The 72,089-nt window shown below is 38.9% G+C and overlaps 1 protein-coding gene and 2 pseudogenes across 3 annotated transcripts; 1 reads left to right on the forward strand and 2 right to left on the reverse strand.

Annotated features, from left to right (window-relative positions):
- Positions 1–579: 579 nt before the first annotated feature.
- On the reverse strand, positions 580–42,862 carry LOC120888567 (C-type lectin domain family 2 member D11-like). 3 transcript variants are annotated; one of them, XM_078015264.1, is made up of 5 exons: positions 42,718–42,862; positions 10,976–11,299; positions 4,591–4,769; positions 3,943–4,049; positions 580–1,424 (listed from the first exon to the last, which is right to left on the reverse strand). In XM_078015264.1, the coding sequence occupies exons 3-5, from the start codon at positions 4,669–4,671 to the stop codon at positions 1,307–1,309; spliced, it is 306 nt and encodes a 101-aa protein (XP_077871390.1). In that variant the 5' UTR covers positions 4,672–4,769; positions 10,976–11,299; positions 42,718–42,862; the 3' UTR covers positions 580–1,306. The 3 variants fall into 3 exon arrangements, with proteins under 3 accessions (XP_077871390.1, XP_077871389.1, XP_077871391.1); XM_078015263.1 differs by lacking the exon at positions 10,976–11,299; XM_078015265.1 differs by lacking the exons at positions 10,976–11,299; positions 42,718–42,862 and adding an exon at positions 7,183–7,435.
- Positions 23,070–23,679, reverse strand: LOC144365072 (SIN3-HDAC complex-associated factor pseudogene; annotated as a pseudogene).
- LOC120888356 (killer cell lectin-like receptor subfamily B member 1B allele A) lies at positions 33,015–39,923 on the forward strand (annotated as a pseudogene).
- Positions 42,863–72,089: the final 29,227 nt, after the last annotated feature.

Below are 72,089 nucleotides of genomic sequence, written 5' to 3' on the forward strand. Positions count from 1 at the left end.
AGATATGCATGGCTTAACACCTCAAAGTAGGGAGTAAACTCAGATTCTGACATCAAAGTTAATGAGGAGCTGCTGAGATTTCTGGGAGGGTTGTTATCTGGTCTGGGAGAGCCAAGCAAGGGTACGTTCAAAGCATGGGCAGGAATTTCCAGCAATATTAAACATCAAAGGATGGTCAGGCCAAATAAAACAGAAATAAACTTTTCATGACCTTGTGATGAGATGGCTCCCAATCTTAAGATGGATTTAGGCTGGGTAAATCATATATGTGTGCAAATATATGTGTGTGTGTGTGTGTGTGTGTGTATGTGTGTGTGTGTGTGTGTCTGTGTATATATATATATAGAAACACCAAGCTGCTGCTGCTGTGTGGCCAGAGTTGCTTTTCTATACTCTCCATGTGATCTGAAAATCTGCCCACAGCACTGGACTTCCCACCCTGTCTGCCATCCCTGTGGCAGTGCTGTGTGGCCCCATGCCACTTCTCTTTGCCCCTTGCTGGCTCCTTGTGATACTGTGGTTATTGGTGATAAGTCCTGCTTCCCCACATGTTGAATTTTCAATATTAGAGAAGCATGCTAAGGCAAGCATACAAAGCAGGTTTTATTTAAAAAGGGGTAACACAGACTTCTCCCGCAAAGGAGAAGGGGGCCATAGCTGGTATCCTGGCATCCCAAGAAGCCAGGAGGTGTTCTGCTCTTTTTATATGTCCTAGGATTCTTGTGTTCTCCTGCTCCCCCCCACCCTTATCTTTCTCCTTCCTGCATATGTGACAAGGCCCAGGAATGCTCAGTGTGATGGCCGAAAGGTGGGAAATAGGTGGGCTGAATGGGGAAGGGCAGGTTGAGTAGACAAGAATACATTAAAAACCTTATGGCCCTCTGTAGGGAGGGAAAATTTCTGCAACAGGTTACCTTGGCAACAGGTTGGAGCAAGAGCAGGTTCTTGATAAGATCCCTCAGGGGACAGTCACTAAGTTCCCAGACTCACTCAAAAGTGGCTTCCTTGACCCGACCTGACTCCATCTACCTATCTACAATGACTGCCTGTCTAATTCTGGCTTCTCTTGCTCCAACTTTCAGCACCAGCAGTGGGCTGTTGTGGTGGACTTTGTCCTAGCCTGGGTTCTCCCTGCCCATGGACACTCTTGGCCAGACTTTCTTAAAACATGCGAATGTCTCTGTGAAGGCCTTGGACAAGTCTTATCTCACTATGCTTCTACAAACATAACCTCACCTGAGAATTCTTTTCCTGGAATTTTTGCTAAGAGTCTAAGAACAATTATGGTAAGGGTTTCTGGAGAAGCTTAATTAAGATTTTTGTGTGGAGGAAAGCATACAACTACATTATCTGTGTAGTTCCTGACATTGCTGATTCCATTATCATTCAGGTAGGCACATGCTCCAAATTCTTTGATGGAAAACCTAAAATCAGACACAAAAATATTAAATATTCATAGGCTGGACATCCACATTTTCTTCTCCACTACACTGTCCAGCATCAACCCTCCATGTTTTTTAATGTGAACAAGAGAAATGTGTCAGTCATTGATAATATATACTATTTCTGCATTTAGTTTCCTTTACATTCTCAAGGTGTTTGCTTGAATAACACAAGTTTATCATTCATCTATCCCAAACCCATTTATGTGTTATTGATTAGGTATTTAACTGGTGCTTGCCTCTGTCTCCAAACTGTTGTCATTGGTGGCTTTTTCTGAAGATTATTTTTAGTTTGATCTTCACTTGTTTTATATATGTCTGAAGATACTTAAAAATTGCTTACTACTAAATTCCTAAAAGTTTAACATTTTTGATGGAAGTGATTGTGCCCCTATATTTTACCTATTCTGATGAAATGATCACTTTACCACCATTGATATGTTTATAACAATTTAAAGGAGGTAAGACTTCTTTTGGCTCATTGTTTCAGTCCATGGTCGGCTAGGTCCAGTGCTTTCAGCCTGATGTGTGTTGAGAGCCATCCATGGGCTCTGTGGACTCAATTGCACTCCACAGACTAGTGAATAGGCTAAGATGGTGTCTGGGAACTTCCAATGGACATTTCCTCTGTGTAAGAATTCCCAAACACATTTTGAGACCTATTCAAGCTCTGTCAAAGATCCCACAGAGCACTGGAGATGGGGTAACCTACTGTAGCCACACAGCCCCTCTGAGATGGGTGTGACCTGCCAAGATGCCAATCAACATGCTGACTGCAAGACATCATGAAGCATGGCTCTGCTCCTGAAACCTTGTTCCTGCCTTTGGTGTATACTTTAAATAAACCTCAAGAGTCATTTTCTAATTGTCTAGCTCCAGCTCCTGTGTGGACTGGACCTATCAGGGGCTCCAACTTTTTGATGATAGCTTTCTGACTTTGTCTTTTGTTCTTTATTAATTCTTATAGACTTTCATTTCTTAGGAGGCTTATCCCTCTAAACCAGCAAGAATTCATTGGCAAGATCCTGGCCACCACAATAGATGTGAGGATGAGCATCATGGTAGAAGAGCATGGCAGAGGCAACTTTCTCAGCTCATGGCACTCAGAAAGCAGCGACAGGCATAGCAGAAGGGACCAGGAACTAGGAAGAGTCCCCAAGGGCATACCCCTATTGTATGCCATTTATCTATGTAAGGGTTCTGTGTTTGGGATTGAGGTTTCTAATAGCTTCATGACTGTGGCACGCTGGGCGACTGTGCAAAGTTTTTGTGCAAAGACACAGAATGCTTGGCTGCTGGGAAAACTTCTGTGCAAAGACACAGCAAGCCTAGCTACTGTAGCAATGTCCTTCAGGAGGAGGCTCTGAGTTAGTGTCTTATCAGAATTGATGGTTAATCTCAGGCACACAACTCCTGGGAATAAAGGAACTCTCTTGTTAGACAACTACAATGTTTCACTGTGCCTATACCTGTCCACATAAAAGTAACTTTATACAATGGATTTTCTTGGGAGCTACACAAAGCTCCTAACATTGCACATTACAACTTAGTATGTAACAGAGGAATAAGCTGCATAATGTTGCTGAGTCTGTCACATGCCTGGTAATACAATGAACAATATGTACTGATGATGTCAATGATCTAAAGTAACCTATGGATATAAATAAAGCTAGCAGCTTGGGTGAGCAGCTTTTGCTTTTGCCTATTCACTTTGCTTCTGATCATTTTATTTTCCTTACATATCTATATTTAAAAATTTGGGAAAGTATCAGCCTATGTTTGTCATTCCAGCACAATGTTTTTAATGCCCAACATATGCCATTTTGGATGACAAATTATCTGATTACTATAATTCAAGATAGAAGGAGAACAGTATATCTGATGTTTTAGGTTATTCTGTCAATGTACCTACTTCCTCTAGCCATGCCCCAACTGACTACAGTTACCAAGAATCCATTAAAATTATTAACCCATCTAATGGATTTATTAACTGAATTCTGTCTGATAATGATATGTTAGAAGAGATTCCCAATGTTTCTCTGGAAACTTTGCTTTTATGAATGGATGTAGCAGTATAAAGAGTGGATGTATGAGTCTTACAGACATCAGTCCTTCAGTAGCTTCCTAGAACAGATATTACAGCCCTCTCTGTTTATCAGCAAAGTTCTAAATAAGTGTATGCACGAGACTGCAATAACTATGACTGATGCCGTAATCCTGCAAAAGATGTCAAGCAAAATCACAATAATGTAAGTTCTAAAGACACAGGTAGTAAATATGGAAGAGCATAAAAATATTTACATTTTAGGTGTATGTAGAGTTTAATGGGGATTGAATCTAGGGCCTTGAGCATACTAAGCACACTATCGACAATGGAGTTTAGGATTTCTATTTTTTATCCTCTAGTGCAATGCGCTTTACATGTGGATAATTTTCTCATCTCATACACACAAATCACACACATGAATACAATGAAATAAAAAGAACTCTGAAAACTTACCAGGCTTTGCATTCAGTGTTCTCTGTCCACTTCCAAATGTGATATGATGCTTCTCTTTTAAGGCCAATCCAATAATCAGAAAGACCATTATCTCTTTTCAGGAAATTCTGTTATACAACACAGAAAGTGAAAACATGTGCTCATGTTTTTAAAAAGATCTTGAGTTTATCTTCCCTACAGCCTTCTTTTGTAGAGGTGATATCATAGTATACTTGAGAAGCATAGATTTGGAGTTAGACCAGTCATCAATTCTTAGTTAAGTCATTTAATATCTGTGATCCTAAATTTCTTCATAAGGGACCACATATTCATGGCTGTCATTCCAGCGCAATGCTTTGAGTGCACACCTTCAATATCCAACATGTGTCAATGCAGATGACAAATTATCGGATTAGCATATTTTTGAGTGGAAGGAGAACAGTATATTTAATTTTTGCAGGTTAGTATGCCCAAATATCTGAAATGACTCACAGGATTCCAGGCCAAGTATATACCTTAACCAATGGCACACACTAAAATGTGTCTCATGCTCCAAATTCTGTTTGAGATGTGATCCTTTCTCATATTTCAGCTTTAACTTTATGCAGCCCAAACCACTCAGGGGGCAAAGAATTCTAAAGGGAAAAGTGATCCAAAACCTCTTCTTACCAGTTCCTCCTGTCTTTCAAACTGAGCGAGACTGGCTTCTAAGGTAGTGCAAAAGTTCTGGCTGAATGTCCAGTTCCCCATGTCTTCAGCAAAATATAAACACTGGCTTCCAAATGCTATCCAATCTTTTGGGCAGGTAACAAACACAGGGTTCTCTAAGGTCTGCTCCTTATTTTTTGCTAAAATTGAGACAACCAGAAGGAATGATAATTAGCAAATATTTTTTTCTCTTTTATTTCTTTTTTTTCTGTTTATAATTCTGACTTCCATTTTGAAGTATACATATGGATTGTTGCTTTCATGACTCATCACCAAGTCTTATCCTAAGTGTAATCATCATGTGCCCAGTGACCTTCAAATTAGGTATCTGCTCCCCTTTCTGTGGACAACCTCCATGCTCTTAACAACAGAAAGGAAAACTACTTACCTGTCCTCGATTTTACTATCATACATTTATTGAGGGATGCAAAAGCTTCTTGTATACAGTGTATGACACCATTCAAAATACTGTTTTTGATATCAAAAGTACTATCAAGGACTTCCTAAATTTTCTGATGTGTGTGTGTGTGTGTGCGCACGTACTATTAAATGTATGCAAAAATATTTTGACCATGGGCCACTGTTAGATGTCCTGAAACTAACAAGATTTCAAAGTATAGCTTATTGGAAAAACATATATTTTTATTCCATAGCTCTACCATTTCCTTCCCTTAACATCTAAAAATTTTGTATTGCTTTTGGAATGTTTAGTGAAGGCAAAATGGAATGTTTAGTGAAGGCAAAATGAAAAGAGATCAGGTAAAACTATCAAATACCAACAACGACTTATTTTCCTTTAGATTTAATAGTAGGCAATTCTTTACAGCTCTTCCTAACTCTTATCACAAGAATAAGTCATTAGGTAAGAGAATGAAAACAAATAGCTGTAAAGTTTATTATCATTGATTTATTTTAAATTAACAGAATTATTTTTCAGAGACAGCTAAATATTGTAGGTGATATTAAATAAAACTCTTTGGTAAAATATTTATCTGACTTTTTAGACTTGTGCATTATTAATTGAGCTAGTTAAAGCTAATTTAAGGAAATATGTTTTTCATATTATGTAGTTTTATGAAAGGGTTACTCCAACTGTAGTCAATTCTCATCTTATTTCCTCATGTAAAATGCTTAATATATTCTTTTGTTATTAACAAAAAATAAAATTATATGATAAATTCTGGATGAATTAAATGTTGTGGGAGAGAATTAGTAAATTATACAACTCTCATATTCACAGAAAAAAAATTCATTAGAGGATGAGTTTCTCAAAGGGAAAGTCTCTGAGTTTTTATAAATCATTTATTTTAATTATTGTGGCAGGCTAATACCAGATTCAAATACACTATGTGCAGGTATTTGCTGAAGAATTAATATTCTTTTTGTCATACTTTCCAACTAATACATACTCATAATTTGAGCTATACATAGTATTACATTATGGCAAATTTTGAGAGCAGCATATGCATTAAATCACAATTTAGATGTTGATAATAAATAAATTGCATTTTTTGATAATTTTCAAAATTTATATCAAATAGTTTCTAATATTTTTAAATTATATATACATGCAGTATCTTTATCTTGTTTATTTACTTTTATATTGTGCTGAGTATCAAACCCAGTGCCTCACACAAACCCAGTGCAAGCACTCTCTGCTGAGCCACACCCCAGCCACCTCAAATTGTTTTCAAATACAAAATATTACTAAAATTATAATTCTAAATAATATGAAAAAATATTTTAAGAGAGTATTATATGATTTTTTAAATGAAATTTCAACATATTAAAAATAGTAAACAAGAAGTGGCAAACAACTTTAAGTAACACACAGTCATCTCATATTGTACTATGATAAAATTCTAGAATAGAAATACATTTGAAGAAAACAAATCAACCAGAATTTTCAAACATTAGGAAGGTTTTAGTTCATGTGTTTTTTAATTGTTATTCATTCATTCATTTACTCATTCATTAGTTCATTTTGTGGTGGGGGAATCAATCTCAAGTCCTTATGCAGGCTAGGCAAGCACTCTACTGCTGAGTTACATGTCCAGATCCATGTTTCATGCTTATAAAAAAAAATAGTTAATGGTGGGTTTCAGATCATAACAAAATGTATATTCCAATAGGAATATGTAAGATGACAATGTAAAGATAAATTTTAACATGACAACATTTTTGATGTGCTAGAAATTATATGATTTATAACTATTTAAATATCTGATGAAAAATGTCAGGTAACATGTAGTTTTTCAAATTATCTTAGGTCAGGTTTTAGAAGTTGTAAGATGGCTTGGGAGGCTGAGGCAGAAGGCCTGTAAGTTCAAAGTCTGCCTCAGTAACTTAGCAAGGCCCTAAGAAACTTAGTGAGACCCTATCTCTAAATTAAAATATAAAAAGTTCTGGGGATGTGGCTCAGTGATTAAGCACCCTTGAGTTTAATCCCCCTTCCAACAGTGTGGAGAGTAGAAGTTGTAGCAACAACAAAAATTTGAAGACCACTTTTATAAATCAAAATACACATATTTTCTCATGTGAAGTCATCTCTACCTGAGCAGTTCTTTAATAGACCCCAAGCAAAGCTGGTGGTATATTGCTTCTATGTACAAAGGATGAATATTTTTTTTAAAGAAATTTGTAGTTCTTCTATACTTTCCTGCATTCTCAGTCTTCTTAAGTATAAGCTGTAACGTAAATTAAATTGTTAATTTCTGAAATTTTTCATTTAATATATTTGAAAAACAGTTGGCCATGTGTAACTGAAACCACAAGTAATGGGGGGATGCTGTACCTTCCCTTATTATATTCCTCTTCTCCATTCTTACTCTGCTTTATCTACATTTTACTTGAGAATATTTCAAGTACACACTCTAATTTATTCTTTAATGGAATGACAATTCTGATTGGGACAAGTCAGGAAATAGTTAGCTAAGTGGAATTTCTATACTCATAGCTTTGCTCATATCAGTGAATTGCAATTGTGTTCTTTCAAGCTCAAAAGAAAATTCTTAAAATTATCATTGATTTTTTTCTTCCTAATACTCTATATTCCATCTAATATGAAATACTGTTGGCTTAACTTCCAAAATATCTATCTTGCCCACAACTCCACACTGTTTTCATCAGGCCTAAGGCATCATCATTTCAAGTTGATTTCTACAAGATTTTTCTGAAAAGTCTTCCTGCTTTTATCCTGATCTCCTAATAGTTTATTCTCACTATGGAAATAAATTATTCAGCCATTGAAGTTCAATGCTGCCACCTCTTTCTTTTTATTGCATTCAGAGTGAAATGCAGTTTTTAAATAGCTTACAAGACTTCTGCTATCCATGGAAAATATCCCCACTGGATGCCTAAAATTATGGATAATACCAAACCCTATATGTACTATGTTTTCTTTTTTATTCCTATACATACAGGCAACCCATTGATAAAGTTTGACCTTTTTACTTAAAAGGCAGCCTTAATGGCTTCTCTTTGGTATATCCGAATTGCCAATAATGTTAAGTAAATATAAATAATGTTAAGTAAAATAAAAATTATTAGAACACAGATACCATGAAAGTCAATCTGATAATGGAGGCAGCTCCATTATCAGATGGATGGGCAGGTTGTGGATGCATTAGCAGAGGGGTGATTCAATTTTTGGGCAAAATGACAAAAAAATGGCACAAGACTTTGCTACACTATTCAGAGCAGTGTGTAATTTAAAACTTATAGATTGTTAATTTCTGAAATTTTTCATTTAATATTTTTGAAAAACAGTTGACCATGTGTAACTGAAACCACAGGTAATGGGGGGATGCTGTACCTTCCCCTATTATATTACTCTCCTCTATTCTTACTCTGATTTATCTACAGCATACTCCCAAAGTCCTAGGGCTTTGCTTTCCTTTTTCTGTCTGGAACAGTTCCCCAGGAAAGCATGACTTTTCCATCCTCTTCAAAATATTGGTAAATACCTTACCAAAGAAGATCCTATTGCTCCCCTTCATATATTACAACATGTTCCACTCTTACCCTTATTCACCTGCTAGAAATTAACTTTGAAGACAGCAGGAATTGTTTTGTGCGTGTGTGTGTGTGTGTGTGTGTGTGTGTGTGTTTGTGGGTGTGTTTTATTTACTGATATACCTCAAGCACTTTACACAGTGCCTGACGCATAACAAAGCTCAAAATTATATAAATATTTACAGGCAATATAAATGTGTACAAGATATTGCATAGTTTGGAGAAAAAGTAACTTACCTGACAAAAAAATGGAAAGTGCAATGACACTTGCAATTAGGACTGAGATAATGAGAAAGCATAAATAAATTTTGATAGGAGTTACCAGATGTATAATTGCTAGAAATTTTACTTTACTGAAAAACATAAATACCAAAATACAATCTCATCAAAATCTTAGGGAGGAAAAAAATTAATTAGCCACAGAATCAACTCCAAGTTTAGTTTGTACTCTCCTACTGCAAGTCTCTTCTACAAAAGATTCTGTCCATCAATAATATCCATGAAAGAGGGTTACAGCCAAGGGAAATGGAACTTTCTTCTACAGGATTTTCCAGTTATTAGAATAAGAGGCAATGAAAGTAAAACAAATAAGGGTGAAAAAGAGACATATAAATAATCCATATTTGCCTCCATAATAAATGACCTGGTTAGAAATACTGAGGGATACATTAGATATAAATAAATGTAATTAACTTTTTTTCCCATTTAAAAAGCTAGATTTATTTAAATTCATTACTCCCCCGCATGCCGTTAACTTTAAGCAAAACAACTTATGGCCTAACTTCTTTTTAAAATTTTTTTATCTGTTCTTTTTAGTTACACATGACAGTAGAATGTATTTTGACATATCATATATTCATGGAGTAGAACTTCCCATTCTTGTGGTTGTACATGATGTGGAGTTACAGTGATCATGAACATAGGAAAGCTATATCAAATCCATTCTACTGTCTTTCCCATTCCCATCTTTTCTTCCTTCCCACCATTCCTCTCTGTCCAACTTGGTGAACTTCCACTCCCCACCACTACCTATATCTCTGTATATCAGAGAGAACATTTGGACTTTGGTCTTTGGGGATTAACATGAGAGTTTTCAGTTCCCTCCATTTTCCAGAAAATGCCATATTTTCATTCTTCTCTATGGCTGAGTAATATTCCATTGTGTTAGATGTACCATATTTTCTTTATCCATCCATCTGTTGAAGGGCACCTAGGTTGGTTTCATAGCTTAGCTATTGTGAACTGAGCTGTTCTGAATGTTGATGTGTCCTCATCACTATAGTATGATGATTTTAAGTCCTTTGGATATATGCCAAGGTGTGTGTCAAATATTGGTTTCATTCCAAATTTTCTGAAGAATACTACTTTCAGAGTGGTTGCACCAGAAATCTCTCTTTTCCCCACATCCTTGCCAACTTTGATTGTTACTGGTATTCTTGATAATTGCCATTCTGACTGGATGTAATGCACCTTTTTAACAGAATAAGAAAAGAGAGGACATAGGAGCATCCCAAGAAATGCAGCAAAAGCATGAGAAAATTTTTATTCTTTTAAATTAAAAAAATACAACAAAATATTTAATGAGCAAATTTGTCTTAGCAAATATGAAACTGCCCCAGAGAGGAAGAGAAGGACAGGAGCCTGGGGATTGTGGGCGTGGGAGCCTGTTGGGGAAGGCCAAAGAGATCCAACTAAGAAACAAGGAAAGACAGAGCTGGGACCAGGGAGGAGCAGAGGAAGGGGCTGTGGTCCTGCAAAGGGGAGAGGGCAGGGCACTAAGGGCCAGTCAACAAAATCCAAAGATATTTGGCCATGAAATATAAACACGGGGTGATCCTACCATGAGGAGGAGAAAGGGGTCTAAGGTGAGGGAGGCTGCTTTGGGAGAGGCCCTGGGCGTCCTACCTGCCCTGCTGTGGGCCCCTCTCCATCCCAACCCCCTCCCTCTGTGTCTGTGTGGTGCTTGTCTGTGTGGGCCTGTGTGCACTTCAGTCCCCTCCCTTCCCTAACCTCCCGCCCCTCCACCCCCCACACTTAATTGCTGCCATTCCAGTTGCTGCTGGCTGTCAGGCTGTCATTTCCCTGTCGCTCCTCTGCCCATCATCTTCAGAGGGGGAGGGGGAGGGGGACAGGTGGAGAGAGAAGCCTCCAGCCAGCCCTGCCCCCACCCTCCCCAGGCCACCTCTACCATAAATCTTGCTGGTGGTAAGAGTCAGGGTCACAATATTTTGTGACAACCTGACTGTTGGCAGATTTGAGAAGGTCCTGCATGGCTTTCTGGCAGTCACACAGAGGTGAGCTCCACAATGATCCTGCTGCAGCCAGCACCTACCTGGACACCATCTGTATCCAGGGGATCCCGATAGACATGAGGAGCTGCACTTGCTGCACTCATCCCGCAGGTCCCCCACAGCCTCCTGTTCTCTTTGTCCACTAGGCGCGCCTCTGGCAGCACCACTTCATGAGGCACAGGACCTCAGTAGGGTGGCCGCCCATCTGCACCTGGGAGCTCATCAGGCCCTTCACCTGCAGCACCACGGGTGTCTGGTTGATGGTGCTCAGCATGGCCCTCTGCAAGAGCAGCATTTTTTTCCCCTGCAGCTGTATCCCATTCAGCCTGGTCTGTGGCGATGACGTCAAGGAATCGACCAAAATGCTATTAGATGTAATAAATGAGTTTTTACAAAACTGTAGGATATAATGCTAATCTTTAAAAGTCACTTCAATTTTCATATACTAGCAATTCTCAAATGCAAATAGAATATAAAATCAGTACCATTTGTAGTAACATCAGCTAAGATAAAATGCTTAATTGTAAACCTATCAAAATATGTTCATAATCAGTATAATAAAGACTATATTGAAAAATAATAAATAGCTCAAAGAAGATCTAAATCAATAAATAAAAGATGTTCATAGATTGGAATATTCAACTCATGGATGGAATATTCAAACTATTTCCAAACAGGTTTATAAATCCAGTGCAATGCAGTAAACACTTCACCATGATTTACTTTATTTTTCGTAGAAATCAAGAAGATCACTTTTTAATTATGTGAAAAGGTAAAAGAACCAATAGCCAAATTATTTTGAAAAAAAGATCAAATTTGAAGAAATAAGAGTTCTAGATTTCATGACTTACAAAGTAACAACAATAAAGACAATATCATAGTGGTAAATAAACACATAAAATATGCTTGATGTTAAGACTTTTGAGAAATGCTTGATGAAAGACTTTTGAGAATCACCATATGATTCTCAGAGTGGCAAACAAAACTAAACAGAGTCACAACAGCAAGTGTTGGTGAAGAACAGATGCAAATGGAATGTCCTTCTACTGTGTTTAGAAAGGCAAAATGGTAAACAGTCATTTGCCATATGCCCTGTGCAGCTTGCCCCTAGGTATTCTACACAAGGGGAAAAATCTTGACTTTACATAAAAACCTATACGTAAATATTTATTGAAGTTTTATTGTTTTATTGATAATTAGTAAAAACTGAAAAATTTGCAATGATTCAAACATTCTTCAGCTGAGAGAGATATAAAAACTCCATCAGTATTTATGGTGGGAAAAATGAGGAAAAGTAAAAAATAAAGGGGGGTGGTAGGAAAATGCAAAGCAAAGAGAGAAAAAAAAAAACACTTTATTACAACCTTGTACAGACTTGACCAAATCTATGTCATGTTTCAAGTATCTTTTCCAGAGGCTCCTAAAGTCAGACTTGCTCAAAAGAGTAAACAAGCACCAGAGCACCAGGGTACAAAAGGTCCTTTACAGCTCACTTGGATGATCTTAACCACAAAGCTGCTCTCTTTCATCTCACGCTCTCTCACTCACATGTTTTTTGCTAACAGTTTTTAACCTCTTTTATAAAATCAAGGCCTCTTCCTGTTTGATTTTTGAGACACTGCATATATTGAAATAAGAGTATTATTCCTATATCACTGATTCTTTTGAATAAAGTCTCTTTTTTTCTAAATCTAAATTTGTTTGTAGATGACAAACTATCCATCCATACCACAGTGTGGATCAATCTCAATGCATTACTACAGACTCTACTGCAGGATTCTATTTATGCAACATTCTGGAAAAGCAAACAGAAAACAGACCAGCAGTTGGTAAGGGCTGGGAGCAGAGGAGGGGAATGTCTATAAAGGGGCCTGAGGGGATTGGGAGTGGGTTTTGGATCTTTACCTTGATTGTGACAGTGACTTCATGATTATATGTGTTTGTCAAAACTCAAAATCCATACACCAAAAAAGTTAGTTTTACTGAATAAAAGTTATGTTTTTAGGAAATTTCCTGATGAGTTCTGTTTCTCTAATACATTATACTCATTCTGCATGCATCTCCAAAGAAACCAGGGAGCCTTGCTTAAACCATTCACAAGGACGAAGGTATGTAGGATTAGCTGATTTTAAGCACAGTGTTATGTCATTTGGATTTTGGCTTGAAATAACAATCTCAAAATTCATTATTTTTAGTTCTATAGTGAAAGTTCTATAGTAAAAGTATTTTAATAACTCAGTACATCCTAATTTTTTTATAATGTTTTTCATTGTCATTAGAATAGTATAAAAATTTCCCTTGAATTTCAGTAAAGCTCCAACTTGCCCCTCTGACTAGTCTTCTAAAATTCCCTCCTTGCTCTTCTTCTTTTCCTTATAATGTATCTTTTCTTCCTTTGTTTTACTCACTTTTTTGACATTTAAAAAAATTCAAGCATATACAAAAAGAAAACAATATAATAAGTGCCTATGTATCTATTACCATTTCAACAATTTTCAAAATTATCAACATATAAGCAATCTTGTTTCATATGCATTTCTATTTGCCCCATCATGCCCCCCACACACATAGTCCTCAAATTAATTTAAAGCAACTCATTTAAATTGGAAGGGATGGAGTTGATTATGATTGCTGGGTTTTGCATTGTGTTTAAATATTCTCTCCAACTCCAAGAAAGTAATACTGGCTCTTAATTTTTTTTCTAGTTGGTCCCTGTATGATCCATTTTCTTTGGCTGTAATCTAAAGAGTTTAAAGTCTATTATTTTAAAATACAAAATGTCCATGATATTACACATATGTTCAAAGTTTTGCATTGTTTGTCTTCCTAGGCCTGACATTTCACATAAAATAATGTTTTCTAAGTTCCTCTATGTTGTCACCAATTACAGTATCTCATCCTTTTTGTTGGTGTATAGTAATCCATTGTGTATATGTCACATTTTCTTTAACAGTTCATCCCTTGATTTATGTTTAAGCTGATTCCATATCTGGGCTATTGTGAATAATGCTGCAATAACTTTGAAATGCTCATGTCTCTTACCAGAGACTGGGGAGAGTATTGGGAAGAAGACAGAAAATGTACAGTTTTACAGATAGGAGGAAGAACTGCTGGTGTTCAATGGCATAGCAGAGGGGATATAGTTAACAAAAACACAGTATATGTCTCAATAGGTAGAAGAGAGAACTTTTAATATATTCATCACAAAGAACACAAAAGTTTAAAGTGATGGGTATGCTAATTGTGCTGACTTTATTATTACCAATGTATACAAGAATCAAACAACACAGTGTACCTTATAAGTGCATATAATTATTATGGATCAATCAAAAAACTAAAAGTCAAAAAGCTGGAGACTTTGAGGGTAATGCTCAAAAACAGGTACCTAAAATGTCTTCTACCAGATATTTCAAATATCCAATAGGACTCAACACTAGAACTTTCTTACATATTACTAACAGCTGGAAAGATACTTATTTATAAGTATTTATAATACTTGGCATTTATTCCATTTGAAGTTCATATTTGACATTGAATTTTTATTTTAATTAATGCATAGTAATTGTACATACTTATTTTTCTTCTACCTTCCTTATACTGTGTACTTTTCCTTGCTTTCTCCAGTCCATGTGTGAATCTAAGGTCTTTCTTTAACATTTCCACTGAAGTCTCTGCAGCTGTCATCTTGGTGCTCAGACCGGGGAGGAGTTCTCTAGTGATCTCTTGGTGAAGATGGTTTGCGGGTGGAGCAGAGCTGATCACCTCCTGGCTGGGCAGGAAGCTGAAAAGCACTGTGAAACCTAAAACCCATCCTGGGAGGAACTTTGAAACCACTTATTCAAGCAAATTATCAGAATGGTTTACTGACTGTCAAGTTTCTGGCCCTGAGAGAGGAACATTTCAAAATAGAGGAACTAGAGAACCAAATTCAGGGGAGCATAAACAAAATAAGTTAAATTGATGAATACTTTAAGATTTTAAAATTCTTTTTTAATGTTTCTAAAATCTTTTTAAAAAGTTTTATTTACTTATTTATTTTAACTTCAGAGACCTCTCTCCTTCCAAGATGAAATAAAAAGAGCTAGTTTTAATCTTCCACTGGAATCAGCTTTTAGAGAAAGGATAAAATGTATCTAAATATCCTTTCAAGCTCAGGTATCATGCAACCAAGGAAGTGATCTTCAGGGACAGGGGGCATAGGTAAGCCTCAGGTGTCCAAGTCACTCATCCTGACCTTTCTCTGGGTCCACACTCCTGCTACAGGCCTCTGCCCTCTGTGATGAGCCTGCCAGTCTCACCAGCACTCTGTGGTGGGGTTGCTTTCTGTTTCTATATCTTTGTGTTTTGTGTCTCTGTAATGTTAATGGATGAGACATGAAACTGGAAAACAGGGAGGCAAGACTTTGTAGGCTGGCCAAGGACACTTAACCTTCCTCTGTCTGGAAGCTCCTGTTCCTAGATCTGCTGGACCCCTAAGTCTGTGACGAGGAATGGGGGTGACACACCTGTCCCAATTTGGGGGCAGAACCTGGGGAATCAGGGAAACCAAGCAGAGGCTTGGATCCAGGCCAGATTTCTGAACTGGGAACAGAGGAAGATGTATACATGGAGCACAAGGGATTACATTTTAGATGGTGAAGCTATTCATTTAAAGGAGGAAAAATTATTTTAACTTAGGTTTTCAGAGGTTTCAGTCTTTGGTCACTTGCCCCCATGACTGTGGGCCTTTGATGAAGCCAGACTGCTGGTGAGCACAGGTACTCACCTTGAGACTGACAGAGAGAGAGAGAGCCACCAATGGTCATCTCTTCTGTGGTTTTACCCACTTCTTAATAGTATTAACTGATCACTGATAGCAAACAGATAGAGAAAGGGTTTTATATCCATTCCCCACATATAAGAATATGTGCTTATCTTATGCTTCTTATTTTCACTTCTTCCTTCCTCCTTCACATATTCCCTCACGTATTTCTTCTTCTTTCAACTTGATTTGTGCAATTATTTTTGGCACTATAAAGACAGACAAGAGTCAAGGGAAATTTTTGATGTAACAGCAAAATGAATATAAATTGAAGTTACCATATTGCAAACATATGATGTTGGTGAAAAATATGTAGGAATACAGAGAGAGAAGGAATTATTTGCTTATAATCCCATATTTGAATGAGTTAGTTATGGTGTACACAGACTCATGGGTCAATGTCAAATGAGGTAGATCATGAGCAAGGTGAGATTTCCACATACTCCTTAAAGTCTCACTCTTCCATCTCCATTGTTCTATTGCACTCCTTCAATGAATCATTTTTCAATGATGTGAATAGGAAAAGAGCTGCTGGGACTACACTGTTCTTACATCTTCAGTGTTTTCAGAGAATGTGCCTATCTTCCCTTATTTGTCATTAGAAAACACTAGATCTCCCTCAGTTATGAAAGATTTCATTTGTAAGTCTTTTATTGTGGCAAAAAATGCACGGAATAAAATTTACCATCTTAACCATTTTTCAGTGTATAGTAGTGTTGAGTATATTGACACTGCTATGAAACAGATTTCCAGAACTCTTCCATATTGCAACCTGAAACCATGTACCTTTTAAAACATACCTCTTCACTCCACTGCAGCCAAACCCCTAGAAACTATTACGCTACTTTTTTTGTTTCTGAATTAAATTTCTCTAGGTATTTCACAGAAGTAGGTTCATACAGTGTTTGACTTTTTTTAAAGTCACTTAGCATAATGTTCTCAAGGTTCATCCATATTGGAGCAAATGTCAAAATTTCCTTTCTTTTTAAGGCCAAATAATATTCCATTGTATGTTGATGTTAAATTTTTTCCATTCATCTACTGATGAACAATACTTGGGTTGCTCCATATTTCAGTGCTGCAATGAGCAAGGATATGAAACTATCTTTCTAAAACTTATTCTCTTTTTGCAGCTATAACAAAATATCCCAAGCTGGATAATTTCTAAAGAACAGAAATTTATTTGTTAGAGTTCTGGAAGCTTGTAAGTCGAAGATCAGGGTGCCAGTATTTGGTGTCTTGTGAGAGCCTTTTGCTGCATCCTCACATGATGGAAGAGGTGAAAGGCATGAGGGATAAATGATGTGACCTCACATGGCAGAAGACAGAAGGGAAAAAAGGGCCTAAACTAGTTTCAGTCCTTATATAAGGTACTGCCACTCATGAAGGCAAGATCCTTATTACTTAGTCAGTCTTCATGATTCAATACTACCATAATGGGATTACATTTCAATATGAATTTGGGGTAGGATATATTCAAACCATAACAGAAAGAACCTGCTTTCAGTTATTATTAGTATCTACCTAGGTGGTAATCCTGGCTCATATGGTAATGCTATTTTTAGTTTTTTTTTCTTTAACAGAAATTGGCTGAGTTTTTATAGATGAATTATAATTATACATAATAGTGTATAATAAGTGCACATCTTATTTCTGCGTGTTGATTTTGTGTCCTGTTATTATGTTTTGGATGTGAGGTGTATCCCAAAGCTCATGTGTGAGATGATGCAAGAAGGTTTAGAGGAGAAATGACTGGGTTATGAGATCTTTAACCCAATCAGCAACTTAATCCCCTGGTGGGATTAACTGAATGGTAACTGAAGGCAGGCTGGGTGTGGCTGGAAGAGGTAGGTCTTTGGGAGGCGGGGCTTTAGAATATATATTATCTATCTGGCAAGTAGAGTCTCTCTCTCTCTCTCTCTCTCTCTCTCTCTCTCTCTCTCTCTCTCTCCCCCTCTCTCCCTCTCTCTCCCTCTCCCTCTCCCTCCCTCCTTCCCTCCCTCCCTCCCTCTCCCTCTCTTCCTCCCTCCCTCCCTCTCTCTCTCTCTCTCTCCCTCCCTCCCTCTCTCCTTTCTGATGTGATGTCTAAAGCCACTTCTCTTCACCATACTCTACTGCCATGGTATTCTGCCTCACCTTGAGCCCCTAGAAATGAAGCTAGCTGTCTATGGACAGAGATCTCTGAAACCATGAACTCCCACGTAAACTTTTCCTCCTGCAAAAAATTGTTCTTGTCACAGTGAGATTGTTGAATTTCTTCCTTAGTTCTAACAAGTTTTTGTGTATGTGTATGTGAGTGGAATCTTTAGGGTTTTCTAGGTGTAAGATCATCTCTGGTGACAGAGACCATTTTACTTCTTCTTTTACAATGTTATGTCTTCTTGTCTCCTTGCCTAATTTCTCTGGATGGAACTTCCAGCACCAGGTTGAATAGATGGAGTAATAGTAGGCATTCTTGCTTTGTTTCTGCTTTTAAAGGGAAAGCTGTCAATTTTACCATTAATATTAATTGTTGGCCTTTCATAAATGGTCTTTATTAAGTTTATATGTGGTTACTTTTTTAGTTTGTTAAATGTAAACATGAAAATAAGCTTAATCTTATCAAATGGTGTTTCTTCATCCATCAAGATAAATATGTGATTTTTGTTCTTCATTCTGTTGATGTCATGTATTACATTGAATTTCATGTGACAAAATATCTTTGCTTTCCAGGAATAAATCCCATTTTGCTCATGATGCATAACCCTTTATTAAGCTGCTGAATTTGGTTTTGCTAAACTTTTGTTGAGTAATTATGCATTAACAAGATTTGGCTATGGTATAAGTGCTCCCTCAAATGTTGATATGTTGAAATTTAATACCCATTGCAAGAGGATTGGAACTTAATCCAACTATGATTTAGAAGTGGGCCATTGAGGGGATGAGTAAAATTAGACAAGTTCATCAGGGTGGAGGTTCCATGATTGTTAGTAGTTGCTTTGTAAGAAGATAGAGGAGAACAGAAGAGACATACACAAACTCACTGCCTGCCTCTGGTCACATGATGCCCTGTTCCACCTGGATACTTTGTTACAAGACCATTATCCAATGCAACCTTCGAATCTCCAGAAGTAAAAGTCTCTTTGCTTTAATACTTATCCAGTCTCAGATATTTTGTTGTAGTAATAACAATGTAGTAGCATATCCATTTGTCATGCAACTTTCTTTCCTTGTGGTGTCTTTGCTTGAATTTGTATCATATAATGCTGACCTCTTAGTACTACTTGGGAATATCCCTTCCTCTTCAATTTTTTTTTTTTTTTTGGAAAATTTCAGGATGATTGGTGTTAAATTTTTCATAAAAGTTTGGTTGATTTCTCCAGTGAAGCCATTTGGTCTAGTACTTTCCCCTTTGTGGGAGTTTTTCTTTATTGATTCAGTCTTCACACTAGTAATTTGTCTATTTATATAGTCTATTTCTCCATGTTCCATTCTTGGTAGTTTGTTTGTTTCTAGGAATTTTTTCTTCTCATCTAACTTATCCAGTGTTTGTCACACAATTGTTTATATAATCCTTTATATTTCTGTGACATTTGTTCTAATGTCCTTTTTTTGTTTCTGTTTGCAGTTGTTTGAATCTTCTCTTTTTCTCTTAGTTAATCAGGCTGTAGATAAAGGTTTGAAGGTTTTGTAGATTTGTTTAAAAACAGTCTCAAGGTTGTTGATTTTTTCCTACTATTTTTATTTTCTATTTTGTTTATCTCCTTATTAATCTTTGTTATTTCCCCTGCTCCCTTCTCCTACAATTGGGTTTAGTTTGTTCTTATTTTCTAGTTTCTTGAGATATATAAAAGTAGGTCGGTATTCAAGATATTTCTTCTTTTCTTTGAATCTGTCCCTTTACAGCTATGAACTTCTATTTTAACACTCCTTTTACTGAAAACAAGTTTGGTATATTGGGTTTTGATTTCATTTGTCTCAAGTTATTTCCTAATTGACACTGTGACTTATTCTTTCATCCTTTGAATTCTTAAGGATGAATTATATTTTTAAATACTTTTATTAGTTTTTAATGGATGTTTACTTTTTATTTACCTTTTCATATGTGGTGCTGAGAATTGAACCCTCTGCCTCACCACTGAGCTACAACCCCAGCTCCAAGAGGGAATTATTCAAATTCTACAAATTTGTGGAATTTCTACTTTTTCTTAAGCTATGGATTATCAATTTACTTCACTATGACTGGAAAAGACAATTTGTATCATTTCAATGTTTTTAATATTTTTTTTAGTTGTTGTTGGACACAATACATATATTTTATGTTTTATTTATTCTTATGTGGTGTTGAGGATTGAACCCGGGACCTCGCACATGCTAGGCAAGTTCTGTACTGCTGAACAACAATCCCAGCCCTCATTTGAATGTTTTTAAACTTGTTAATGTTCTTTCATGGCTTCGTATGTGCTTAATCCTGCAGAATGTTCCAGGCGCACTAGGAAAGAATGTATATTCTGGTGGTGGTGGTGGTTGGAGTATTCTGAACCTGTTTGATAGGTCCAGTTGGATCCTAATGTTCTTCTAGTCCTTTATTTCCTTATTGATCTTCTATCTGGTTCTTTTGTCAAGTATTGAATATGGGGTATTAGGATTTCCTTCTAGTATTGTATCTATTTCTCTTTTTAATTCTTTTAAAATTAGCTTCATATATTCAGGAACTCATAGCGTTGGTACCTAAGTATTCATAATTGACATTATTCTTAAGAAATTAGCCTTATTTTCCTTATCAAATGTCCTTATTTGTCTTTTGTAATGGTTTTTATTTAGGTCATTTGCCTGATATTAGTACACCAATCTTGCTCTCATTTTGTTACAATTTACATAGAAAATTTTTAAATATTCAATGTATTCTTAGGTCTAAAGTAAATCTTTTTGCATATAATTGGATCTTGCTTTTTTTATCCATTCAGCAAGCCTATGTCCTATGATTGGGAAGTTTAATTAATTTATATTTAAAGTTATTGCTCATGGAAAAGGACCTGTTCTGACATTTTGTTTGTTTCATGTAGGGTTGTAGCTTTTTTTCTCACTCATTTATTCTTTTGTAAAAATTTTCTAATAAGACTAAATTTATTCAATAACATAGTAAACATTTTGATTATAAATATCCAACAGTATAAAAAGTACAAAACAGATCTGTAGATTTCTAATATATTAATACAAAGTGCATGACTATATACAGTACATCCTACAGGCAAAGAAAGGTGGAAGGGGAAAAAGAAGACTGTGGTTGAGGTCTAGTAATAAATAAATAAATACAGAAGTAGAGATGATCCATATTATAGATGATCCATATATAATACTGCAGCCAAAATGTACAAAAAAAATATTTCAAAATAACTCAGGAGAATGATAATGGCTGGACTCTTGTAATACACCTCAAAGGCTATGGGAGAGCCGACCCAACTCACTGTCTAGTCTGTGCATATGGTGGCTTGTAGCATGTAGGTATTTTTTCAAAAGGAAGAAATATGAAATGAGTTTAGATTAAGAACTATAAAACTATAGGGTACCCATAAAAAGTGGCTCACTCCTTATTGTGATGCTATCCAATTTTTATAATCCAGTTTTTAAAATAAGCACTGAGTCATGTTATTACAAGGCAGGCACATATTCCTCCCTCATGTATGGAAAGTTTGAACTGGTGCTATTTTTTTCCTGAACTTTTAGAAAAGAAGCAATAAGAATACTTTGGTTTGGGTTCAATGAGAGGCTTTTAATAAGGATTTTAGAATTAAAAGCTCCAGATTCAGCATATCTCAATGTTCAGAAAGCCTGACTAAAAGAAGCCAAACCAATACTAACCCTCTTAGCATGAATACACCTTTCTTCTTAGAAAATTTTACTTTAAATAGTGAAAAAAAAAAAACCCAAACCTCAACAGGTTAAAACAAGTGAAACACCTACTCTGTACAGATAGAACCTTCACAAATGTCAACTGAAGTAATCCAGAGCTAAAACTGAATTGTGAAGGTTTCAATGAAGTCACCAGTCATGTAACACAAATAAAGTCAATTATTCACACACTCGGGCAAGCCCTCCAAGCAACGTGCCCAAGAAGCACTAACTTTTGTTTGGTGCCATCCTGAAGACTTGCACATAGTTTAACATTTTTTTCCATGGTGTGGTAATGCTTTGGTACTATTCATATAAGATCTCATCTATCCCACCTACTCACCTCTTCTCCAAGAGGAGATTTGATTCTGCTTGAGTAGTTTCACATAAATTAAAATCTTTAACAAATATTAATATGAAGGAAGGTGACAGAGGATGCAACACATACAGTCATGCTTCTCTCTATATAATTAGAAATTATTTCCTCCATCAAGGTATTTGCACCAAAAAGCTCAGTCTGTCGTGCTTAATCATCAGTAGTACAAGTTTAATTCATCAGAAAGTTGGAGAGACTCAATTATTTCAAAATTATTAACAACTACTTCTAGGGGCAAAACATGTTATTGAGTTATGACAAATCTACTAACATGAGGGAAAAAAAGTGTAGCCAGCCATCTTTAAAAAATGCCCCAACCACTGCTTCTCAATATAGAAATACTGAGCATCTTAAATATTATGTACACTTCTTTTTTCTTTTAGTAGCTAGACACTGGCTTCAAAGTTTGTGGGACTGGAGGAAAAAATAACCCATTCAAAACTATTCTAGAAAATTGTCTTTTGGAAGAATAGCAGGTATCCAAGTTAAAAATAGTAAGGTCAGTTTATTGCTTTGTGGTCTTTTCAAAATTTAAATCATTTTTGTTCCCCTTCTACATAAACCTCAGTCACCACTCCTGAGTGGAGATGGACAGAGGCTCAGGCCTCCTCCTAGTTTCTCTGCAGTTGGTGCATAGGAGAGGTGGATGAATGAGATGCCAATTGTCACAAGTTTATCTGCTATTTTCTTTGTAATCTCTTCTTGATTTTTATGATAGGCTGGTGTTGTAACTTCTCAACCAGTCTTTAGACTTCTCACAGAGGTCTTCTTGTCTATATAGTGCCAATGCAGTGTCTCTGGGGGAAGAAGGTCTTCTAACTTCTTAGTGTGCCATCTTCTGATGTCCTTCCTTTCTTGTATATTTTACAGCTTGACATTCATTCCTATGAAATACTCAGCATCTTAAATATTATGTACAGTTTTTTTTTTCTTTTAGTGGCTAGACACTGGCTTCAAAGTTTGTGGGACTGGAGGAAAAACTAACCCATTCAAAACTATTCTAGAAAATTGTCTTTTGGCAGAATAGCAGGTATCCAAGTTAAAAATAGTAAGGTCAGTTTGTGGTCTTTTCAAAATTTAAATCTTCTTATTTGCTGCAGCAAGGCTTGAATAGATGTGTGTCAATGAGGACTTCTCCAAAATGGCCTTTATAGATAATCCCACAACAAATTTTCTGTCTTTTCTAGTAAGATCTAAAAAGAAAAAAAAAACCCAAACTGGTGTTCTATTAGAGCCAGAAGCCATTTCTGTATCTGAGCCGTCATCTGACTGGTTACTATAACAAGGAGATTGAGCTGGGGAGGCACTTGAGGTGGTATTGTGAGCATCAGAATTGTGACGTTTAAATTCCTTCTGCAGTTTACTGATCTGGTTGCTTTTTATCCTGTTTCTAGATAGAGTTTTTACTTTCCTTGGTTTCAAAGTAGTCTTTAGACTAGGTCCTGCCCTTACCTCTACCACATGATTCCAGTTTTTTTTTTTTTTTTTGAACCTGCTCATAACTTCTTCCATCTTTTCACAAGCAGAGCACAGGCCTTACAGATGTCTACTGAATGAGTCTCATGCAACCCAAAACAGCTCTGGAAGTCCTTTTCATAACATTTACTATCAGTGAATTGACAACTGGAGGAATTAGCTCTGCAAATACAGCAACCTTCTATACTTTGGTACATCTTTGGCTTGTGAAAACCAAACATCTTTTTTTTCTGGACAAAAGCCTTCCCCAAACTGCGGATCCACGTGCAATAGCGTCCCCGAGATGTGGAGTGCACCCCAGGCCAACCCCCTCCAAGGATCCCTCCTTAACTGCCTTGTCTATCATTTATTCTTTTACTGATATGTTTTATTGATTTTTTTGTAGTTATAATCTTGAATTCTCTTTTTATTTCCTGTTGTTTATTCTACAGATAATTTGTGATTATGGTAGCAATTATTTAAATCATCCTAAAGATATAATATTCTGTTTTAAACTGGTAACAATTTAATCACATACAAACACAGTACAACTTTGCAGATCCACCACTCCAATACTTCATGTTATTGAAATTGCAAATTCTTTTATGTTATACAGCATAAAATTATATTTCTACAACAGTCACTAATATGGCGTTATGTAAAAACGTGGATGTGTAACCGATGTGATTCTGCAATCTGTATTTGGGGTAAAAATGGGAGTTCATAACCCACTTGAATCAAATGTATGAAATATAATATGTCAAGAGCGTTGTAATGTTTTGAACAACCAAAAAAATATATATACTTCTTGTATAGTTTTCTCATTTAAAACTTCTATACCATGATGATAATTGTATGGGTTATGATATTTGCTCATATTTATATTTTAATGGCTTTGTTTTGCTGCTTATTATTGTTTTGACTCCAAAGAAAACTTTATCATTACTTTTGAAGCAGGTCTAGTAATAATGAACTCTCTTTGATTTTGTGTATTTGAAAAAGCCTTAATTTCTTCTTTATATTGAGAAGTAGTTTGCTGAATACAGTATTCTTGTTTGATATTAATTTGTTTTTCAGCACTTTGGATATATCATCAGTATTGGTTCATTTTTTGGTTTCTATGGTGAAAAAACTGAGGCTGAGGACAATATAAAGAAAAGAAGTTTTCTTATCCCACAGTTTAGGAGGCTGAAAGTTCAAGTTCAGGTGCTCCCATCAGTTTAGTCTCTGGTGAAGACCTTATGATGTACAGCATCACACTGTCTAGAGCATGAAGGTTTGTGTGTGTGTGTGGGGGGGAACACAAGCCAGCATTATGGATTTGAGGCCTATTTTTCTTTTCAATGAGAGGAAGGAGCCTCCTTATGAGGGTGCTCCTCCTAGTTTCTCTGCAGTTGGTGCATAGGAGAGATGCATAAATGAGATGCCAATTGTCACAAGTTTCTCTGCTATTTTCTTTGTAATCTCTTCTTTATTTTTATGATAGGCTGGTGTTGTAACTTCTCAACCAGTCTTTAGACTTCTCACAGAGGCCTTCTTATCTATATAGTGCCAATGCAATGTCTCTGGGGGAAGAAGGTCTTCTAACTTCTTATTGTGCCATCTTCTGATGTCCTTCCTTTCTTGTGTGTTTTACAGCTTGAAGTTCATTCTCTTGACTCATAATTATCATTTGCTGGCTTTGTATTTTTACATTCTTGCTCAAAATTATTTCTTTACTCCTCTTATTTTTGTGGCCAACTACTGGCCTCTTTTAAACTTTTTTCACATCAAGAATGATATTGTTTATATTTAAGCTCCACATTTCTATATATGCCAACTCCTGCAGTTAACTTGGCCAGGTTCAGTATCAAAATAGGTTACCTGGGCAGAAACTGGTCTTTATTATTCCTTGAGATTCTTGTCTTTACTTTATTTCATTGCATTAGAAAGCCAAGGATTACTTGTGATAGTTACCATTTGAATTCTTTAGCTTTGATCACATTATGTGTGTATAATCCCTCCTTATATTTTATAGTGATAAGATCAGAATATTCTTAAATTCTGATATATTTTACAATAAAATCATCATTTATGCAATTAGGAGCTCAAATGAATTTAACACAGGCTAGATAAATTCTCCAGGTATGAATTCTCAGGAGGGGTTTATTTTTAGGTGTGATCTATAATATGTTTGATGCTACATATGCATGAGTGAATTGGTTAATATTCCTAATTAGCTTACATTTTTGGAGCTTAGAGGCATTTGAAAACATCTGTCTGAATCTTCTGTTGAAGAACATTTTACTTTACATCAGTTATTCTTAATATGTCCTTTGTAAATGCCTACAAAACACAGTCATGCTTCAGAACCTTAAGTTGAACTTCAGTGCCCCACATGCATTATTTTAGTCTCCCAACTAGACCCCCAGATTTCCAGTCACTCTATTGATTTTTCTAATATATCCTTGATTTTTCTCTTGACACTTAATTGCTTCTTTAAGTGGCCCATAAACAAGCTGAAATACTTAGAGTGATTTTTAGCATTCTCCACCTCAGTATAACAGTGTACTGAGCTTATTTGTGTTTGTTTTAAAACAAATATGATTACTTGGAAGTTGAAAGGTGATTTCTTTTTTTAAACTACATTTTCAGTTGTAGATGGACATAACACATTTAGTTTATTTGTTTTTGTTTTTAATGTGGTGTCGGGTATCAAACCCAGTGCCTCATGCATGGTCGGTGGGCCTTCTATCACTAAGCCACAGCCCGGGCCCCTGGCAGGTAATTCTTATATATCCTGAAGCTTGACAGTTGTCCTATAAATACATAAAAATATTCTATATATTTGATCACATTTTAGTCAGCTTTGTGTCACTGTGGCAAACAGACCTAAATAGAAAAATTTAGAGAAACAAAAATTCATGTTGGTTCGTGGTCTCAGTGGTTCAGTCCATGATTGGCTCCCTTCATAGTTCTAGTCCAAAGTGAAGCAGAAGAATGTGGCAGAGAAAAGCTACTTAGTTCATGACAGCCAAAAAGGGTGTGGGGAAGAGAGAGAGAGAGAGAGAGAGAGAGAGAGAGAGAGAGAGAGAGAGATCGATCTACTCATCAGGGACAAAAGGAGCACTCCTTGTGACCTTCTTCCTCCAGTCATACCCTGTCTGCCCACTGTCACCCATTTATTCCATTCAAGTGGATTTATATACTGATTAGGTTATAGATTTATAAACTGGTCAGTTATCCAGTGAAAATTCTTCATTGTCTCACAGTGAGCTCTTAGGGGACACCTCATATTCAAACCTTACCCAGTACATTGTGCCATAACTCCTAAAAATCTTAAAAATTCGGATAAGGTATATAGCAGAACCATTGTGCTATCATAAGTAAAATGACTGCTCATTATCGAGTAATAAGATAGTTGAAAAGCATTTCAATTGAATCATTAAAAAGTGGATTGTGAGACACACATTTCATAATGATCCATAATAATTTTTAGGGAACAACTGTGTACCCCACGACTGACAAAATAAACATTTTCAGCTGTGAATTGATCCTTCCTATAAAGGGGTTCAAGGCCTGAAGATTGCTTTCAATGTCAGGTAATTTTTCGGACCTAATATAATTCTGTTCTGATCACAGTAAATGACTTTGGGGAAATACTTGAGTTTCCTCTTCTTTTTCATTTTTAATGTAAGAAAGTCAGATTTGCTGGCATTTAAGTTCCTGCTCTAAGGCTCTAGACCTGGAAATCCTTGATATAGTTGAAAAATGCCACAGACTCAAGTCCTCCACTTTCTCTAATTCTGAGAGATTTCAAATACTTATCCTCATGTGGAGATTTATTATATCCATGTGTGCCTTTAGAACTAAGTTAAGAGTATTCTGTTGATCTTCTTTTCATTCTTTTTCTGTTGTATTATTAATAATTCTTTCACAAATTTGTAACCTCACTTTTTTGTAAGTCACAATTTTCTTTGTGGCACAAATATTTTAGAAATACCATCGTCAGTTCAATTCAAATAGTATTAGGGACTTTTTTGGTATGAATTAATGATCTTTGTATTAGGCATTATTTATCTTAATTGCTTAGTATTTGGGGAATATCCTTATGTTTGAACCTTATATAAGTGCCTCATTTGCTTCACCCTGGGCTTGGCCCCCAAAAGAGTGGAAGAAGAACAAATAAGCCTTGCCAGAATTTTGTTATAGAACAGACCAATTAATTAAAAAGATAGATAACACATGTGTAAGTAAAGTGGACACCAGTAAATGGATTAGTTCAATACTTTATGGAGAAAACCCTCAAAGAGAATTGTGGGGGGTGGGGACATAATAGAGACAGCAAAGCATTCAGATAGGGCATTTCCTTTTCCTGAACTTGCCTCATAGAACTTCAAACTTGCCCTTATACACAAATTTGTTCCATATTCCCCAGTCTGCAATGGACAGACTGGTGGTATATGCTGATTAAAGCTTATCCAGGGGCCAAGGCCCTGAAAGTTCTTTATCTCTGTCTCTTCCCTAAGGTAAGTGGTTTTATGTCGCCTTTTGGCTTTTATATAATCAGAGTTAGATTTTCCTTTTAAGTTCATGGTTTTAAGTTATTTCTGGAAATAAAATTGTTGTTATAAAATATAAGTCGTTCTATGTTACTGTTAGGTGTAGTATAGTTTGCTTGAAGATAATGATTTTGGACAAAATTTGTGTAAATTTTTCTTTTATCAAGGTATTCAGCATGAAATATGATCATGTGGTTTACTGAGTCTGAGATGAATTACCCTAAAACATAATATTTTACATATAAGAACAAAGAAAAATTTTAAGAGAGATATTGCAAGCATGCTGTAATAACAACTTAGATTACTCTAAATCTCTCTATAAAATAATAATCCTATAATTGAATTGCAGTGCAGTTGCATCTACAGCTTTCTGTCAGTATACAAAGTTCAGATTTAGTAATTAACACCCTCTTCCTTCCAAAGAGAAGGGAGATAGTCATATTCAAGATCAAAGACTTGAATTATAATTACAACCCAATAGTTTCTAACTTGAAAAGTATAACAACTTAAATGGTCACAAGATACTGGAGCATATTAGTAACAAGCTTGTTTAAATTTTGTTGACATTGGCACACTTCTTTATGTCAGGGGATTTAGTAATCTTAGTGAAAGAAATAGAAAGGCTGAGGAGACATAATATATGGTGGCCTGACCTGGGGACACATGAGGAGGCTAGAGATTGAAGCAGAAAATGTGTGTAAAATTGCCATGATGTAGTATTACCTTCTGCAGTATACACAAGATAATACTACATCATAGCAATTTTATACACATTTTATACAACTTGGACATTAATAACATTACAATTGATTTCCAAGTTGATATTCATTCCATATTGTGACAGTCATATGAATCAGAACTTTTAGTAATTCTTGTTATAAGTTTGAAACTATTAAATTATCAAAGTCATGAAGAAGAAAGTATTACAGTCATCCAACAAGTTGCACTATAATCTATACATGGAATAAGAAGAAATTAGAAGATTTTGATAACTACAGGGAGAATTTGAGTGAGCCAGTCATTATTCTGATGGGACAAAACAAGTCTCTGTTTTTCTCTGCTCAGGCATGGGAAAAGTGGATTAGTGGGCTTGTTTAAAGGGAAATCAGAAAATGAACTGAACATAGAGAAATGTTTTGAGGCTTTGTCCAAACATTACCTTCTGTAATCTTAGAAAATTTGTCTACTCTAATTACAATTGTTATCATACAAAATATCACCCTGAATATAAATCTGAAAAAAAATAGTAGAATAAACCAGAGCAAACGGTGTGACTATAGAATACCGAAGTGATAGTGTGAAGATTGTTCTATTATGGACTCTTTGTCTAAACTGTTCGTGTTGTGGTAAATGTGTAACACAGTGATGAGGTGGATCAAGGCAGTCAAGGAAACCAGCAAGGGAGAGGTGAGCAATGACCTGTTTCACTTGTGGCCAAATGGCCAAAAAGGCTTTATGTATCAGGAAAAAAAAAAAAGGTAAAAGTTATGGAAACTGCCTCTAGAGGTTATTTATTCATTCAAAAAGAAGCATCTGCACATGCCAAGAATGCTCTAAACACTAAGGACAGGGAAGAAAACAAGATAGAGAATTTTTTTTTGCTGCATACCATTTCTATTACCCTGGAAGTATGCAAACAATTATCAAAAGCCAAAATCTGTGTAGAAGACTTGATGGTATTAAGTGCTAGTGAGAAAAAAAGTTTCAAGAGCAAATTAATATTTAGGTGTTTGAGATGGTGTCACAGAAAACACAAAAATTATTAACAACCTGCACTAGAAGATGATATGGAAGGCAAGACCTGAGGAAAGTGAGGGACAGAACCATGCTCTGGGACAAAAGCCTTCCAAGAAGTTGGATGCGCAAATGCAGAAACCTTGAGATGAGAACATACCTGTTCATCAAGTAGGAGGAATATGCAGGCAGCATGTATGAGCAGATGGGGAGAAAATCAGGTAATGCTGACCCAGATTGAAGAGGGATTTTCAAACCATTTTGTATACTCATGTCTGCTTGATGGAAATCTATTTAAAAGTTTAGAACAATGGATATGATATAATATACTGCTTATACCAAATACTAATTAGTCCTAAGCAGGTACCTTCAGGTAACTAAAGTTCACCTGGCCTCTTCCAGTGCTCAGCTGTAACTCCATAATCTCAGCAGAATCTCTTACACCCGAGTAGGCACAAGACACTCCACTTGATTCCTTAAATTTTAGCATGAATGAATAACACATTTTAAAATTCACTTAAATTGCCTTAAAATTTTTTCAGACAAAACAAAAACTACTGTTGATTGAATAGTTACCATGTCTCTGACTGTAGACTTAGAATTTTAGAATTATTTTATATAAATTTCTACAAAATCTTATGAAGTAGATATTATTCACATTTTACAAGTGAGAAAAGTTGTGGTGTATGAAGATTGTCTCAAATCTCAGGTCTGCTAGATTTGGGGAAAAAACCCTAATAACTCTGTTCTTAATCAATGCTAGACTAAGGTGATAAGCATTAATGTAATGACTGTATGAAATTTTCTTCTTTTGCAAACAAACTTGAAGTTCCAAGGAGAGATGAGTAAGGAAGAAAAAAGACAGAATCGTAAAATAATGTACATATAGAAAACTAGAAGGAAATCCATCCTAGTGCTATTTTAGGCTTATTCACTGGGTTGGGTCATTCTGGATCACAATAGCTTTTATTAGTAGTAGAAATTCTAGACCAATACTGCCCCTGGGGCCTTGGAGTCTCCAATCCCCACCTCCACTTATTCAACAGGTGCCAAATAGTGCCAGATGATAACTTACATTCCACTTTTTTGAGTCTAATGTAATGTTTCCTTCCATAGCATTCCTTTCTCATATTTTACTCTACAGCCATTTCTCAGCATCCACAGAGGACTGGTTTGAGAATCCCTGTATATACCAAAATCTGTGGCTGCTCAAATTACATTTAAAATATTGTATTATTTGCATACACCTTATGTGCATATGCTTACATACTTAAGTAATATCCAGATTACTTTACAGTAACTAAGAGAATTTAAACACTATTTAAATAGTTGCTAAGGTGCATTGTTCAGGGAATAATGACAAGAAAAAAATACATATATATTTTCAGGACGGGTACAGTATGTTTTGCCTGTGAATATTTTTGATCTGCAGTTATTTTAATGTGCAGATATGAAACCCAAGGATAAGGGGGTTGATTGTTCTAAATTATGTTTCTTTGAGAACAGTTTAAAAAAGCTAACTCATATGTATGAATGTCATAATTTTAGTGGGAGAGACCATTAGTGTTTGTGTGCAATCTGAGTTATACAACTCAATTTCCCCCAGTGGCAGTATTGAAAAAAAAAGTAGAACTTGCCATATAGGTCTTTTTGGAATATGTAATGTAATGAGAAAAAAAGATATTATACATATTGGATATTGAATTTTTTTTTAACATTTAAATCAAAAGAGGTAATCATCTACACTAAGAAATATTAGAAAAATAGAAAATATATATGTTGACAGCTACAGATAATTTAGAAAACCTTTACTTCTAATGGTCTTGGCCTCAATAATAATTTTTAAAAACAATATATAAAGGAATGTATGAAATACATTATAAATCAAAATGAGGAGATCTTACAATTAAATCACATAAAGGAGGTATTTAAGCATGAGTTTGAGCAGAATAGCTAAGAGATAAACTATCAGAATTATTTCCTGCTAACTTGATTTACCTTGGGGAGCTGTATCCCAGTGTTTCTCTATATTTTTATTTTTTTTTTTTTTTTATTTTTTTTTTTTAAAGAGAGAGTGAGAGAGAGGGGGGCACAGAGAGAGAGAGAGAGAATTTTAACATTTATTTATTTTTTCTTAATTCTCGGCGGACACAACATCATTGTTGGTATGTGGTGCTGCTGGGGATCGAACCCGGGCCGCACGCATGCTAGGCGAGCGCGCTACCGCTTGAGCCACATCCCCAGCCCCTATATTTTTATTTTTGAATAAGTTCCTCTTCATTGTTTTTCCCTATGAAATCCCTGTTTTAACATTGTCTTGAAGCAAAATAAATTGACATTAGATTAATTTATAATCATATTTCATAAATTAATTAACATAATTTCAATGTCTAACTAACAAGATATTATATACTTATTGACATGATTACTTAGAAAAACAAAGTTGTCTGATATTTTGTTTAGACCATGCAATGTTTTAGGAATAAGTACATGTTACATTTAACAACTGCAGTCTCTCCTTATCTGTAGATTTGCTTTTTGCAGTTTCAGTTTCCTGTGGTGGACATTGGTCTGAAAATGTTCAAATAGAAAATTCCAGACATAAACAATTCATGTTTTCAACTGCATGCTATTCTCAGTAGCAGGATGAAATCTTATACCATCTTTCCTCCGGAAATGAATCACACCTTTATGACCCGCCTGTTAGTCACCAATTTGAATTTGGTGTTCAAATTACCCTTATCTGAATTGTGGCCCCCAGATGCAAAAGTAGTGGTGTGGACAATACAGTTGTACCAAAGACAAGCCATAAAGAGTTTCCTATAAATGGTATTGTGAAAGTCCTCTAGTTAAGGCAAGAACAAATATCATGTGTTTTGAGGTTGCTGACATGTGTAATATCAAATCTTCTACCCATGAAATTGTGAAGAAGGAAAAAGAAATTCAGCTGGTTTTACTTTCTCATTTTAAACAGCAAAAGTTACAGCCATAATGTGTGGTGAGGGCTTGGTTAACATGGAAAAGTGTGTGTGTGTGTGTGTGTGTGTGTGTGTGTGTATAAAAGACAGTGAATAGAGAACTTGTTGCTGTTCATAGTTTCAGACATCTTTGAAGGGGCTTAAAACATCCCCTCAGTAAGGGAGAACTACTGGAGTTGAAATACTGAAAACAATGTCATCACTAAACAAAACATTCTTCCTTGAATGCCATACATTTTACACAATTTGGAGATGACTATTTTAGAACAGTAAAGCAGAATGGAATTATTGTATATCACTGTTAGGGTGTGTAAACAAGTCAAGATGGCGTCTGGCATTTTGCAAGGGGGCGTGGTTTGTGAAGTAACCCCAGCGAGCCATTAAGTGTGGAGATTCCTTATTGGTTGACTGCTGTATCTAATTTATGTTAATTAAGATAAGCTGTGTGGAATGTATATATATCCTTCTTGTCCTACAATAAATGGCTCCCACTCATGCTGTATCAACCTTCACAAGTTTCTCGTCACCCCCTGGTTATTTTGCTGCAGCTGGACTTCGGCATATCACCAGCACCTAACATAGTACTTGGCACTAAATGGAGCCTCAAAAATACATTTTGAGTGCTGGGGTTGTGGCTCAGCAGTAGAGTGCTCACCTAGCACAAGCAAGACCCTGGGTTCAATCCTCCACACCACATAAAAACTACAGATATTGTGTTCAACTACAGCTAAAAGATAAATGTATATTTAAAAAACACATTTTTAATAAATGAATGTTCTCCTTAGAATTCTTTGACTTATTGTCTACAATAGCATATGCAATTTATTTTTGTATAGCAATTGGGAATTTTCAAAGTGTCCTCACATAGATCGCATTTGATTCTCATACTAATCCTTTATATAGAAAATATGTGCAAGTATACCTGTTTTATCAATGAACAAACTCTCAGTTGAATCTAAGAATCTAGCCTGTGTAATGCTACTTTGAAGATGGTTGATAAAGCTTCTTTCCTGCCCCAAATCCTCAAACTGTATCTCATGGTTTATATGTTGGATTATACAAAGCACCACCTTTGATTTTTGTGCCAGACATCCTCAACCTAATTTACCAAGTTTTTTTGTTTGCTTCTTTATTTTTTTTAATTCCCAGATGTCTCTCAGGGTCCCTTGGCACTAACTGGCTTGGAAACTTGGCTGTGCTGGGATAATTCTTCTTCTGAGTGTGATTGGGTTGAGTAAGTTCTAGGTAAGTGAAGCAACGTATTTGCTTCAGAATATCTACTCTATCTCCATCATAAATATAGGTGTATCTTATCATTATTTGGCTATTGTAAATTTATGGAAAGATGAACAAAATGAAAATTTACAAGACAACACTTTGCCCATTTAGCCCACGTCCACATTGGAAACTTGACATTTATTTCCTATTTCTCTTTCTGATTATTCTGAGCATCATTATGTATATTACCCTCATACATGTGCTCCAATATCAGTTGTGACCCAAAGATTGTGATAACAGAAAATTAAAGATTCTAATTATGTACCTTTTATTAAGTACCTACTTAATTCCAAATGGCAGTAGATAAGCCCTCCCTTGGAAACAGCATAATTACACTCATTCTGAAGATGAGAGAGTTCAAGGGACAGTATAAGCAATTTAACAGTTTTAAGTAATTCCCTTAAGCAGACTTATCTAGTAGATAATATGGAACCTGATATCTGCAGGAGTTTACTTGTTCTGTGTTTTTCTCTTGTTTGTTTATATAGAATGTCTCCAAACTAGAACCCTTGGTTACCACAATACAATTGGTTTCATCTGTTCACATTAGTTTGTTGAAATAACCTAGTTTCCTTAAAGTGATGACGTATCCATTCCACCACACATTTGGGTATCTAACCCTCTTAATGTATTTTCCCTTTATTTAGTGATATCCTTAACACAAAAACACCCATGGAAAAGAGCAGTGTGGATATTCAAGAGAAGAGGAATTATACAACAGGTAATTTTGTGCCTTTAATTTCCTAAGAATAAGCTAATAATCAAGAGTAAAACTAAAACAGACACATGGAAAGAGGGAGCACCAATTGATAACAGAGAGGAGTGTGGGTAGATGGGAGAAGAGATAAGGAAAGGAAGTCATTCCAGAAACCATAAAAAGAACAGGCAAAATCTCCCCCACAAGATAAGGAAAGGAAGTCATTCCAGAAACCATAAAAAGAACAGGCAAAATCTCCCCCACTAGATTCCTTGCTCTGGGACCCCTTCTCTTTGGAGAAGTCTATCTGTGTATCTCTGTGGCTTTTGTAATAAACTTACTTCTTGCTTGCTACCTCTGTGTCCTGTTCTTCAATTCTTTGCTGAATAGAAACAACAAACCCAGCACCCTTAGATGGTAATAGTCACAATCAAAGACTTCTATTTATAACAATGCGTATATGTGGTTGTTTGGGGTGCAGCAGGGACAGATTAGAAATACAACACTTATTTATTCCTTCTTTATTTTTACTATAGAGACACCACATCAATTACAGTGCCCTAAACATTGGCTTCAGCTCCACGATAAATGCTAGACTATTTCTAGTTCTTTCAAAACTCAGAATGACAGTCTAGCTGACTGCTCCCAAAGAGAATCCAGTTTGCTGCTCATCCAAGATCAGGAAGAATTGGTAAATTGTTAAATAAAATTCTTTATATAACTTAACACTTTTAAAAGACTGCATCAAGACAGCTGGACTTCAGCCAAAGTTTCTGTGCAATGGAAGTAGAAACTTTGACTTCAAGAAGCTCATAATTTGGGAGACGGAACAGTCATATAACAATTTAATATAATATAATAAATTCAAAAGAAATAGAAATATATGTAGAGAGAAATATCACAAAGAAGAAAGAAATAACTAATTGGGGAGTTGGGGAATTAGGAAAGACTTCAGAGAGAAGGTGATCCTTGAACTATATTTTAGGGAATGAGAAGAATACAAATCATGGTTAGATAAACAGGTTCAATATTAAGTCATGTATTTTGTTTCAATTATAGAGATTCATACAGAACCTGATTAAGAATTAAGGAAATCTGTATTGGATTGGACTAAAATTTACATTATCAGAGAAGAAGTGGAAGTGAATAAATGGTTCTTTATTAAATCATGACAGGTGAGCTCATTTGAATATGTAGTTCACATCAGGTTCACATTGCAAAATAGTAACATTAATGAATATTGAAGATTGAATTTTATAGTGTTAATTTGGCTCAGACATTCTCCATAGGTTCAAAATAGGCTGGGAAGATGAATAACTCCAAAGTTAATTGGAAAATACTATGTATGAAAAGACACCAGCCCTTTATAAGAATATATGTTTGCATCTTCAATGGAGTGTTAAAGGAGAAGGACTAACTCTTTGGAAGGGATACAAAAATTCCTTTTTAAAATGTCTCCATGAAACTATTGGCACATAGAATTTCCAAAGTAGTATTTTTAAAATTGTGATGAAAAAGCATCATAGTGGATCATGAACCAATTCAGTAGGTCACAATCAGCATAGAAAAGATAAAAGATTATAATATAAAGGAAAAAATAATAAATATAATAGTGTGGAACTTGGATGCAGGACAGGGACTACCTGCATTGAGGCAAACATTATAGTATATTTAGCCAGTGTTATGAAAAAGACAGTTATTTTGAGGAATGTGAGAATATATGCATAAACCACAGAGAAGCCACTTGTTATTTTCTCTTAAGTATCTCATTTTTTCTTGAATAATATTATCAAGAGAACCCTCAATATTAAATTACACATTTTTAACAGAATTCATGGATAGTTGTATAGCAAAGAGCAGAGTATTCTTTTCTTGCACAAGCAAAAGCACATAGGGATCCAAACAAGTTTCACATTCAATGAGTTTTTATCAAGAGATGATATGGAGTGTTAGTTTAGTGGATCTTGAACAATTTAATTAAATTTGCATAAATTGAGACTTAAAATGTATTTTTTAATCATTCAAAAAACAAAGAGGTTGAAATGTAAAACAATGGAACATTCAGGGTTATGTACAATACAGTGCTAATGTATTAAGTATGGACAATATTAAACATTAAAAAGAATGTTGGCTTAATTGGCAAATTTTGACATTTTAGAGCCCATCTTCTAAAATATTTTTAAATATAAGATTTTTAAATGAAGATTATTCAAAAATAATTTAACCCTTTTGAAAAAGAAAATATATATCTGTTTAATTAATTCTATCTTGATTTTTCATCATTTTTTTCTGGGTATTTCTTCTATACTTTATTTACATTGAAATTAAGTTTGAGTTTGGTGTGCTGGCACACACCTGTAATCCATGTTACTTGGAAAGCTGAGAAATTCAAGGCCAGCCTCAGCAACATACAAGACCCTGTCTCAAAATAAATTAAAAGGTCTGGGAATGTAGTTTAGTGATTAAAGTCCCTTTAGTTAACTGGGCTATGATGTAAACGGCTTATTTCATTGTAGTCATAATAAAAATAAAATTTGAAAACATGTAAGTGTCTGTGAAGAAATATATTCAGTGGATGGATTAAATTCATGTGAGCCTCCTACTTTAGCCTGAGGGTAAAATTGGATGCTTTGAGATGTAGTCATCAGGTCCACCTTGGAAGCTGTTGTGGTACAGTAGAAGAGGATCCAGTTAAATTCTGCATTGCTTTCAACTTTCTAGAACCTTGTTTTCAAATAAAGGGAAAGAAAGTAGAGGATAATATATTTCTATAGAATTATTTGGGAATTAAAGAGGATAATGTTAGAGAATTCATCAGACATCTGGTTAGGGAAGGACCAGCAAGCCACTGAAGGCCTTTTGAAATAGTCACTGACTTGGCCAGATTGGCCTTAAAGAAATTACCCCCCAAATTGAAGAAATACTTCTACGGATGTGAGACATAAAATCTAGGGGGTTTCCAACAGTCTAGTTAAGGAAAGTTCACGGTTTGACCAGAAGGCTGGCACTGGAATAAATCAGATAAGCTGCTCAGGCTCAATGGGAACATGAAGAAGAGGAACAAAGGAGAAAAACAAAAGCCATGATGGAGCCCTGACCACTGCCTCTACCACCTTCTGTTTGAGACAAACATAAGGGAGCCTTAGATTCACCTCTCCCTGCAGCCAACCCCATATTAGCCCTTCCCATTGTTCAAATTTTATTCTCATCCCCACCTACAATAAACCACAATATCCATTGTTGTTGGAACTAAAGTAGGTTGAAGCACATACCCACCAACCTCTGCCTGAGGATGAAAGGACACACATGAACTGCATCTCCATTCCCCTGCATCCACTTCTATAGACCTTACATAGTCTTTCTTCATCAGGTCTCAGTTACCAAAACAGACTTTGGTTAAGCACTGTCATACATTTATGTTTCCTCTCAGTGCCTCACCCAAACATGTGGTTATAACTGATATATTTAAGAAAAATGAGGCTCAGTGAAGTAAAGAGACTTCACAGAATATATTATAAAATAGGGAGGTTTAATTCCCCGTTTCCAAAGCTTCTATATATGTGTGTATTCATTCTGAAGTTTCTTGTTAGAAGGATTCTTTCCAAGTGAAGATGAAGTTCCAGAGATTTATATTAACTTTATCTTAAAATTTTATATCATTATGTTTGAGAAAATCCCAAACAGTAAGAGAGGTTTTTCTTTTTCTCCTCAGATTACAAATTTTTGGTGAAAATAAAAAAAACAGCTGTACTGCTATCTCAAGATGAAGGTATTTTCTGAGATCTGTAATTCAGAAAACAAATGGATCTGTGAAAAGAAACTAAAGCCTGTCAGAAATAAAGTATCTTGACTATGAAGCCCATCTCATTTTTTAAAAATTTTTCATTACAGATCTCTGTGATTTTAATTCTGTGTATTGTAAAAACTGTAGATTTAGAGGCATAACGTGAACAACTGCAGAGAATTCTAAAACTATAAGGAATCTTACAGAATGTCCAATCCATGTATTCTGTAAGTGAAAAAAAAAAAAAGACACAGACATATCATTTTAAGAGACAGTGATATTCTATAGAAAGTAGATCAGGACAGCTGAAAGGAAGTGAATTTTAATCCTGAAGAGAAAATGTGGCCTTTGCTAATCCCCCTAAACCTCAGCTCAGATGAAGTCTAGTAAATTATTCCTAAAGTCCTATGCAACTCTTATAGTCTGTCTTATTCTGTACTATATCACACAACTGAGTTGTGGAAGAACATGATGAAAATCCTTTCTCTCCACTCTGACACGAGATTCATAAATAAAGGGGTCTGGGAAGGAGTCCACTGTAGTCTGGATGTCCCCTTCAAAACTCTTGCTGACACTTAATTGCCATTGCAACAGTATTCAAAGGTAAGTCCCTTAAGGTATTAACCCATGCAGGTTCCACCATCACCAATTAGCTTAATACTGTTACCATGGGAGTGGTTGTTAGGAAAGAGAGCTCTCACAACGTGGCACCCTCCACCATGTCATGATGCAGCAAGAAGCCCTCACCAGGTGTTGGCATTCTCAGCCTTCAGAACTGTGAGAAATAACTTCTTTTTCTCTCATGTCTTCTGTTATAGTAACAGAAAATGGACTAATACAGGTTTTTGGCTCTTCTCACCCTTCCACAGGCCTTCCCATTTTCATTTTCTAAACACTTCCTTTCTTCCACATCTCCTTCTTACTATGGCTCACAAACTATACCCAAAATGTAATCATATCTTTCATTATTCTAATACAAAAATGACATGTTTTCTTCAGCTCTTCAGTTGGGTGAATTAAAGTAAAACCAAAAAGAAGTGTTTATGCTTTTAGATCCCTTGAATGTTCACTTTTCTAAAAATATGCACATTTTCCTATGAAGACAAGTAATCATATTGAATTTACTATAAATTAATAACATTTCTGTAAAAGTAGACATATACTTACCCTAACCATTTAATGCCAAATTAAATTATATAAATTCAAGTAGTATAATGGCCAAAATATCTTGATTTTATTTCCTAAGATAGAAAATTTATAATACTTATTAATATGTTTTCACATGCCATAAGTATATTAAAATCTAAGTATAATTTATCTTATGAAAACTACATGGGAAACAAATTATTTAGGAAAACATCTTAAGTGAAAACATCATTATAAAACAAAACAACACATAATAATAGTGATATTTTAAAGTTTATGACACCTCTGGAATAACACCTGTAATGACACTAACAGAATAGAAATCTGAAGAAATGTTTCCATAACTGACAATGTGCAATCATGCCTCTTGGAAAGGTGACCATAATAACATTCTAAAATGATTTAGGATAAGACTCTGTAAGTCCATTCATTTAGCTCAGAATTTATTCTAAACATTGACCTTTTCCACCCCCTCCTTAGGACTAAAGGCAAATGAACCTAAAGCATATATCTACAAGAAAGTTTTCCAGTGAAGCTAACTTAAGAAGTTAAATAATCTATCATTGTCATTTCTATTTCAGTGTTAAATAATTAACTAAATTAATATTAGATACTATACTGCTGAGATCCCCTCAAACAATAAAGGAAGTAAAACTCAGAGTATAAAGGAAGTAAAATCTACATGACTTTCATGTCCAACTATCTCTAAATAGGTTTAAATAACTTTAGGTCTTAGGGCAAAATATTTGGTTGCAGTATTTGAGTAAATGTTCATTGAAATGATTTGGAACTCTAAGTCATAACCATAAAAGATACTTAGTATAGCACTCAAGGGAAGAATTTACAGTGTTGGTGGGAATGAAAACTGATATAGCCTTTATAAGAAATATTATGGAGTTTCCTAAAAAAAAAAAAAAAAAAAGAACAAATAAATGGTCCAGTAATTCCACTTCTGGATATAAGACAAAAAATCTGAGATGAACCAAACATAATCATAAAGGCTGGTATACTGAAGGTGGCAGAAATATAAGGGAACTTAATCAATGAACAACTAATTATAGGCCAAAGCCAAAGAATAGACTTTCACTTTCCTAAATATATGTTAAAACCTTGACTAATGAACCCTAGTGGCCAAACCCTCTCCTTCCTAAATACTTTCCACACTAAATTTATGTAATCCAGAAGCAACAATTACTTCTATTTGTGGACTTCCATCTGATCTCAAAATTTCATCTACTTTTTGTTATCCCTTTATTTTAGTCAGCTTTTCCACCGCTATGACCAAAAGACCTGACATGAACAATTTCAGAGGAGGAAAGTTTTATTTGGCACTCATGGTCTCAGAGGTCTCGGTTCCTAGATGCCACCTCCATTGCTCTGGGTCTGAGGAGAGGCAGAACTGTGGAGGAGGAAAGCTGCTCAAGACAGGGCAACCAGGAAGGAGAGAGAGAGAGCACTCTACTCATCAGGGACAAAATATAAACCCTGAAGGCATGTCCCCAGTGACCTACCTCCTCCAACCAGATCCTATCTGCCTACAGTTATGGCTCAGTTAATCCATATCCGTGGATTATTACACTGACTAGATTAAAAACTCTCTTAACCCAATCATTTCACCTCTGAATGTTTTTGCATTATCGCACACATGAGGCCACATAGAAGAACCATAACATTCTACCCCTGTCCCCCAAAAGCTCATGCCCATCTCACAATTCAAAATACATGGTGGTGCATGCCTGTAATCCCAGTGGCTTGAGAAGCTGAGGCAAGAATACTGTGAGTTCAAAGTCATCTCAGCAATGGCAAGGCCTGTCTCTAAATAAAATACAAAGACAGAGCTGGGAATGTGGCTCAGTGGTTGAGTGCCCCAGAGTTTAATCCCTGGTACCCCATCCCTGGCAAAATGCATTTAATCTAATTCCAAGGGTTCTCATAATCTTAAGAGTTCCACCATTACTCAAACATCCAGACCCAAAGTCTCCTGAGCCTCAAGGTAAACTCCTACCATGAGCCTCTGTAAAACACCAAAAGCAAATCACATATATCCAATATATAAGGGCACACACTAGATATTTTTATTATGTAACAAAGAAATAAGAGCATAGAAAGACTGAAACCCAGCAGGGCAAACAAGTCCTGGAGTTCCGCCTCTAGCATCTGGGGCAAAGAGCATGGTGATCCTTGCCCCTGAGGCCTTGCTGGTTGCAGGCCACGTGACCTCTCTCTTGGCTTGTTTCTGCTCAATTCCTACAGCTTTCTTCCAAAGATACCCCCATGTTAATGGCATCTCTTAATCCAGGGGTCTCCAGTGCAGCTTTGGCTTTCTTGCTATATCCTCAGGCACTACCTTTTCCGGGGCAGTCCTGTAGGGACTTCTAACCTGTTGCAATTTGTCTGATCTCCCTGACCTTCCTTTCAAATCTTAGTGGAAGCCTCCAAGACCCTGTAACTCCAGCATTGTGCCTTCCTGAAGAACCAGCACTGAAGGATAAGGAAAATGATTACCCAAGACAATGTGACCCGGGAGTAGGAAGGGAGGAAGAAGGCAAAAACATTGATCCTTCCCCAATAAATCCTTTCCCAGTGACAAGACAATATCTGAGAAGGACACACACATCAATCCTAAAATGGCAGTCCTGGTTAAACATTGATTCTTTACAATATAATGACCCCTGGAGCAAAAAGATAAGCACTGAGACCCTCCATCCTTTTCCAGTAAAAACACGTTTCAAATTTTTTCCTGAACACCCAAACTGACACATTCTGACAACGTCTCCAATGATTAACTCACCTTTCAGTGTAACCTATAAAACCCAGACCTCTCCTATAACCAGAGGCCATTTTCTACCCAGAAAGTGAGCCCTTCTGATGCCTGACAGCCAAGTAAAAGGCATTGCTGTTCTGTGAGGGCTGCTCCCATGGCCTTCATTTGTGCTTACAAGCACCATGAGGTTGATGCCAAGATCTGCCATCACCTCAAGCAGGAGTCGGTAGCTAAGCCTCCTGGGACCATGGCTACAGGAACCTCTGAGTGTCTGAGCAACTGAACCCAGTGAAACAGCTTCCTGAGTTCCCTGTGTAAACAGGGTGCCCCACTGGTCTCTTTCCAAAAAAATTTTTACCTTTACTCCCTTGAGCCTGAAATGGGTCTGGTCATACCAATTCCTGAGCTGCTCTTAAACCAACTTTCTCTGGATAAAGTCTTCAGCATTTCTAAAGGACTAAGGAACATAGGAAAGATCTTCCCTCTCCATGTGCCAGCCATGACCTTTGCACACCCTTGATGGAACATCTAAAGCAGGTGGCCTTCTGGGTGGTTTGGCTCACTCTTGAGCACTCTGAGTTGTTCACTTCTCTCAAGGCTATCACTCCCTTCCTTCCAGGAGCTGGCCAGGCTGTGGGGATAAGTGTCCTTGAGCAGATCACTAGGTCCTGCAGGTTGTTAGAACAGAGCTTTCTCTGTTCTACCTTGTATTTAAGGAGGAATAGACTTTGGAGCTTCACCCATGGAAATGCCACTCTGCCCAGGACTTCCCAGTCAGGACATGAAGAGCTGCCCAGGACTCCTCAGCTGCATGACTTCAGGGGTGGCTGTTTCCCCTGAACTGATGGTGTATTTTCTTTCCTTCCTCTCTTGCCTACCACTTTTGCTTTTTTTTGCTCTTGCTTTCATATTGTTCCTAACATAAATGCTATCTTGTTTAAAGAGTGTCTTCATTGTCTGTCGGGTCTGACCTACAAAATTCAGCAGCTGCACACATACCTATTGCTTTAATGTCACAATTTCTTTACTGAATGTAATGTCTTTAACAACCATAACGTCTTCAACCACAGTTTTACTCACACCTTTCTGGTCAAATGGGAAGTTTTTCAAATCTTGCTGCTCTTCTTTCTGCTTCTGATATCACAGTAAACTTGGCTAAAAGCTGCCAGCCATATCCATATCACCACCTGAAGGCTGTGACACCTTGAAATTTCCTCTGCCAAATAAGTTAGTCCATCACCTTTCAATTCAGACTCACAGAAAATATCAGGAAACAGACACAATGTAGATAATGTATTTGACAAAATACAATATAAATTGTCTCTTTTCCAATTTCCAATAGAGTCCTCCTCCTCTGAAACCTCACAAGCCCAGCCTTTGTTGTCCGTGATATGTCCAATAGGTATTTTGGTCTTTTGAGTTCCCACCAGAATCATTGAAGTTCCACTTAACAACAATCTAAAGCTTTGCCAACTTGCACTTCTAAACTATTCAAAATCCCCCCTCCCCTGCACATGTAGCACACCAGCTCCAAAGACTTTTGAAACACATGTTCAGGTTAGTCATGGCAACAACTTTGCTTCCTGATACCAATTTCTGTTTTACTCAGCTTTTTTATGTGTGTGTGAGATGAGGGAGGCGGAACCACTCCATTTTTCTTACAAAGGAAAAGAGACCCTTTCCACTTAAAGACATGGTCCAGGGACACTGAATCCTCATCATTCTCCAAACACATCCTCACATTTTCTGATTTCACAGTTTAATGCATAAACCTAAGACTCTCTATCATCCAGTCCCTTCATTCTTTCCCCCACTCAGGGATGGCTGAGCTGCCTTCCCCATAGCAGCCCAGCCACAGGTGCTAGTAATTGGAGAAGGCTCAAATTAAATGTTAAGTTTCAAATGATTTTTTCTCTAAATATCTTTTAAAAATATGCAATCTATTTTTTTACTTCTCCTTTTCTGGAATATGATTTGATTTTTTGTAATAAACTCCATTCTGTTACCTTATAACCTCACCTATTTTTTAAATTTAATTTTCATTTTGTTTGGTTTTGTGACTGCTTTTTTTCCCTTTCAAACAAGCTAAACAGAATAAAAACAAAAGTGATATTAGTCAGAACATGTTTACCCATTTTGTCCCTTTTCCATATCTACTTTCTTTACAACAAATGAAACTGGATTATTCATTAATTTTAAGTTGTTTATTTTTATTAACTTATTTTTTTATTGTTGTTGCTGCCAATCTTTTTATGAGGGCCTCTCCACGGAAATGTAAATTCTGTGAGAATAAGGTCCTTCTTTGTATTGTTATCAATAAATGGTTACTATACAGAATAGATGCTCATTTTTTTATTTTTTACAAATGAATAGTTATATAATTAGTTTCATCTATCTACTGAACTGGTCAGCGTTTTTTGCTTGAGATCTCTGTACAGTTATCATGTGGTGGTGACTGGGTCCCAGGGCTTTCCTCACACATGTGACTTGCTTAGAGCCTCAACAGTGTGGCAAGAGTGGTTTTCCCAAAAGCACTATTTTTCAAACAGTAAAGCAGAAACACAGAATGATTTGTCAACATGTTGGAGGTAGTCCACTAGTGGAAATAGAGCCGAAGTTTGCACTCAGTTTCACTCTTTCTCAACATGCTCAGGGCGCTTTCAAAATAAAAATTAGAATACTGTAAAACCAGAGTGCACTTGACCACTAAATATAATGCCAATTCTGAGTGAAATTACTCTCCACGTAAACTTTTGTTCACAAGTTTGTGTTCACATATTTTTATCCATCACTATTTGCAGATTTAAAGTATGAAAAATATACCCAATTATTATATACTGTTTCATTTAAATTTGGAAAGCTAATGTAAAGAAAACAAGCTAGAAAAGTGGAAAAACATTAGAAAGGTGGATTTATATGTACATAGAAGTAGCTCCATAACAATTATCGTTGCCTCTTTCTTCACTGATATATAATAAAAACCAGGAAAATGCCTAGCATACGGTAAACTCTCAGTGATTACTGAATGAATGAATATACAAAAAAAAAAAACAACAAAACTTTAACTCTTCCATGTCAGGGTTTAAGCTCTGTAGGAAATTTTTGCTAATCCATAGGATAATTGTAGAAGATGCTTTATGGGACAAGAATGCTTTCATTTGTGTTGTTTTTCTGGCTGAATGCTCTTATTTTCTTCTTTAACTATTGACAACTACAGTAATTTTCAAGAATCTACATCTGTCTTCTATGGAGCTGCCTATTATTGTTTCAGAATGCAGTAGATACTGTTTTCTTTGAAATTTTATTTCACTTCCGGTCTTGGGTATATTTTTTGTATTAAGTGTATTCTCAATTTCATTGTCCCTCAATATTGTTATTGCACTAAGATAAACGTAGTCATTTACTTGGATTTGTTTTAAAAATATTTTCATGACATTTAGCACTTTTTTAGTACTTAATTGAGCTGCTTTTGGTTTGTCCTTGTTCTTTCCTAAATTAGGATCCATTGCAGTTACTATCTGAAAATAGACAAAAACCACCGCAGAAGAATAATTGCTAAAGCAAAGCCTCCAAACTGTCAAATAAATCAAATCAAACAAAATGGTAGCAAATTGTTCAAAACTATTTTAAATTTAGTTCAAGGGATTAATTAAAATTGTGCTGAAATAAAATTAGAATAAATAAGCACAAATATAACTGTGTTTTGCCATCAGGGTTAGTGGTTTGCTGCATGACTAATCAAACTCATATTCAGTGACTTAAATCACAATGATTCCACTTTGCTGATGAGGCTGTAGATCAGCTCAACAATTCTACTAGTCAAGTCTTAGGTGATTTTTCCCAGATTGACTCATGCCTGTGGGCAGCTGACCTATCCTCTGAGGCCTCAGTGAGTCAGATAAAGGACAGTCAGCTTACTGTCCACTTGACTGAGAGAAGAAGAAGTATGTGTTTCTAAATCTCCATCTGATTATTCCAAGTTGTTCACATGATCTTTGGGCAGAGTCAGAGGGGTGGAAAGATCTTCAATTGCAAATGAACATTCACTTCTCTCACATTTCATTGAACAAATCAAGCCGAAAATATTCCCAGATTCAAGGGAAACTGGCTTGTCTTTTGGGCACAAAGTCACTACAAAGGGCCCAGGTACAAGGAGAGGGTAGAGAAGCAGACATGGGACTGATTTCTACCTGAACATAGGACACTTGAAGATTATTTATTTTCTATTACATCAGATATAATATAATATATGTGAAAAAATCTCATTTATTAATTGGAACATTAGGACTATATGGCCTCAAATATTTTCCAATATTAAGATTCACAATTGTAAGTTTCACCCACAAAAATTAGGAGTGGAGGAAGGGTGATTTTAGTCAATGAAATGGATGTCAATTCCTTTGAAAATATTTTTACCAGGAATGGACATTAAGGAAGAAGTTGACAACAGTTGTATAATAGGGGCGTGACAAAGGAGGAAAGACCTGGATGTCTTTGAGGCTGCCAGAAGGCAGTAAAAGGACAGCAGGATCCTGGAAGTGGCAGGGTAGAGAGTAAGAGAGGATCATGGACAAAATGAATTGCCTGTGGCCTGGGAAGGATGAGGTTCACAAGGCAATTTGTTCAGTCAGTTGGACTTTCTTTCCTAATCAAAGACTCATATCCTTTAAATTTTGCTCCTTCCTCATGTTCCCTTGCACACTGCCTCTTCCTCCTTCATTATTTTCCTGCTCCACTCTGTCCCTCACTATTCCCATCACTCTTCTATACAGGACCAGGATACAAGAAGCAGGAGGAGAAGCAATTGGCTCTAATTAGCTTGCTTCTATAAAACAAAATTGCAGATATTTGGGTGTTGGATATTTACATTAATTTTTAACCTAAAAAATAAAACAAAAATTGTGAATATTTAGTGGATGACATGTAGTGTTTAGATACATGAGTATTTGTGTCATGTTCACATCAAGGTAAATTTATTCTGTCTCCTAAAGCATTATTTTTATGGTGAAAACATTCAGTATCCTTTCTTCTAGTTTTCTTTTTGAATATACACTATATTATCCATATCTATAGTAACCCTATTATGCAACAGCACAACAGAACTTCTTACTCTGAACTTAGTACCCACTAATTAATCTTGGTTTTGTTTTGTTTGTAGAAAATCTTCTGTTTTGCAAAGAGATTCATTTCAAAGAGATATTTTAAGGCATCTATAAGCATAAATGCATATAAATGTATGTATGTGTGTGTGTGTATATATATATATATAATTTCTACAACAACATTGTAAAATAGAGTTCATCTGTAATTCTTGTATCTCCACCCTCAGAAAATACATTATTAGACAATGAACATATGCAAGTAGAAATAAGAGGGAAGCAAATATTTTTACAGGTGGAAAGAAAGCCAAAGATCCTCATTTCATGTGTGAGACTTAGTCACAGTTTTCCTGGTCATGTCACAAAATTAATCTACTGCAGAGCCAGGTCTAGAACCCAGATCTCTCCTGGGTTACTAATCCTTGTTTCTTTAGTGTTTCTTCTACTTTACAATATGCCAACTTGAATGTTAATCTCTCATATGTATTTTAAGATTTCTCAAGGATGCCTGCCTTCTAAAGTGTTTTACACATTTCTCCTCATAGAGGAAGCAATGAAAGAGATGTTGTTGAAGTATTGGTTTCTTACTACTCCTTTGACCACAGGAGCGCTCTTACAGAAGTTCCAAAGTGAGTCTATTGCCACCATGTGGCCATGTTGTGTAACTACAACGTTGAAAGTTTGTTGGAGGGATTTCCCATTTAAACAAAGGTTTAAGAATAATTGGAAGACCACCAGTTCTTGTTTGTTTCTTTGTGTTACTTCGGATTAAACCTATATACTATTTTTGAGCTACATCGTCAAGCTTCACTTTACTGTGAGACAGGAGTTTGCTAAGTTAAAGGCTCTCTGAAAATTGCCATCTTACTGCCCAAGTCTAAAGCAGCAGGGATTACACATGCACTTGAGTGCCTGATGATGAGCACAAGTATTTTCACTATTTAGATCCAATAATTATTACAATTTTACTGTAAATATGTTATCTCTTTCTCAACTATCTTTGTTCTGAATGATTTAAAAATAATTTGCACATAGAAATGAATCTAAGATTATGAAAAATGACATATTTAATATCACAACACAAAATCATATACCCCCAAATTTACCAATTTACCAGACTATTCTCAAAAATGAAATATCATATCATAAAAACAAACAACAATAACAAAAACATAAAACAAACAAGAAAATGACAAAACAGAAAAACTCAGAAACTCGGGAGGAGAGGAAAAGGAGAGCCAAGTGGGGTATCTGGCATTGCATAATCCTCAGGAGCTCACAAAGGTAGAGGTGTCAGAGGCGATGTGAGCATTAAGGCAGTGTCCACTTTCCAGAGGAGGTGGAGAGGGTGATGGCTTGAGAGATTGTTGATCTGGTGCCTCTGATGTTTGCTGGGTTTAATTGAGTTTTATCCAGGAGACATAGATGAAAGAGAAAAGAGCCCCATCATGACAGGCAGGGACTCATGGTCCTCTTGCAACAGCAAACACGGTCATTGGAATTAAAATGTGCATCATCTTGCATGGCAAAGCAATAGTGTCTAATTTGTTTGGAATAATCAACTGTCCAGCATGCAGACTGCAGACACAGAGGAGTGCTCCATAAACAACAACCTGCTGCTGGGCTCAGCTTTTGAGTGTGTGCTTAGGGAGAGGTGCACCCACCTCTAATGCCACTCAGAGGAACTGAGCCAAGAGAATGTCAGGTTCAAGGCCAGCCCAGGCAAACTAAAGGAAACCTAATGTAAAATTTAAAAAAAGTATGTAAATGGGTACATTCAACACACACACAGAGAGAGAGAGAGAGAGAGAGAGAGAGAGAGAGAGAGAGAGAGAGAGAGAGAGAGCACAAGAGCAAGCAAAAGAGAGAGAGAGAGAGAGAGAGGAAAAGGGGTCTAACTCTGTGGAAATAACATTAAATTGGATGAGAGCATCAGGCCCCATTCACTAGTATTGTGAAAAGAGATCAATTACATATGAAAGGTAGAACAACTTACATAGGAACTGTAGAGGCTCATATGTTTTCCCCAAACCTCATACTTTAATACAATTTTTAAAAGGCTTTTGATTCCCATACAGGAATGCATTTGTGGGTCTTGAAGGAATTGCAAAGAATAAAAAGATGCAATATTCCAATCACTCACTTCAAAACAGGTGAGACAGAATGCCTGCATGCGGAAGCAGGCAAAACAACAACCATGAATGGTGTGGTTCACACGTGTGCAAACTTATGGACAGAATCAACACAGGTCTCCAGTACCCACACAAACTCAGTGACATACTGGGGCATAACTTCTGGTCAGAGACAAGAGTCCATTGGCCACCACGGCAAACACTTCAGTGCTGCAGGGGCTTCTATGTCTCCTCAGTTCTACAGAGTATTGCATAACATAAAGGAAGACTGGGAAAGATTCTCTTTTGATTTCACTTGTGGGAGGCATTTCTATATAAATTTAAAATTTAAAAAATTAATATCCATTATTTTTTCTGACAGGAGGTATAAAGAGAGTTGATATGGAATGCATTCCTATGCAAAGGGGTAACCACAGCCCTGCCTTCCTCTCTTCCAGATGCATACTTTTTCTTCTGCATGTTGTAGATTTTTCCTTTTCCACATGCTGGTGTGCAAGGCCAGACCAGGATGTGGTCACTGGGAGAAGCATGCACAAGAAAGAGCATCTGATGAGAAGCTGCAAGAGTGGGAAACCGACATCTAGGCCTGGGGAGGACTGAAGGGGAAAGGAAAATCTTGGTATTCCCTTGCCTCTGGTATTTCGTCAAAATCAGCAGAGTCAAGACCAGGGTGTGAACCCAAGTACAAGAGCAGGACCTAGATAGGGAGAGCCTCAGGCAGTGTTGGTCACAGGCAATTTCCTTCTGAAAGTTCTTTCTCTGATGAGCAGGACCCTTAGGATGTGGGGAAATGCCTATGAGTACTGAGATTTGCCCTTTTCTAGCACTTGGTTTTCCGACTTCAAGTCTTAGGCTGTAAGTTACTGAAGGTAATTGTGTTTTCAGCTCAGCCTCTTCAACATGGCAAAAATATAAACTTTTGCTCTAAGAGTAAATTGCACTTCAATGTTCTCATTTGAAAGAACTGGAAGGATTCTGACACAAGGCTACTCTAGTAGTGAGATCCATCTTCCACACTTTTTCTTTTTCTGACAGAATAAGGACAATTGCCCAGGCTCACCTGGATCTTGTGATGTCCAAAAGCTTTAGATTCCCAAGTACTTTGCCATTCGCAGAGTACACTTCTGTGCCTGGGTTCTGAAGCACAGGGTATTTTCTGTCTTTCCAGTATGGACCATTGAACCCAGGATGCTCTGCCCCTGAGCTTCATCCACAGCTCCTGTGATGCTTCATTTTGAGACCAGGTCTCTCTAATTGCAGGGTGTGGCCTTCCATTTGCAATCCTGCCCTCCCAGGGTCTTCATTGTCTGCACAACCTGGATCCTGGCCCATAGCCTTTGGAAAGAATGTGAACTCTGTGGTGGGATGCCTGGCTACTACTGGAACGCACCTGCCTACATGTCCAGGAGTGCAGGCTACCTCAATAGAGGATGACTGTGGTGAGACAACCTCATCAACCCAGTTACCTCTACTAGGCCCTTGATGCAGGCTGGCACTAGACATCCCATCTGCTTACTGCACACACAGGTGTGGGTCCTAATGAGCTGGAGCCAATCTAGCACAAAGCAGGATGATCCAGTGCACTGGATTCCATATTGCTGAACCTCCATTAAGTCAACTGAAACAATGATGTCACCTTGAAAGTGAGCCAGGAGCTCAAAAGCCAAAGCAAATGGATACTCTGAGGTTTAGTGGTGATGTTGCTCTGTTCCTCTGATGAGATCCCCCATTCAGACCATCTGCCTAGGTCACTGCACACCATCTGCAAGTCACCCCACCCCCCATTCCTGTGACATTCAGCATCCCGAGTGCAGATACCTGTCTCTAAGGCACTAGGAAGTATGTTATCGTCTTGCGGGTCAGGTATTGGGGTGATGGGTGGTGGGGCATCCTCACCTCCTAGGCATCTAAAGGGCTGCACTATACCAGGAGAGGGCCCCACCCACAGCAGCTCTCCCTGACTCAAGGAGACAGCACCCAGGGCTCTGAATCTGACAAGTCCCAACGTTTATTAAGGCTGGCTGTCCTTGGCCTTGTCCTGAAGGGAGTTTTTTGGACATGTGACTTCTGTAGATTTGTTTGCATGACATTACCAGGATCCATGTGTGTAAGTTCCTTAGACGAGGGCTTTGACACACACACACTCCACCCTGAAACTCTGTGAACATTGGGAGCAGTGCTCTCAGTCCATCCTCATACTGAGCCTGTGGCTATCAACATCCTGCGTGATCCAGGCAGGAGGATCTCAAAATCTGTGCCAGTCTTTACCAATTAGGGAGTTTTTCACAAAATGCTCAAAGAAAGAGTCCTACCCAAGAACCTTGGTAGCAGAGCACCCTGGTTTCCTTGCACATTACTGCAAGACAAAACAAAAACAGAGAAAAAAATAAAGAAGAAAGATGTTGTTTGAAATAGGTTAACCATCACGTTTTCAGGGCTTTGCATGAGGACAATGTGGCTCCTGAACAGGGACTCATGTGCTCTTTCAATTCTGCATGGTGTGTTGGCATGGATTCCATGACATGTGCCCAAAGCCTGAGACCCAGAGTTGGCAGGGGAGTTCCACTTGCCATCACATTTCCATTTGGGTTCCTACCACCCAGTAGAGGGCAGTGGTTCCACTCCACTTTGGAGAGCAGGAGACTAAGTGTGACCACACTGGCAAAGACACCTCTTCTGTTGGGTTCTGCATTCCATGTCATGGTCCTAAGGGCATTGCCCCCAGAAAAGCAGCCCCTGCTGGTGGCATGGAATCCTCAACCTTTTAGGCAGTCACCTCTCCCCCATACTCAGGGGCCTCTATCTCACCTCCTCCGGAATGACCAGTGTGTGTTCTCCCCCACAAGACCCATGTGCTCTTCTGGGGTCCCTCCCATCGAAGTTACACAGTGTTGGTGGTGGCACAGCCTTGGGAATGGATTGAGCAGGCAACTTGATATCACACAATGTAAAACTTTATTACCACACTTTTTAACACACCTATCTCAACAATGAAAAATTATACTGAAATAACCATAACAACAACAATGAAAGAACCTGAAACAACAAAGCAAAACTCAAAACAAACCAGATAATAAATAAATAAATAAACAAATAAATAATAAAGGAAACAAATAAATAAAAGAAAGAAAATAAATAAATAAACAAGGAAGTAAATAAATAAGGAAATCAATAAATTTTAGAAATCCAGTAAATTCCAGAGGAGAGGAAGAGGAGGCGTGGTGGGGATCTGGGACTGAGTAGTCCTCAGGAGCTCACAGAGGTAGAGGGGCCAGAGGAGACATGAGCTCTAGTGCAGTGTCCACTCTCCAGCACACGTGGAGTGGGTGCTGGCCTGAGAGATGGGTGACCTGGTGCTTCTGGTGTTGTGCTGTGTTTAATTGAGGGTTTTTCCTGGAGAGGCAGCTGCAAGAGAAAAGAGCCCCAACGTGACTGCCTTTCCCTGGGTCTTTCCTGATTCTCAGAAGAACCCTGGCTGTGAGAAGAGCCCAGACCCTATCCAGACACCAGGACTTCTTCCTGGACGAGGGCCCTCCAGCTGCAGGTGGGGTCAGGAGTATTGGGCTGGGGACCACAGGCCAGTTCCCAGCAGGAGCGGCAGAGGTTCCAGGACACACACATGCAGTCACCCACCCGAGGCCCCCTCATCACAGGCCTCGGACTCACGGGGATCTGTGTTCTCCAGCCCTGTCAGGAGCCTCTCCACCTGGACTGTCAGCCCTGACTGCGGCATGGTGTGGAGCAAGAAGGTCCTGAGACTCCTCAGGCTGTCCATGGACCCCACAACATCTTCTGGGTACAGGCAGAGCCACATTTGGATGGTGGAGCAGAAGGAGCTGGGGACATAGGAGTGAGACAGGGAGCCATGAGCGACTGGGCATCGCCTTGAGCTGGAAGCCCCTTTGGACCACCCGGATGATGGGCTTCCCAGAGAGTGGCCAAGCAGGTCCAATGCAGCAGGGCGAGAAGGGGGACATCTGTGAGGGCCATGTGTGGGTAAGAGGCTCCCCTCTCCTGTGCATCAGGGGCTCCCCAAATTTGCCTCAATAGAGAAAAGTGAGGGCCATCATGCCTGGGATTGGCTGTGGAGGGGAGGGATGCTCACAGGGCCAGGCTCTGAGGCGCCATCCCCTCCTGCAGTCCTTAGCTACCCAGAATCCCACCACAGCTATCTGTGCCTACTCCAGAGGGAAATCACCAGACCACATCCGTGTGCCACAAATCACAGAAGGTGGACGCTTGCGTTTGCCCACCCATCCACTGCCAAGGTTCCCCAAGTGACCCTGGAGTCAGAAGCCCACTCTCGTGGCCCCCAAACCACTCACTTCTGTCCCGGAAGGAAGACTTCCTCCATGCATAGCTGCTGGTCCTCATACCTAGAGAAGGCCAGGAGAATGTCACCTCCTACATCCTGTGCCCTGCATGCGCCAAGATGCCTGGTGGCTTTGACTAACTTCCTGCCAATAGTGAAAGCTCAGGAGGGCTGGGAGGTGTGTTTGCCCTGCTTCCTAATGGGTAGGCCATGTGCCTGCCAAGGGCAGGTGCTTCACATCTATTGGGCCCATGAATAAACCCAACCAGGTCCCACTCCATCCACCCCAGCAGTCCCCACTCTGCCCCCAGGCAGGTCAGGGGCCCTTCCTCATGCAAGCCACATGCTCCTTCCCCAGTGTGCAAACTGCTCTTCCTGAGGCCTCTGTCCAGCTGGGCTGAGGCACAAGAGTTCCCCACAGGGGCAGGACAGGCCCCCCAGGGGAAGTCCTGAGGCCTTGGAAGCCTGGCCTAGTACAAGGCCTGAGACCTACACTCCTAGGGCTCATCCTACTTGGTTGGCTCGACACCCTGGTGGGTTCTCCTGTGAATATCCTACATCCCACAGAGTTGCCAGAGGTCCAGAGTGGTGCCCGGCATCCCATCCATCACGCCAAGAGATGGCCATGTCCTGGGGCCTGGAGGTGGCACCCACCGTTGACTGAGGAGCTCCAGCACTTTCTGGATGCTGAGCACCTTTGGGAGTCTACACAACAATCCTTCTACCCAGGAGGAGTGCCCTCTCTGCAGGACGTTCACGAGGTCCTTCTCCAACTCCTGGCGGACCAGTGAGGTGAAGCTGTCCACCAGACGGGACACAGCCAGGGACGAACGCTTGTCACTTCCCTAGTTTCAAGGATCAAAAAGAGGGACATTTCAACCAGGAAACAGTATCATCTGCAAAATGTCTCAGTGTTGAACAGTCAACTGAAAAATCTAACCAAAGGCTTTCCTTCCCTTCTAATTCTCAGTTGAAATGAGGGAAACACCCACACCCACACCCACAACAACTTGCATTCAGCGAGGGTCTGAGGGTCTGGGGCTGTCCCAAGCAGAGTCACAGAGGTGGGTTAGACTCTGGTCACCTGCAACTGTCTGTCTTGTCTCACCTCCAGTGTCCTTAAGAAAAATCGCCAGAGTGTTCTGGACGCATGGCTGACCCAGCGCCTCCACGCACGTGAAAGGCCACTATGCAGGGCTTTCCTGAGGCCAGGGTGTCCACCGAGGACTGGACCACAAGAGCTCATGGCTCTCTGCTTGCCTTGTCAATGCAAGTGAACGTGAACGGACAGGGGCTGGAGGTGGACTGTTGGGACCTAGCTAGGAGGGTTCCAAGTTCTCTATGTTCCATGGCCAAGGAAGTGAGGTCACTTCCTCTGGGACTCCTTACCTGAGTCTCTTTTTCACACATGATGGTTCCAAAGGCCACCTGGGGTGCTGGCTGCTGCCATCTTCCCATAGCATATGTACAAGTGGACAGATTCTGCCAACACAGCCTGGATCTCTTCCCCAGAAAGATCCAGGTCCTGCCAGCAGCTCCCCTGGTTGGGGGAGACAGAGCTGGGTTCAGTCTCGTCTCCTCCTTCTGACCATGGGTGTGAGTTCAAGAATCCAGGGGGCCTCACAGGCTCTCCAGAGCTTCCTAGAGTATCCTTGGGAACCTTCCACCCTCAGCTTTCAAGATGGTCATCAGCTGTATGTGCCCATGCATGTGTGAACCACCACCTGGGCAACCCTCATGCTGGAGTCATGTGTCTGTCATGCACAAACACAGAGGTGACACAACACAGGAAGGTGGGGAACCAGGGATGACATGCAATTCTACCCCACCCTGAGTCCTAAATTGAGAGAGGCAAAGTGGACTCCTCTCGTGGCTCTGATTGTGCCTGACTGTGCACAACTGGAAGTCTGTAGGGACTGATTTTCAGAGAGAGCCTTTGTTTGCCCCAGAACTGCCAGGGGCTTCTGGGAGATTTTGAATAGTATCCATATCTCTTTTCATGGTATCATGTGGGTACACAACGAAGGCTGGCAATCTCCAAAGCAGCCCTGTGCCCAAGCCCTGTAGCTCCCTACCCTCTAGGGGGATCCACATCACTACCTGGATTCTGAGAAAGAGGCAACAGCCAGGGTCATGGGGTACCACTTGCAACTTGGTCTCATGAGAAGTCTCAGGACTGTCTGGCTTCATTGCCCCCAGCAAGAGCAAGTGCTGGGATTCTGGAGCTGTGTGACAAAAATAAGTGGAGTGGCAGCAGGCAGAGACCCAGGGGCCTCAGGAAATAACCAGGAGCTGGCATTTCTCTGCTTCCATTTCCTAGTGCCCCACATAGGTGAAAATATAGGGGTTTAAAAATATATCAAGAAGCAAGGATGGTGTCAAGTGGTCAAGAGTCTGTCCAGTATCATGGTCTCTAGCATGGGCATGAGTGCCCCTTCCTCCACGTCTCTAGGGAGAGGCGACATTGCTTCTTTCAGGGTGGCAGCAAGCCACTCTGATTTGTTTGGTGCACAGTGGAAGGCAAGACTGTTGTCTCCCATTCTTTCAACACAGAGGAAACCAGGCCCCAGTATTAGGAGCAAAGAAGCCTCCCAGAAGGCAACATCCATACAATAGCCAAGGCTTCTGAGCAGGCCCAAGGACAGACAACTCAGTGTGGAGGAATGGACAAGGAACAGGAGGCCACTCCTGGCAGGGGCACTCCCTCACCAAATGCGTGTTGACTGAGCACCCTGTGCTCACCATTTAGTGCAACCCAAGAGGCCAAAACCTTTCCCTGCTCCCAAGGAACTTCAAGAATTCACCAGCCATGCCAGGAGCCTCAGGTCCACCTTCCTGGTGCACACAGAGCTAAGTGGCTGCTCATCCTGCTGCCAGCCAAAGTCAGAGGAAGACTTAAAGATCACTCCTCACTTGCCAAATCACCCCAGAGGGGCGGGCTCCTAGCACAGGGTATCCCTGGCTGCCTCTGTGTTTTTGGAAAGATAGATGCTGGAGAGTGTCATTTGAGAAGGGAAGGCCACAAGAAAGACCAGCAGCCACTCAGAAGGGTGATGGGCTTGGTCCACCCTGAGGCTTCATTCCTCTGGCAAACAGGAAATGGCCCCTGTGTTTGAAGCTGCTAAGAAGCCAGAACAATGGAAAATCCTGCCCTCTTGTGTCCTGAAGCTACAGGCATTCAGTTCCTGGCCTCAGGTGATTACATCCCCTAGCCCACTCAGTTTCTTTGGGAAGGAGAAAGTGCCCTGGACCAGCCTCTCATGCCCCTTTGGGTCCAAAGGAAGTTCAGTCAGGATCCCTGACACTAAATACAACCATGATGCTGACAAGGGCAGCTGGTGACTTTTTGTCTTTGGTGGCCACTTCTGGGAAGCAACTCAATATTGCTCGGCTCTGATCTTCAGGGAACTCTCCCCAACACAAGAAGGAGTCTACACTTGCTTCAAGGACTTACACCTGTAGAATTTCATCCCCCTGCTGTGGATGGAGACATTAGTTTCCAGTTTCCTACATCACAACCAACTTCCTCTGAGAGGCAAGCAGGCCCTGACCCCATTTCCAATCCTCTTGTGAAAGCTACAGTTGCACTGTGGGGAATCAATGTAGCTCATGGCACCAATTTCTGTCTGGAAACAGACTGATTGCTGGCCTAGGTTTAACTGCCTCACAGAAAAGTCCACACATTTCTCAGCTCATCCACCAGGGTCACCAAGGTTTCCCTTCTTGCTTTCTTGTAACACACAGGCTAATGCTCAGGAAAGGAGCCCACAGGTGTTTCACCGGTCCTGGCCCCATGCTGGAATGCATCCCATCCCAGACTTGGGCGAGAGCCTGGCAGGACTTGGAGGACTTAGCCTTAACTTTCAGAGTCTGAATGTGGAGCTGAAGGCAGCGATCCATCCACACAGTGGATTCAGACAATGCCTCTGTGGAACACCCTCATCCCCTGCTAGTCCTGCCCATGAAGCAGAGGATCCTTCTTTGGAAACAGGCCTCCTGCTCCCGTGGCCATATACCCCAGGCATGGCCCTGAGCTTTGGGTCCACTCAGGTGAAGCCATGCTCTGAAGAGTTTAGGACCAGCTCTGGCCTTGGGTCTGTGAATGGCCTGAGTGAACAGCATCACAAAGATTGTGATGCCCTCTGCATCACAAAGATTTCTCAGCTTCCCCCAAAAGGGCCAGCCATGCCCTGGCTTGCCTCACTCTGGGCCACCAAGGAATGAAAGCCACAGCAGCTTTGATGGCTGCCAGCTTTCTGTGCCTACACACCATCTAACATTGTCCACCTTAGGAGCCCCTAGGAAGAGGCTCTGCAGTCACAACAGGTGTGCATCCCACCTCTGCCACCTTGTAGCCATGAAGCATGCTCCCCTACCTCCTATCCAGGCCCTTTACCTTCAGTAGAATCCCAGGATTTCTCTTGCACAGAGCAAGCCCTGGAAGAGATGCCCCACCCTGCTAACTGGCACTCTTCCTGCCCTTGGTCCTCCCTGTACAGCTGCCCTAAACTCACCTTGTGGTGCCCCTTCTGCTCTAGTGCGTCTCACCTCCTTCAGAAAGGCTCCATGCTCACCTGCTGTGCTGTGTCCCAGGGTCCTCTCTCCCCTTCCTTTTCTTCTTGGGCACTCGTTATATATTTTAACCTAAATGCATGCTTTGGCTAACCCACCGCCACTGTACAGGCTTCCCCAAGTCTGTCCATCTCTCCAATCCTGTGTCTTTTCCAATTCTTTATTCCTTTGTTAGGTGGGGTTTTTTGTTTGGTTTGTTTGTTGTTGTTGTTGTTGTTTGTTTGTTTGCTTGGCTTTGTTCATGTTAGTGAGGATGGATTCCCCTTTGTCACACAGTGTCACGACCCCCTTGCCCGCAAGGAAGACGCGACTCAGGAATCTTCTTTCAGCAGTTTATTCAGGCCCTTGATATTTTTCTAATAATTCTTCTAATCCCCGGAATAATAATCGGATGCCCCTCCCAGCCTTAATAAAGCACCGCAAACCCCAATGCGAAGCTGCCACGTGGACCCTTCTCACAGGGTGCTAGAAAACGACACGCCAACTTTCTCTGATAAGGAGTTGACAATACGCCAACTCTCTCTTATATGGAGTTGTCCTTCACAGACCACAGCAGAGCCAGCGCCATCATGTAATGACGACCACAGTCCGCAGGAACGGCTCACCACAACACAGGATAGGTAAGCAATGAGCTCTATTTCCCACCACTTTTTCATTTCACTTTAGACAGGTTTTATTTCACTTTGAGACAGGGTTGCACATTGGCCCATGCTGGCCAGGGACTCATGATGCTACTGCCACAGCTAATCTGGTCATTAGAATGGAAGATGGGCATCTACGTGGCAAAGCAATAATGTCTCATGTGTTTAGTTGAATATCAAACATCCACCATGCACAATGCACACACACAAAGTGGGTGCTCCATAAACAACAGCCTGCTGCTGGGCTCAGCTTTATACTGTGTGCTTAGGAGAGGTGGCACCCAGCTCTACTGCCACTCAGGGGAACTGAGCCAAGGGAATAGCATGTTCATGGCCAGCCTGGCCAAAAAACTGAAACCTACTGCAAAAAAGTCAAAACGACTCAGGGATGTCAACACATACAAGAAGGGGAATAGAAGAAAGTGGTAGAGCACTCCTGCATTCAACCACTCTGTCCCAGAGAAAGGGGCGCCTGGGCAGAGGGAGAGGGGAAAGAGGGAGGGAGAGGCAGATATGCAAAGGGTCATAGCTCAGTGGAGGAACCTTTAGGGGATGAGAGCATCAGACCCCAGGAACATTCACTAGTATTGCCCAAACACACGAATTACTGAATGAAATGCAGAACAACTTACATAGGCACAGGAATGGCTCCTAGGTTCTCCCTGAAACATCATTCTTTCATAGGAATTTTAAAAGGCTTTTGGATCCCCTAGAGAAAAGCATTTTTGGGTCTGGCAGGAATTAGAAGGAATGTAAAGCACAATATTGGAATCAACCATTTCCAAGCAGCTGAGACAGCATGCCTGCATGCGGTGGCAGGCAATGACACCCAGAATCATGAATGGTGCAGTCTCAGGCTGTGCCGATCTGTGAACAGATCCCTGAGAGGACCCCAGGACCCAGGAGTCATCAGGGACTGAGGCGCAATGCAACCCATACTCAGAGCCAGGAGTCCGTCCATTGGCCGCTGGGCGGCACGAGCTCCAGTGCTGCGGGCGGAGTCGGCGTGTCCTCCTTTCAGCCAAGCCCTGCACTGCACCAAAGGGCGCTGAGAAAGGTGCAAGTTGCGCCCTTCCCAAAGGCGACCACCGGCCTCTAGGTCATCCCACGCCATGCCTTTTCCGCCCCCAGCGCAGGCCACGCCTTCTCCGCCCCCAGCGCAGGCTCCGCCTCCGGGTTGCAGGCTGCTGCCAGCGGGACAGCGCCCCTGGCGGCGGTTCCTGGGCCTTCTGGAGTGGCCCAGAGGCTAGGTTTCCCTGACCCTGGGGTCAAATTGCTTGCATTGCACACAGGATGGCCTCCATCTGTGGCTAGTCCATGCCAAGACCTCCAGGGAAATACAGCAGTCCCTGCTGCCTCTGAAGAGTTTTCCTAAATCCAAATTGGGCAGAGGCCTCCTGGCTGGCCGATTTTGCTTTGTTTTCCACTTGTGGGACGCATTTGCATATGAAAAGAGATAAAGAAGACAAAAAATAAATATAAATAAATAAATAAATGAAGAAAAATCATCCTCAGGACTCAGGCTCCCTAGCAGGTTAGGCTTTCAGCATTATCTCTAGGGTGCAAGTGTAAAGAGAGTTGATATGGAAATGCTTGCCTATGCAAAGAGGTAACCACAGCCCTGCCTTCCTCTCTTCCAGCTGCATACTTTTTCTTCTGTATGTTGTAGATTTTTGCTTTTCCACATGCTAGTATGCAAAACCAGACCTGGGTAAAGTCACTGGGAGAAGCATGTGCCACAAAGACCACCTGGCCGAGAAGCTGCAAGAGAAGCAAGCCTGCATCTTGGCCTGTGGAAAATGAAAGGGGAAGGGAAAATCTTGGTATTCCCTTGCCCCTGTTTTTTCTTGAAAATCAGCAGGGTCAAAGCAGGGGGTGAACCCAAGTACAAGAGCAGGCCCTAGATGGGGAGAGCCTCAGGCAGTGTTGGTCACAGGCCATTTCTTTCTGAAATTTCTTTCTCTGATGAGCAAGACCCTTGGGGTGGGGGGAATGCCTAGGAGTACTGAGGCTTGCCCTTTTCCAATACTTGGTTTTCTGACTTCAAGTCTTCGGCTATAAGTTAGTGAAGGTAACTCTCTTATCAGCTCAGCCTCTTCAACATGGCAGAAATATAAAAATTTTGCTCTAAGAGAAAATTGCCCTTGAATGTTCTCATTTGAAAGAACGGGAAAGGATTCTGACACAAGACTTCTCTAGCAGTGAGGTCCATCTTCCACACTTTTTCTTTTTCTTTTTCAGACAGACTCAGAACAATTGCCCAGGCTCTCCTGGGTCTCCTGATGTCCAAGAAGGAGCCTTAGATTCCCAAGTAGTTTCGCAGACTGTACTTCTGTGCCTGGGTTCTGAAGCACAGGGTATTTTCTGTCTTTCCAGTATGGACCATTAAACCCAGGATGCTCTGCCCCTGAGCTCCATCCACAGCTCCTTTGATGCTTCATTTTGAGACTAGGTCTGTCTAATTGCAGGGTGTGGCCTTCCATTTGCAATCCTGCCCTCCCAGGGTCTTCAGTGTCTGCACGACCTGGATCCTGGCCCATAGCTTTTGGAAAGAATGTCAAATCTGGGGTGGGATGCCTGGCTACTACTGGAACGCACCTGCCACCATGTCCAGGAGTGCAGGCTACCTCAATAGAGGATGACTGTGGTGAGACAACCTCATCAACCCAGTCACCTCTACTAGGCCCTCGATGCAGGCTGGCACTAGACATCCCATCTGCTTACTGCACACACAGGTGTGGGTCCTGATGAGCTGGAGCCAATCTAGCACAAAGCAGGATGGGTCAGTGCACTGGATTCCATATTGCTGATCCTCCATCATATCAACTGAAACAATGATGGTCACCTTGAAAGTCAGAAACAAGCTCAAGAGCAAAAGCAAATGTATACTCTGAGGTTTAGTGGTGGTGTTGCAGTGTTCCTCTGATGAGATCCCCCATTCAGACCATCTGCCTGGGTCACTGCACACCATCTGCAAACCCCCCACCCCCCATTCCTGTGACATTCAGCATCCAGAGTGTGGAAACCTGTCTCTAAGGCACTAGGAAGTATGTTATCTTCTTGCGGGTCAGGTGTTCGGGTGATAGGTGGTGAGGCATCCTCACCTCCTAGGCATCTAAAGGGCTGCACTGTACCAGGAGAGGGCCCCGCCCACAGCAGCTCTCCCTGACTCAAGGAGACAGCACCCAGGGTTCTGAATCTGACAAGTTCCAACATTTATTCTGGCTGGCTGTTTTTGGCCTGGTCCTGAAGGGAGTCTTTTGGATGTGTGACTTCTGTGGATTTGTTTGCATGACATTACCAGGATCCATATGTGTAAGTTCCTTAGACGAGGGCTTTGACACATACACTCCACCCTCAAACTCTGTGGACACCTGGACCAGTGCTCTAAGGACATCCACACACTGGGCCTTTGGTTATCAACATCCTGATTGATCCAGGCAGGAGGATCTCAAAATCTGTGCCAGTCTTTACCAATTAGGGAGTTTTTCACAAAATGCTCAAAGAAAGAGTCCTACCCAAGAACCTCGGTAGCAGAGCACCCTGGTTTCCTTGCACATTACTGCAAGACAAAACAAAAACAGAGAAAAAAATAAAGAAGAAAGATGTTGTTTGAAATAGGTTAACCATCATGTTTTCAGGGCTTTGCATGAGGACAATGTGGCTCCTGAACAGGAACTCATGTGCTCTTTCAATTCTGCATGGTGTGTTGGCATGGATTCCATGACATATGCCTAAAGCCTGAGACCCAGAGTTGGCAGGGGAGTTCCACTTGCCATCACATTTCCATTTGGGTTCCTACCACCCAGTAGAGGGCAGTGGTTCCACTCCACTTTGGAGAGCAGGAGACTAAGTGTGACCACACTGGCAAAGACACCTCTTCTGTTGGATTCTACATTCCATGTGCATGGTCCTAAGGCATTGCCCCCAGAAAAGCAGCCCCTTCTGGTGGCATGGAATCCTCAACCTTTTAGGCAGTCACCTCTCCCCCATACTCAGGGGCCTCTATCTCACCTCCTCTGGAATGATCAGTGTATGTTCTCGCCCAGGAGACCCATGTGCTCTTCTGGAGTCTCTCCCATGTAAGCTACACAGTGTTGGTGGTGGCACAGCCTTGGAAATGAATTGAGCAAGCAACTTGATATCACACAATGTAAAACTTTATTACCACACTTTTTAACACAACAATCTCAACTTTGAAAAGTTATAGCGAAATAACCATAACAACAAGAATGATAGAACCTTAAACAACTAAACAAAACTCAAACCAAACCAGATAGTAAATAAATAAACGAACAATCAAATAAATAAATAAAGGAAGGAAGGAAGTAACTAAATAACTAAAGGAAATAAATAAATAAATAAATACTTTTTCCTTTTCCAGGTGCTGGTGTGCAAGGCCAGGCCTAGGTGTAGCCACTGGGAGAAGGAGGTACAAGAGCCATCACCTGGGTGAAAAGCTGCAAGCAGTGGGAAGCCTGAGTCTTTGCCCCTGGAGGACTGATGGTGAATGGAATCTGTTTGTAATTCTCTTGACCCTGACTTTTCTTGAAAATCAGCAGGATCAAGACCAGGGATTGAGCCTAGTAAAAGGGTTGGCCCTAGATTAGGGAGAAGACCCCATGTTAGTCTTACACAATTTATTCTGACAGCCCTTTCAATTATTTGCACAGGCCAATTAGACCTTCCACTTGGGAACCAGGGGATTAACCTTCCTTTTTCAGGAAAAGTCCTGCTGGTCCCACACCATTGCCTCAGCCACTTCTTTCTGCTCTCAAATGCACTGTCTATGGGACCCTACATTGTTTGTTGTTCCTTTTCTCCCAGGCTGTGTGCACATGTGCCTGAAGTATTGTCAGTCTCATCTCTCCTGGATCTTGGATTTGGAGTCTTGCCATACCCAAAACCCACAGGCAGGACTCCGTCTCTCATCATTGAAGTGGAAAATAAGTTAGCAAAACATGTACTGACTCTTATCTAGATTTGTCCTTCATAACTCTTTTGGAGATTCTGAAATGCTCACTGTTTATATTCAGATTATTCTCCTAGGGTTTCCAGATGGGAGCTGGGCCAATACATAATTCTGTTTTTACTTTGAAAATTGACTTGTCATTCTATCTGCAGTTTTGAGTTGTGTTATTTCAGAGTATATTTTTCATTTGTGCTCTGTTCCTTTTTTCCTATTATTTTGTGATGAACAACAACCAAAAAAATAGCCCGGTAGCCAATGGTCATGTTGTTCACCTTAAACCAATCACAGGAACAAGAGGGGTGAAGTCTCATGGGAAGGACAATAGGAATATTAGGGGAGCCATCAATGGAGTGAACCAGGATATCAAACAGGACTTTAATAAGTATACATGTTAGAAAGAGTTCTTTTCTCATTGCTCTGGCTCCTAAATTATCTCAGTGAATGGCTTCCAACTCAAAACTATCTTTCCTGATTATTTCTTTTATACTCATTAAATCACACTTGAACTCTAAGAGGGATTCCAGAATACCTATTTGTATCTCAGTGAGAAAATTAGTATTGCAGTGGTCAGGATGACTTTGGGAGAAGGAGAAAACTTATTATCAATGAAAGGTAGAACTTAGTAATTAGATTTAATGCAAAATGATGGATCCACAAGAATCAAATCACAGAAAGATGAAGGGATAAAGCAATAAATAAATAGAAAGAAAGAAAGAAAGAAAGAAAGAAAGAAAGAAAAAGAGAGAGAGAGAAAGAAAGAAAGAAAAAACACCAACTTGGGCCTGGGAAACATTGAAACAAACAATAGAAATATAAAACTACAAAAAGTGAGAAATTGATTTTTGAGAGCAAAGAATTATGGGAAGAAGTGAGACTCCAGGGGAGAGAGTAGGAAAGCAGAAAATGCAGTGGAGTTTGGTCTTAATTCCTCCTGTGTTACAGGAGTAACCTCCTTTGTTCTGAGAGAATTTCTAAGGTCTGTGCTGGCTCTCATATTATTATTTTTTTTTCCATTTGAAGCTTGTTTTGTTCATAGTCTGACTTTACAGTCCTAAGTCCCTAGGGACTCTGGTTTCCCCAGGTCTTTAGCATTGCAGAGTATCATTGTACATTGTTCTTACAGATGTGACAGAGAAGGGACTCTTTTGGCTCCAAGTAACCCTCTGGTCTCCTGCTGTGAACCCTAATTCACTCCTCAGTGCCTGCTTCTTTCTCAGTTCTTTGGGTGAATTTTTGGCAGAAGTACAAAGATGCCTGCATCCTCTAGGCAGTTACATTTATCAATTGCCTGAAAATTAAGCTCACTTATGTTGATAAAAAGAGGCACAACTAAATGGGAATGTTATGCTTTCTTTGTTATCCATTATGTTATTTTATTTTTTTGGCGGTGCTGGAAATTAAACCCAAGGCTTTGGGCATGCTAGTCAAGTGCAGTAATACTTGTTTACACTGTGTCCTTTTAAAAATGTTATTGTGAGATAGGGACTTGCTATGTGTCCCAGGCTGTCCTCCACTATGCAATTCTCCTGCCTAAGTCTTTTGAGTGACTGAGATTACGTGTGCACAACACCATGCCCCACATGATTCATTATTTTAGACAATTTTGTCCATTCTTCTAGGTTAATTTTGCCTATGCCGAGTTAAATTTCCCATATTACGATCATAACTATCTCAGTCAGCTCAGGTTCTCTCAAGAAAATGCCAATTGAGTAGCTTCAAAACAAAAATATATTATCTCACAATTCTGGAAGCTGGAAATTTCCAATGAGGATGATAGTAGCTTGTCTGTTGAGGGTCTCTCTCTTCTGGCTTGCAAACAGAACCCGGTCACTATGTCCTCACATGGTAGATAGAGAGAAAGGTGATAGAGGAGATGAGTCATCAGTTGTTTGCTTCTCTTACTTTTTTTTATTTTTGGTAGTAGAAAAAAACAGAGTCTCTTAAGAGGGGGGCAGCTGCCCTACTACTAAGAATCATCCCAAATCCAAGATAGAGGAGTTTGATTCAGTTTAGCCTCAAAATCAGAATAAAAATTAAGATGTGTGAAGAACTGAAGGGATGCAAAAGAATAGATCTTGCTTCATGGACATGCCAATCAAAAGGAAGTTTAGGTGTATCTCAGTGAGTTTGCCTAGCATGAGGGAAGCTATAGGATCCATCTCCAGCACTCAAAGAAAAAAAATAAGAACTCATTCTTCCTTTTCTTTCTGAAGAACTTATGATAAATGTGTTCATGGCACAAATGGAAAAAGTTGTTTGTGTTATAAGAGTACCACTAAAATTCAAGTCTGACCTGCACAAGGATGTAGAGGACAGGATTGCAAAAGAACAACTAGACTTCCTTTACTATTAATCCAATATCTGAATTCTGGGTCAGACTTTTTATCTCTTTGGCACGGACACATTCATGTCCCAGGCTAATTTATCCTAATGTGCTCTTCAAATAGTTTCATAAACACACACACACACACACACACACACACACACACAGTTATTAATGTTAGATATTGAGCCCAAGGGTGATATAGCAATATACAACACCTCTCTCCCTATAGAATTTTTAATTAACTGGGAATTAAATATACACAAGATTCAGAGAGACTAAAATTATTACTGGATGTGGTGGTCCCCACTGTTGTTCCTAGCACCCCCGGAGGCTGAGACAGGAGAAATTCTGGAGTCCAGGAGCCAACTTAAATAAAACAGGTAGACCCTGCCTCTAAAAACAAACAAAAAGGAAAAAGAAAAGCAAAGTAATCAAAGGAAAGTTCACAGATTTATTGATGGTTGATCTGAATTGTGAATTAGGGCTGAGTGTAAGGATTAACTGTTGCTCCTAGACTGGATCTGACAACCCCTGGGGAGATATTTGATCAATTAGTCCAGAATCAGGGCCCACTTGAGCCTAATGCAGAAGCCAAAGGTGAGGCAGCTGTACCTGAGAAATGCTTCAATGTTCTCATCCTCCCCAGAAAGAAACTCCAATGTAAAGTGTGGAGAATGATGGTGGGGAGGTAGTTCAGTGGTAGAGCACTTGCCTGGCACTCACAAGACCCTGAATTCCATCACCAGCATTGTCAGGAAGAAAAAAAGAGATTAAAACTAGATATACTCACTCTTCTAGAGAGAAACCTGTGAGAAGACCAATGTCTTCTGCTTTTCTATTGAAAGGGAGGAGGCAGAGTGAGGCAGATTTAGGCAGTGAAAAAAAAAAAAAAAACAGGGAAAGGGAATGCCCAGCATCGTGGCTTAAGAGACAAAGGGGGCTGAGGTAGCTTCAGCAAGTGAGCAAGACCTCATCTCCAGATGACAATAGAAAAGGCTGAGGATGTAGCTCAGTGGTAAAATGTGCCAGGATTCTTTTCTCATTACTGAAAATAAACACACAAAAAACAACAACAACAACAACAACAAAAATAACAACAAACAACAAAAACAAATGAAAGAATAAACAAAAACCTGGTTGGGTACATAGAGAGGGAGAAAAAAGGGCCTTATTGGACCTCTATGGAATGTGCTTTCCATCAGAAACAATGTTCTGGGGAGAACACATTGGAGGTAGCAGGAGAATGGGATTTGAAGAAAGACAATGACTCTTTGTCCTATTCATGTGCAAACCTATGCTCTTGACTTAAGAGGAATCATTTCAAGTTACAAGTCTTGTCATCTTGGAAAAGCATACTTCATGGGACTCTAGCTTCTATAAACCTGCTGATCACCTTGAAGGGATACTCCATATTCTACTTCCCAGTCAGTACAGTTAATGAAGTTGCTAGACAATGAACCCATGCTCGGGTGATAGGTCCTCTAAGGCAGCCTGGAACCACTGAGCTGCTGATACTGGACCCTGAGAGTTGAGATCAGAAAGTGTTTGACCTACTGAATGCACCAAAAAGTCCATATGAGGGACATATACCAGGCATCTTGTAGAGGAGGAGGATTTTCATCTTTGTCATAGGAGTTTGTTTCTCACCACAGAAATTTGAAAACAGTAGGAAACCATCCACTGAACTAAAGTCACATGGGAAGTATGTTGTCAGAGCAAAATCCATCAGATCTGCGGATGTATGGATCCAGAAGTCATGGCTGTGTGTGCCATGAATGATTTAAATGTAATGTATTTCTGAATGATTTAAAAATAATTTGCACATAGGAATAAATCTAAGAAAACTAAACATTAGATATATTTTATATTCAAATTTCCAAAGTTTCCTAAAATATCTTTTAGAGTTCCTTCCCCTTTCAATCCAGAAGCCAAAGTTTACACTTTGCATTTGGTTACTGATACAGTTGGTTCTTTTTAACCAAGAATAATCCATCCTTCCTTTTTCCCAGTGGCATTTAGTTATTGATGTCTAGACCAATTTTATTACAGAATTTATTGCACTGTGAATTTTTTTGGTTGTTGACTCAAAATTTCAGTGTTAGTTTTATCTGTGCCACAGCTCTTAAATGTGATTAGGGTTTTACTTCTTCACGAAATGGAGTACAAGCCAGGTAGAGTGGCTAACGCCTGCAAACTCAGCAACTCCAGAGGCTGAGGCAGGAGGATTGCCAGATGGAGGCCAAACTGAAGAGCTTAGCAGGGCCCTAAGCAACTTAGAAAGACCTTGTCTCAAAATAAAAAATAAAAAGGAATAGGGTTGTGGCTCAGTGGTAAACCACACCTTAGTTCAATCCCCAGCATTATAACAATAACAACAGCAATAATAATAATTTAAGAAATAAAAATGGAATATAGAGAGAATGATGCTGTATGACATGCCATGCCAGACACAAAATTTAATGTGGTTTCTGCCTCTTCCTCCTAGGTAGCTTGTTCTTAGAATTTAGCAAGAGAAGTGATGTTACAAATAGGTATTCTATCTAGTCAACAATCTAAGCCAAAGTTCCTGATGAGAAGACAAGAAGCACTAATGATATTTTATCACAATCACCTATTATCTTCACTTTCATAAAACAAAACAAATGGTGAGATCCCTGCTCCAAAGAGATTCATGTCCCAAATTCTTTGTTATAGTACTTGAGGTTTTCAACAAAATCTATCAATCATTCAATTTTTTTAAGTGTTCGAGTGACTACTATATGATGTCTAATATTAGTGCCAAATTGTTTCTTATATTTTATTTTTGTTTTCCTTAGAGATGATGGTATGGTAGCTCTAAAAGTCTGTTGGTTAGCTATTCCTTCATTCTAAAAAAGTCCCTTGTAAACAGGAGTATAATACAGCATATGCAGTGAGAAAATAAATAGGCTGGAGCCCTATCTGGCTACCTAAATTTTGTGATCTTGAATAAGTGGCTAAATCCTTTGGAAGTTTAATTGGCTCATCAAAAACAATAGCATTCAAGACAACAATAATCTTCCTGAGTAGAACTTTTTGGCAATATTTTGTGCATGAATGTAAATTATGCTGTCAATATCATTTATTAGAAATGCTCTATAATTGTTGTTTAAAAATTTTTTTCAGTTCAAGAATTATTTAGAAGATTGATTTTCTTTCTTCTAAGAATGGTTTTTGTTTTAATTAGAATATTTTGATATAATTTCTAAAATAATGACAAAAGATTTACTCCTTTTTGAGAAAGGAATTGTGTGTTCACTGAGGTAAGTAGATAATTTTAAATAGTTTGTGAATCTATCCCATTACTTTTATTATAGTTTGTTATATCCTAATGGGCCTTTAGTCAAATAAACCTAGCAAGTATAGAGTATGATATATGAGACCTGTGGAATTGATCAAAGTCAAGATTCTAAAACTGCAAGGCTATCTTCTTTCAAGTTGTGGAGAACTGATGCTCTGCTTTATAAGAATTTCATTTACACAACTTAAAAGTTACACAAACTCTTTTTTTAGACTTGCTTTTATTATCCAAGCCCTAGTTTACAGTAAGAAAGTTTAAGCCAGGCATGGTGGCACATCCCTGTAATCCCAGTGGCTGGGAAGACTGAGGCAGGAGGATCATGAGTTCAAAGCCAGCCTCAGCAACTTATTATTCAAGATTGCCCTGATCAAGAAGCTTCTCACTATAATTTTTTTCTGTATATTTCAAATATATTTTAAAACATTTCCTTAGATATTCTTTATGTACTTGTGGTACCTAAAAGTAGAAGAGCAATAATTTAAAGACAGCAACTGACTGACAAAATCCAGTGATATTTTTGTTACTGGGGATACATCAGTCAACAAAAAGGGCAAAGATCCTGGACCTTGTAGCACTCAGATTCTCTGCTGGTCATATTGACAACAAAAAAATAAAATAAGAAAATATGTAAGAGTAAAAAAATATGTGAGAGGTGGTGGTGACAGAGACCATTGTATTCTATAAGGTATTGAAAGTTGAATATATTATGCAAAGATGTGAAGAGGAAGAGAATTTTAGCCAATAATTGTCAAGGAGATGAGAGACAAGAAAGCAGGATCCAGGCAGAAGGAAGAATGGCTGGGGTGTTCCAGTAACAGCAAGAAGAGAACATCTGAAGAGAAGTAACAAAGGCAAGTAGTAGGAATTGTCAGCAGGATAGCAAGGCAAGATCGTGTAAACTCCTGTCATCCATTAGAAGAACTTGGCTTTTACTCTATGAGAAATGGGAAGAGCAAAGACTTGATTTGCCTTACATTTTAGTTTTTAGGGATCACCTTGGTTTCTGTATTGGTAAAAGGCTATGAAGGTAAAGGTAGAAGCCAGCAGCAGACAGTTCAGGAGGCCCTACAGTAATAAATCAAGGAAGGAGGGTGCTCAGAGCAGTGTGAGAGCGGTGGACACAGTGAATGGTGCTTGGAGCCTGTTATATTTTGAAGGTGGAACAAACAAAATTTTCTGAGTCATGGGTTTGGGAGATGAGAGAGGACAATTGAGGGTTTTCTCGTTGGGGTACAGGGAAGGGAGATTTGTTACCAAATATAATGTAGATTGGATTGATGAATTTATCCAATTGCCTAGTTGACCTTGCTGGAAGATGTCTGAGGAAATGTATTTATATGTTTATATATATGTAAAATAGAATTCTTGATGATGTACTCATGAACATTCTACTTCAAAAACTGATATTACAGCTGGGTTTGGCGCTATATGCCTATAATTCCAGCTACTCTGGAGGCTGAGGCTCCTGGATCACAAAGAAAACCTTGGCAATTTGGCTAGTTCCTAAGCAATTTAGGGAGACTCTGTCTCAAAATATAAAATAAAAATGAGCTGGGGTTGTGGTTCAGTAGTTACGTACCCCTGGGGTTGTGGTTCAGTAGTACACTTTAAGTTCCTGGAACTTAAAAAAAAATGGTATTATCTATTTACCTACTACCACTAACAACAACAATTCTTGACTCCTCACTAATTTTTTATCCTGCCCAGAAAGTTCAAGTGGCTCTACTTTCATAAATTCTTTGACTCCCCAGCTACTATCTCATTACAAAGCCACCTAACTCATGTTTATCTTCTCTATAGTCTCTTTTGGTGGTCTGCTTCTATTTTTCATTGCTTAAAACCTATTCTTATCAAAGAAACTAAAGTAATTCTTAAAAAATTAAATTGTATTCATACAAATTAACTGAATACCTGATATCTGATCATTTCAACCATAATAGAATTTATTCATAGAAAAAATATTCATTGAGCAAATACCATATATTGTATATAAAAATACAGGAGAAGACACAGTTTTTGGTTTCTGTTCTCACTGAGCTCACAGAAAAACATAGAAGACAAATGCTATATCAGCACTTTAAATGCAATGGATTATGAAGGAAAAATCATAGGTGGTACCAAGGGAAAATTTACAAAATGATGACAGAAGGAAGATTATACTAATTTTCAGATTCAGTTTAACAATATATTATTTTACACCTGGGTCAAGTGTAGGCATTTCCTAGGAAATGAGGGGTAATAGCATCTCAGTCATAGCATATACCCATAGCATGGCTATAAACTTGTTATAACTAAGACTTTTATGTTTGAGAAATAGATAGAAGTTCATTAGATTCATTAGACACTAGGCCTGAAGA

The sequence above is a fragment of the Ictidomys tridecemlineatus genome, chromosome 6, assembly GCF_052094955.1.
Source record: "Ictidomys tridecemlineatus isolate mIctTri1 chromosome 6, mIctTri1.hap1, whole genome shotgun sequence".
NCBI classification, from domain to species: Eukaryota; Metazoa; Chordata; class Mammalia; order Rodentia; family Sciuridae; genus Ictidomys; species Ictidomys tridecemlineatus.

Excerpts from the sequence above, each read along its gene's own strand:
- LOC120888567 (XM_078015263.1), bottom strand. The coding sequence starts at position 4,671 with ATGGGGAACTGGACATTCAGCCAGAACTTTTGCACTACCTTAGAAGCC. Across the intron at positions 4,050-4,590 it reads TTGAAAGACAGGAGGAACTG|AATTTCCTGAAAAGAGATAA; the intron begins GTAAGAAGAGGT and ends GTTGTATAACAG. Across the intron at positions 1,425-3,942 it reads AACACTGAATGCAAAGCCTG|GTTTTCCATCAAAGAATTTG; the intron begins GTAAGTTTTCAG and ends GTCTGATTTTAG.